Source organism: Centruroides sculpturatus, unplaced genomic scaffold (genome assembly GCF_000671375.1).
Source record: "Centruroides sculpturatus isolate CEXI.00-Female unplaced genomic scaffold, Cexi_2.0 scaffold179, whole genome shotgun sequence".
NCBI lineage: Eukaryota > Metazoa > Arthropoda > Arachnida > Scorpiones > Buthidae > Centruroides > Centruroides sculpturatus.
In genome coordinates, this window is record NW_019384425.1 from 292,660 (window position 1) to 364,748 (window position 72,089).

At 31.8% G+C, this 72,089-nt stretch overlaps 2 protein-coding genes and 1 pseudogene across 5 annotated transcripts in view; all 3 read left to right on the top strand.

The window, feature by feature from the left end:
* The first annotated feature begins 30,805 nt into the window (after positions 1–30,805).
* LOC111619521 (RNA exonuclease 4-like) lies at positions 30,806–46,268 on the top strand. 2 transcript variants are annotated; one of them, XM_023361251.1, is made up of 7 exons: positions 30,806–30,924; positions 31,023–31,119; positions 35,471–35,590; positions 38,093–38,280; positions 40,198–40,286; positions 43,142–43,291; positions 46,120–46,268. In XM_023361251.1, the coding sequence occupies exons 2-7, from the start codon at positions 31,052–31,054 to the stop codon at positions 46,237–46,239; spliced, it is 735 nt and encodes a 244-aa protein (XP_023217019.1). In that variant the 5' UTR covers positions 30,806–30,924; positions 31,023–31,051; the 3' UTR covers positions 46,240–46,268. The 2 variants fall into 2 exon arrangements, with proteins under 2 accessions (XP_023217019.1, XP_023217018.1); XM_023361250.1 differs by lacking the exon at positions 30,806–30,924 and having other exon boundaries at positions 30,959–31,119.
* Positions 46,269–60,054: 13,786 nt separating this feature from the next.
* On the top strand, positions 60,055–62,223 carry LOC111619529 (annotated as a pseudogene).
* Positions 62,224–65,168: 2,945 nt separating this feature from the next.
* The window catches only part of LOC111619522 (protein ABHD11-like), a 16,024-nt gene continuing 9,103 nt past the window's right edge, over positions 65,169–72,089 (top strand). For 2 of the 3 annotated variants that reach the window (XM_023361253.1, XM_023361252.1), the window contains exons 1-5: positions 65,169–65,310; positions 65,503–65,659; positions 67,492–67,662; positions 68,507–68,689; positions 69,175–69,365. In XM_023361253.1, the coding sequence (XP_023217021.1) occupies positions 65,264–65,310; positions 65,503–65,659; positions 67,492–67,662; positions 68,507–68,689; positions 69,175–69,365 (749 nt within the window). In that variant the 5' untranslated portion in view covers positions 65,169–65,263. Of the gene's footprint in view, positions 65,311–65,369; positions 65,428–65,502; positions 65,660–67,491; positions 67,663–68,506; positions 68,690–69,174; positions 69,366–72,089 lie in introns of those variants that run through there. The other variant, XM_023361254.1, reaches the window with a different exon arrangement.

Below are 72,089 nucleotides of genomic sequence, written 5' to 3' on the forward strand. Positions count from 1 at the left end.
CACTCCAAAACATCTACTGAACTTCTGTAAATCAATTCATTTTTATTTACATCCGATTTTCTGAATTACGTGCAGCGCGATCTATTGCCAAAAAGTTAACAAAATAATTAACTAAATATATATTATATTCACTGAATTACAGCGCCATACAGATACGCCATTACTGCTACAGTAATGGCGCATCTGTATTGTTTTACCCCGTACATCATACTTTTCCTATTAGCAATAGAGTCGTGCCGATTACGTATATATAACTCCGTTAAATGGAAAATTTTTGTATTGAAATAACGTGACTTGTGGTACAAATCGAAAGTTCGTATATGGGTAATCTGATCCTTTTCTCTTACGATTTCCATGTCTGGTCTCGACTTTCATCTAACTCCGTTCTCGAGATTAAGGAAGGTCAGAGACGGACGGACTACAGGGTATTTATAGCACTACAGCCTAATAATAATGCTTCAGTAACCGAGTGAATAAAACCACCGAACATCGTTAGTCTGTTGTGGGTTTGCGCATGGCCAACGGACTGGCGAAGTTTTCTGGGTTTTCTTCGCATTAGTAACACTTCAATTGGGGCCAACTTTACATAAACTTCTTTCCGAGATGCATCCTCCTTGGCAGGTCACTCACGTGTCGCGTTGCCGTAACCAAATAAACCAAACTAATTCTAACCAACGATTATTTATTGTGACATCGTCATAATTCCGGGCAGCAACTTTTCGTCACAATGTTCTCAATTATTTTATATAAGGTTATAAAATGATATCTTACATAAGGGTTTATCATACCAAGTGCCCAATCTACACATTTTAAAAATTCTTTAAATTGTGTTATATTGGTCACTTGGTATGATAAACCTTTACGTAGGATAACCTGTGTAGTTATATAAATCAAATACTATAATGTAATATAATAGAAGGGTTAGAGATACGAAATAATCTAATAGTTTACTTCGTACTTCTGCTGTTAATCTGTTATGTTTTTGCCAGTGCAACGCCGGGTTCATCTGCTAGTGAAATACAAAAAACGTACGTATTTTGTATAAACAGTTAATAGAATCGTATCAAGGACTGTATATTAGATATGGGATAATTCAACTAAACAGTCTAAATTTAATCTATAAAACTCAAATTTTTGCGAATATATTTACAACTCGATTACAATGCTTCTGTTCAAGATGTATATAGTGTAATATTGATACAGTATATAATTTATAAGTAAAATATGTACTGTTGATGTCACAAACATTCGTATTAGAGTGACGATTGTTTATAATAATTACAAAATAATAGTGAATTCTAGGCATTACAAAAACTTGGCATGCATATGATTTGAGTACAGTAGAATCCCGCAAACAAGACTTAATATGAACTGAGAAGCCTAAAATAGCGAATTTTCGTAAAGGTATTGTATACCAAGTTCATATACATATTACCTATTTAGTGACTATTAGACACTAAATAGTCGCTTAATACTCATTAGGTACTATTTCTATTTGTTGTTAAATTTTCATTTTAAAAATATTGGCTATTCGGTGGCAATTTTCGAGTTAGTACCATTCGCGTCGTGGCGTTTTGCAATGGGACCTTGGGAAATGGATTATATTTTTCGTTAATACGTTGAATTTACGTTATTATCAAGTACCATTAGCGAAGAACGATAAATTATTTGATTTTAGTGTTAACTTACAAAGAAAAATTAGATTACATATATTTCTTTTTTGGACCACAAGGCAAGTTTTACCGAATTTCGAGTTATCGAGAGTTGAGGTTCCGGGACTCTACTGTACATTGTTCAGTTAGGTTGGCACGTGTTGATGCGGTATGATGTTTTGCCTGTCTTTTGCATGTAAAGATTTGTGACCATGTGTTGTTTTTATTGTTTTAAGGAGATTTGAGAAATGGTTTTATACAACTAATGATTTCCTTTTGTACAATTTTGATTTTGTTCAATACTTTAATAATAATGCCTATACAGCACATTAAATGCCGTATGATATTTTAATGCGAGTATAGCGCTAGAGCTAGTGCAAAATACACGAACAGCTTACGCGTGTTATATGTTTCTACACTGTATTTTATGCCATATAAATGTTAATTTTCGTGTCAATCATATTGTATCAAATAATTTTGTGAAATCGTCAAATAGAATTTTCAAAATTTGATAAGCAAATGAATATGGAATCAGTCTTTAAAAATATTTCAAAGATTAGAATCAAATGTATCATCAAACGACAGAACTGTGAATTGTTTTATGACATCACAGATCAAACTGAACAAGCTTTGACATGAATATTAATTACATAAAAATATACAGGGTGAGACAATAACTATTGCCACCTCGAATCTCTTAAGTTAAGTGAACTATCAAGATCCCATTTCTTTGAAATTGTGTGGTGGCAAGTGGGGGCCTTTGGATAAAAATAATTTGACTTTGAATGACCTCATCAATGTGAAATAAAGGCCATATTCATTTTTTAAAATTAAATATTGTGTGTGTATATATTTATTTTTCGATAGAGCTACTAAGGAATAGAACGATCCATGATAAACAGTCAAGTGTTTATCTCCGTACGTAACATATGCCATAGAGTTATCATAGCATGCTTCAGTAAGTTCCAAACTTCATAAAATCAGCTTCAATGACTTTCAACACCTTTATGTCATCGATCGTTGTATTCCTCTTAGTAGCCATTATAATAAATAAATAAATAAATAAATATACACATGCGACATTTCAAAAAAATGGAGGTGACCTTTATTTCACTTTGATACGTCCACTCAAAGTCAAATTATTTTTTCATCCAAATACGTCTCCCTTGACATCATACAACCACAAAGAAATGAGATATTGGTAATTCACTACGTTTAAGAGATATTCAAAGTGGCAATAGTTATTGCTAAATGAATTTGAATAAAATTTCGTTCCAATTTATGGAGTACCAGTGGTCAAGTGGACAAAAATACAGAACGGTAGCAGTTAGTCTCGGGCTCGCGCCTCACCTACCTGGAAATTTTCCGGATTTTTCTTCATCTGTCCAACACCTAAATATTTTCTCGTTTCCCATAGAAAATTCTCTCGGGAAGCATCGCCCTTGGAAAATCGCTCATATTTTGCCATGTTTTATTTCCATTAATCCAATCAAAATTTATCAAACCTATCTTTTTTGGAAGATGGTAAAGCATTGACTATTTCGGTTTATAACTAGCTTAAACTGTACTGTACTAGCTTCAACAATCCAAACATAAGACTGAAATATCCACTGGTTGTAAATACTCATGGATTTGCAAATTCGAAAAAAAAAAAAAACCACCACCTTTCTCATCAGAGAATCAAACAACACAAAGTTAAAATCATGCTGATTTGTCTCCAATTCAGTTTCTGACAAAAGATTGATTAGTTTTGATATTATTTTTGTTTTTACATTAACCCAATTCTTAACATTTTTTTTTCTTTCCGATTTTCGAGGTTATTAAAAAGTTATATCTTCTTTGGCAGAAAAATCACTAATAACGTTAGGATTATATTTACTTTGCGTGAATATAAACAATTTCTGATTCATACCTTATTGTTGTCGATTAACTTTTATCACGATAAAAGACAAAAGAATGCTAGTGACTGCCATTAAAATAACTACTGTTACGGTTGACGAATCATATCGAGTATGAATCAGTCTGAATAATAATTGAATTAAAAACAAATACAAATAAAAAATCAATTTGAATTTAGAATTAACAAAATTTGCAACCACTTGGATGGCGGCTGGAAATGCCATCAGAAGGATCATACTTTCATTTATACTGTTACAGAATCATCTAGAACTTTGCTTAGGTTCTCATAAACGTTTTAAATTCTAATTAGAAACATTTTTACACAGATGATATATAATAAATACTATCTGACACAGAGTCTTTTGTGTTATATATTTATTTATTTTTTAAAACCGCAATTTAGCGTAATAACCAACACTTGGCACAACGTTCGTTTATTTCAGTTTTTGTTGATACGCGCTTATACACACGTTTCGGTCTTTGTTTCGCCCCTCCTCAGTCAACTAAAAACACATAAAACCAATTTTTACACACATCATAACCCGACATATGAATTTAAAAAACCGTTAATTATACAAATAGCACATGACATACCTTTTAAAATTACAGATCACATCTTTTTGGCGTATTTCCACAAGCGGGGATCATACACTATATATTGGACCGTTTCAATTACCAGGCTGAAAATTTTATTCTACTTGATACATACAAGACCTAGACTTTCGCAATTAGACTTAATAGAAGTTTGAGAAGTCTTCGAAGCCCAGTAAAGTCTAATGTCATGTGCTATTTGTATAATTAACGGTTTTTTAAATTCATATGTCAGGTTATGATGTGTGTAAAAATTGGTTTTGTGTGTTTTTAGTTGACTGAGGAGGGGCGAAACAAAGCCCGAAACGTGTGTATAAGCGCGTATCAACAAAAACTAAAATAAACGAATGTTGTGCCAAGTGTTGGTTATTACGCTAAATTGCGGCTTTAAAAAATAAATATAAAGACACAACACGGTTTCGAAATATGGAAGAATTATATATTTATTATACGTAAAGCGTGTATGTTGGCATTCATTTTAAAATTACTTATACATTTTTAACATTTCAAGTTCAACAATTAGTTCCTCGTAATCAATTTTTTCCTACGAATTACCTTTAGTAATTCCGAAATACTGAAATTAAAGCAAAAAACTTATTTACATTAAACAAGTTGAAATTTCTTCAGCACTTCTATTGTGGCTGAAGACTGAAAATTATACTTAATTAAAGCGATCACAGAATTTAAAAATATGCATAAATTTATTTTAATGATAAAATTAAATGCTGTGGTACACATGGTTTTTAATCTATATTAGAAATTACTTTCCATAACGTACGCAATTCTGATGCTAAACAAAAAGCTGAATTTTTTGGATTAACGTTTCACATAATATTTACGCAGAAAACGATTTAATTCGCAGATATAATGAATTTATACAATATCAATTATCACATTAAAAACTTCGACTCCTAAAGAATCAAATTTTTTCCGATAGAAATGTAATACTTATATAATCAAACTATTGTTTTTCCAATGTTAAAACAACTCAGTTCATTCTTCACGACTTTCTTTACTACTATTTCAAATCTGTTACTTAAATAATCTTTTGGAAAAGTCTAGTTATTCTTATTTGAGATCCACACTGCATCATTTTGTATACCAATGGTTTTTTATCAGTTTGTTATCTTAAATTAATTTGAATTAAAACAGCATGTCATGTACTATAATTAGGCACAAAACTAAATGAGTCCAATTCATCTGATAATATATGAGCAGTATTTGTTATTTATCAGTAGAATTATATCAAATGGATATTTGTAATTATTCGCGAAATTTGCCTTTTAAAATCAAAAATTTTGTACAACCGACTTTATATTCCTTTTTGTAATATTTATACTTTAGACTTTTATCGTTATATAGATATTAAAAAATGCGTATATTTTTACAAACATCCAAAAAAAATAGATACTACAGTTATTGAAAATGGAAACCTTCAAAGCTAACAATGCAATCTATGACTACAGATAATCCAAAAGACACTATAAGTTTAATACACCTTCCCCCTCTTTCTCTCATATTTGATTCTTTCTCCTTCTGCGCATTAAAAGTGCCTCTTTTAATCGTAACCATCATGAGTTTGGCAAGAAACCCACAAAAGCGGTCGGGTGGTGAGAGCGGCACCAGAAATTTCCGGGACAGATCACCTCCTGAAAAGAATCCTGGAGCCACCTGCTCGGATTCGATCCTGGGTACTCCAGAGCGGTAAGGTATGAGGCGTCTTAATCCGGCCGTCAATATACCATTTTGTAAATCTTGGTGTTTTACCATTATCTTTTGATTATTTCTATTGTCATATTCTTGTCCTCTACAATTCTCAATAAGAATGCTGTTTTTCTGTAATACTCCCATTGAGAATTGAAAGATTCACGAAGAAATACTTGAGTATTCGTGATATCTTTCCTCCAATTACACACTCAATATTTATAAAGCCAACAAAATATTCACGGATTTTAATACTATTCGATATGATTTCTACAAAAAGTAAAAAAGTGAATTTATTTTAGTTTTTCGGCAGAACGAAACATTATTGAATAATGTTTGGAAAAATATTTTTTTCGGATGTAAGTTTATTGGTCCATTCTAAGTTCTCGGATCAAAATAATACGTAAAAGGTTCTTGAAAAATGATATCAAATTTAGTTCTATTTAACCAAGACAAAATTATCTTCGTTTGTTTCTAACGTGCAAAGTTTCCGGAAATACTCCATACCACATTCAAATACATAGAAGCAAGCAATCCAAAACACTCATCCCACTAATGACTTTGCTTCTGTAACAAAACTTTATGTTGTTAGTGAATAATTATTGTTGATTTCATTCGAGATTTAAATTCTCTCAAAGTTATCGCGAGAATACTTCATTCTTTCAAATTTTCACTCGATACTTGATATACGAGGCATGTTCAGAAAGTAAGTGTACTGTGACCATAACGGGCTGTGATTTTTTGTTTTTTGAGGGTTTGCAACACTAAGTGGTAGAGAGAGATATCCTGACGGACCGAGCATCGCAGGAACACGGTAGTACGTAAACTCATGTTGTAGTGTCCAGTTGCGTGAAAGATATCGTTAAGAAATCCCGCCAAGTGCGAGCCACGTGTTGTGATCCGCTTCCTACTTGCGAAAGGAATAACACCTACCGAAATATTTTCGCGAATCAAAACGGTTTACGGCGAAGGTGTTATGAACAGAAGAGTGTGATTAATTAATTAAGTAGTGTGGGAAGTTTAGTGGAGGCAGAACAAATGTTCGTGACGAACAGAGGAGTGGAACACCTTCCATTTTGACTGATGAGTTGGTGCAAAAAATCGAGGAAACTGATCGTGAAGACTGCCGATTGACAGTGGATGAAATTTCTGCGATGTTTCCACAACTCTGCACAACTCTCTTATACGAGACACTCACAGAAACGCTGGCAGGAGAGTTCTTCGAAGAGAGCATAAAGAAGCTAGTGCCACGGCTCACCATATGCACTGAACGGAATGGCGATTATGTGGAAAAATAGTCAACGAGTGTATCAACAATATCCTGTAATTTTTTTAATACACTTTTTCTAAAAAAATATAAAAGTCTTGTATACTTACTTTCTGAACATGCCTCGTAGATTCCGAGAATCAGAACCAGCCAGTGATCAAACTTACATTGTTTGATTTTATGCCGAATAGCTCTCATCGAAAACAATAAAGTGCACATTTGATTTTTCAATAAACTAAATTAATAGCAATCCTTTTATAAAACAAAAGCCAGAGAATTATTGTGGCAGTGCGAGATTATATATATCAATTGCAATAACTCTTAGTTTTATTAGTGATTCTATAAATTCTTCAATGCTCAATCATTTGATAATTATAACATTGATGAAATTCGTATTTATAGCCTAATAACGAAAAAACTATTTACCAACGACGTAAATCCGAATAAATATTGGCTCGAAGAAAAATAGGAGCTATCATACACGAAGAAATACATTTACATATGCTGTATTAATAGCTATGAAAACCGTATTATCTTCGTTAATATTTAAGAAAACTGTTCCGTTCGATATAGCTGAGACAAAGATTTGATTGAACTTTCTCGCGTAGCGCTAGACAGGTTACAACTTTATCCATTAGAGATGAACCCGGTCCAAACTGAGATCGATTCAAATGAGTGAATGTTAGAGAATAAAACCTCGGTCGAACTATTAAAAAAAATTACGAGTCCGGATCACTTATCACAACGATAAGTGAACACGCACGGCTGAAGGCAGAATTTTTCCATAATTAAATTTAATTTTCTTTTGTTTGTTTAATATTTTCTCGGTATTATGTTTTATTTCTTATCTATTCACGTTTATACATAGTACAGAAGCAATAAGCTTATATATAAATGATAGATTTATGTTTATTCAAACTTTACCTCGATTATCTGAATCCCGATTGACCGAGATCCGACACGAACTTGCCAGGTCAGATAGAGCGCTAGGTACGCTATGATACCAAAAACTTTCTTCCTTTGTTGATAATGTGACTTACCACATACAATTAAAAAATAACCGTGTCTTTGGAAGAAATCGCTAGAATTTCGGAATCAAAACATTAGATGACAATGCTTGCACCCATAGTGGCCGGATGGCCGAGCGGTTGAGGTGGCAGCGCACCGCTCTGGGGGACCTGGGTTCGAATCCGAACGAGTCGCAAAATCCCCAGGAATTTTTCGGGAGTGGTCCGTTCGGATATGTCGGGCCCCGTCCTTCACCACCCAGCAACCCCACTGTGGGCCTGGCCGAACCCATAATGAAAAAGCGGCCCTCTTAGTGCCCACAGGGCAGAAAGAGTTAAATTAAATAAAATAAAAAAATGAAATGCTTGCATCCACTTTCTTTTCAGTTTATCTTTGACCTACTTATCAGAATGATGTAGTGTTGGATCCCCAGAGGCTTTAGGAATAAAATTTAAACTAAAAAAAAAGTCGGCTTAAATAATAAATCTAAAATTACATTTTATTAATGAATAANGTAGTGTTGGATCCCCAGAGGCTTTAGGAATAAAATTTAAACTAAAAAAAAAGTCGGCTTAAATAATAAATCTAAAATTACATTTTATTAATGAATAATTCAATATCAATCATTTCATTTCTTATTGGACTGTAATTTGAAAAAATTGTAGGACCTATAAATTCCCATTGTCGTCCGTCCGTCTTTCCTTAATCTCGATAATGGAGTTGGATACCAATTGGTAAGACCAGATATGGAAACCTTACGGGCAGGAGACCCCGATTAACTATATAAGAACTTCCGATGCAAACCAGAAGTTACATTATTTCAATTCAAAACTTTCCCCCTGAAAGCAGTTAATAGAAGACCGGCACGACTCTTGTTAGAGAGAAAGTATGATGTACAGTACAGGAATAAGATACTACTAATTTGAGGTGGAGAGCATATTATAAATTTATTTAATTTAAGATATATAATTAAAAATTGCAGCCGGCATTGTGTCCATGTCACAATAAATAATTGAATTCATTTTTTTAAATAATATAACGAGCAATGTCAATCGCTTGCTTACACTACGTGAATATGGATTATTATAGAAGAAAGGTCATGTTCAGATATCGAGTTTGTTCCCAAAGTTTCCTTCTAGAATCGAGATGTATCAGGAATATTTCAGAACATTTATCTGGTGGGTGTATTACGTGTTCTTCATTCTGATCGTATTTTTTAGATCATCCAATAACTCCAGAGCAAAATCTTAATACTACACCACAGTGGCGAAACTATTACTATACAATGAAAGTATCAGAAAATCATCTTGGACCAAAATAATTTTCGTAAAAAACCATAGCTTTTATATCTTAGTTTGACCCACACTATAGCGAACATAGTGTCAATAGCATACTGCTCTGTCTGGCTCCGCATAAGTGAATACACTATATTTCCTATACTGTAATTCATAAAAAAAAAAAAACTTTAAACGATAACACGTATTATAAAATTATTTGCTTGTATATTACCTTTTATCGTTTAGTTTCAATATGGAATTTATATTGAAATATAACTATAACAACACACATTTTTATTCTTCACACTTATGTGTATATTAACAGTTTGTTATATAATAACGATAATTTTTGCAGCAAAGAATAAATTCACTATAAAAAAAAAAAAGGCTTAAAAGTGATATGCCGTATAAATCTTTTATATTCGTAATACAAAATAGTCTTGGTCGTCCGTTTTATTCAGGTAGCATCAGTCTACAATACCTCGAATAACTGGTGTTCTAGTGTACTTGCTAAAAATCAGTTTTTCGTAAACCTTTTTAAGTTATTTTCATTTGGTTATAATGTAGTAGATATTACCAATTTCCTTTAAAATAATAATTCACGAGTTACGTTAGTTTGTAATGCAATTTTCATAAGTCCAAAAGTTCGAATATCAACATTAAAAAAAATGCAAAAAATTAAAAAATGTATTTTCGTGAATACAATTTCGAGAAATTATATCTTAAATAACTTTACAGTGTTAATATGTCATGTTCCATTATTCAGTACAGTAATACCCCGACTTACGCGAACCCGGAGTTACGCGATTTTCAAATCTCGTCGATTCGTCTTTTGTTTGAGCGCCACGCAACCCTTGATTACTCACTCCCCCCACACTATTGTTCAGCTTACATGTTCGGATGTCGTGCAGAATCGACACATAGCTACAATTTATTTTGTGTTATTTATTTCTGTGTTTGTTATATCTACGGAGACTCGAGAGACTCTACTATGTCATCCAAACGAAGTAGAACTAATTCTTCTGCATCAAACAAGAAAAGAAAAACTTTATCTTTGGAATGTAAAGTTAACATTGGGTATGTTCGTAAAGTCGAACGAGTTAAACGAGAATGACGTCATCGTTATTCCTATTTCGTTAGACTTTTCGAACGATTCGTTACTAACGCGTTTAACTCGTTTGACTTTACGAACGTACCCATTATTAAAGACTTCGATACAAAAATGAAAATTTGTGAATTGGCAAAGAAGTTTGATCTACCGGAATTGTCGGTCAGAACAATTATAAAAGGCAAAGAAAAAATTCTCGAAGCTGTGAAAAATGCTCAATCTTTAAATTCAAGCATCATTCGTAAACGTCACAGTATTATCGCTGAGATGGAAACAATGTTAAAATTATGGCGTAATAATCAAGTAAATGTGAAAAATTGTAAAATAATATAGGCCTAATTTGTTATACATATGTATTATCTAAGATTTTATTAAACATTTTTTTCTAAATTATTGTTTTCTTTAGTCTCCGGCCCCAATTAAAAATTATTTGTATGTATTTATATGCGAAATTATACCCCGACTTACGCGAATTCGACTTACGCGGTTACCGCTCGGTCCCACCTATCGCGTAAGTTCGGGGTATTACTGTACAGTAGGCTTGGTTTTATTCGTATACGGCAACGCGACACACGAGCGAGCGATCTGCCGAAGAGGATGCCTCCCGAAAACTGGCGCCTATTTAGGTGTTACTGACATGGAAACCCGGAAAACTCCACGTGCCACTCCACGCCAAAGGGCCACGTGCCCTTTGGCGTGGCGCAAACCCAAGACCAATCCAGGTGTTCAGTGGTTTTATCCACTCGGGCAATGGTGGGCCAGTACAGTAGACTCTAGCGGCCGGATGGCCGAGCGGTCAAGGTGGCAGCCTACCGCTCTGGGGAACCCGGGCTCGAATCCGAACGGGTCGAAAAATCCCCAGGAATTTTTCGGGGGGTGGTCCGTTCGGATATGTCGGGCCCTGTCCCTCCCCACCCGGCAGCCCCATTGTGGGCCTGGCCGAACCCATAATGGGCTTGCAAAAAGAGGCCCTCTTAGTGCCCACAGGGCGGAAAAAGTTAAAAAAAAAAAAAGTACAGTAGACTCTCGATTTAAAGGTGAAAAAAATTTTTCATCCTAAAACAAAATTTATAATTTTTTTTATTCACCAAAAGAGCACACTAAAATGTTACTGATGGAAACACTTCGCCGTGCAGTATAGTTTTTGACGTTTTTAATTAGAATAATGTTTGATTTCTGTCGTATATTTTTAGCAGATGTTTTAGTGGAGTGTACAAATTACTTAATTAATGTGTCTTATAATAATATTTTATTCATACTTATATTATACACTATAACAAGATTTTAATATATCCTATACATTGTATAAATATATATTTTTCAAATATATCCGAATTAACGGACTTTCGGCAATAACGGACACCCCTTCCCCATTCGGCCGTTAAATCAAGGGTATAGTGTATTAATTTTCTTTCCTCTACTAAATTATCTGACTTTATTATCATTATTATATTATATTATAGTACATGCGTATATAATTGATTGATTTTTGAGCTGCAATTTTCAGATTGTAGACATATACATTCTCGCTGTCAATAATTCGAATTTTCAATAAGAAATCTAACTGGCGTACACCATTCGCCAAATGCAACTGATACACAAGAGGCAAACACTTGTATCTTTTTAATTAAGGATATTGAATTAAAATATTCACACAAGAACAGAACTAGTATACGGTGATTCACACAAAAATTGTCAAAATTCACATCAGAGTCCACAACCAAAATTTTGTTTGTAGAATGGCATGCCCATTTAGTAACGAATTTGTATAGTTAAGGAGAAACTAAGGCAGGAAGCGTTGAGGCATAAGATGTAACAAATCAACACCCAGAACTTAATATAACAGAAATGAAAAGTAAATAATGTAAGGTAACTAGATGTAACTATAAATAAAATCCTCGTTTTCTACCTTACAACATAGTCTTTACGTTATGCGCCTTCGTGAACAGAATGAATAGAGCGATTTCCTCATGATTGGATGAGCGCTTAAAACAAGATATCGTTATAGAAACGTCAAATCAAAGAAATTTATTGATGGCAAGTACTTTAAAAAAAAAATAATGATAATTATATTCGTTAAATCAAGAACTGTTGTCTATCAGTTTCGTATATTGTAATTAATATACACTTCAGTTTTCATGTACTGTATCCAATCGTAATTTTTTCTGTTTAAATTTAAATACAATTAAATTTTACTGTATTTAGTTACTGAAACTCAGTTTAATTTGTATGTAACTGAATTAGTTAGGCTGATGAATATCTTATCTGCTCAAATACACAGATATAATTGAGCAGATAAGAGTAAAATAAAACTGCCATTTGTAATTTTCAGTTTTATTAAATTTTCCAATTTTAATAATTAATATAAATTTCCATTACTGAAAACTTTCTTATAAGGAAATATTCTATTAATTTATTCTTATTTATTTAGTTATATCGATCCTAAATACTAGGAGAGAAATTCTATTTTTACATCAAAAGCCTTAATATTCACAGGCCTTTGATATACAGTGGAACCTCGGTATACGACCTTAATCCGTTCCTGATGTTTGGACTTATACCGAATAGGACGTATACCGAACCAATCTTTCCCATAAGAAGTAATGTAAAAATGATTAATCCGTTCTCATGAAAAAAATGGCTGGCTTTAAACACCTGGCTTTCCTGCTTGATTTTTCATGAGATCAGCATGTATCTTTTTAGCTTTCTCGCAAATAATTGCTTCCGATACGCTGTCTCCTGCATACTGTTTTTCAGTTATCCAAAGCAAAAGCAATTTCTCAACATGATCTAATGTCTTCGATCTCTGTTTAAAAATTGATTTAACCCCTTTCTCAAGGTTATCAGATTTAATAATGTCTTTATTTTTCGCGATTGTCGATATCGTCGTTCTCGGAATACGGTATGCAATAGTTAAAATCTCGAACTCGCCTTCATATTTCTCAACAATCTCTTTTTTCAGTTCCATTGTGATTCTAGTCATTTTTTTTAGTTTTCTGTTGCTTTTCATTTGCGTTTTTGCAATTCATGATAAATAAAAATAATAAAATTTTACTTACAAATTAAAATCAGAAAAAATTTAACAAAGTTATAAATCGTGGCACCGCGAACGTCTAGTCTGGTCTAGAGCACCGATAGTGCTACTTGTTCATAGATGGCGCGTATAATTGAATTAAGTCGTATACCGAACAAAATTTGTTTCGTCCAAACATGACGTATTCCGAATTTGACGTATTCTAAAGCAGACGTATACCGAGGTACCACTGTATATCAACTTTCTCGTACTTATCAACAAACAATGGGGATGATGATGCTTTATTTAGCATCGATATTATCAGCGCAATCTGAATTTCCGTAAAGTAAGTTGATTTTAATTTGGCTTTTCTGAGAATTCACGACTTAATAAAAGATTAAATTTGTTCTAAAATATCACAAAATTGAATTATATAGGAAAACTAAACAAGATCAAATCATCTTTCTAAAAAAAAAAAAAATCCATCAAAATAAATGGAATTTCTATCATTTTTCTTCTTCAAACTATGACATTTTATATTGCACGAAATTATTTTCCATCTCATTTCTATAAATTAGCAATCGTAATCATCGCAATATCAAATGTTAAGTAAGACAATCAAATAATTATGCTGAGAAAATATGATTATCGTCGCTTATGATAACTTTATACACTTATATGTGAATTAAATTAATAGAAAATTGTTTATGTACATACAAATTACAATTAAGTATCATCATAATGCTCTTAAAGTAGTTAAAGTCTTACGAAATCTTCAAAGAAATTGAAAATAGACGACTTATTTCCGCTTGCTGGCAAAAGAGATTCCATCAGAAAAGTCAACCAAACAAAAACTTAAATTGTATTTAATTACATTTACCGAACTATTAAATACATTTGAAGATCTGAATTTCATTTTATTTCCTTCATAGCTGGAAAATTAATTTATTTGTTAGATTTTTTACAAAATTTTGAGCTAAGATCGTAATCTATAAGTTATTTTTCGTAAAGCCCGCGGTGTCACGATTAAATTTATAGTTTCGATAGAAACTCGACAAAAGTTTATGATAGCGCCGATTAAATTAATATGAATGATACATATGCTAGTTAATTTATCTCAGATTTTTCTGATTCAGTTTAATTTTAATAACTCTAACTCAATATCGCAGTTACTGATATATTAAACATGGCACACCAACAGCATCAACACCAACGAGATATGACACAACTCCCTTTATCTCCTCACCACCTCGACCTTTAACCACCAAAATTTAATAGCATCAATTCCCTAATAAACAAACCTCCCTGAAAAATTTCGGAAATTTTCGACAGGAGTTAAGTTTAAAAGAAGGTGAACAAAATCATGCACCACACACATCCAGAAAACCCTCGAATTTTTTTTGTTTTGCATTTCTCAACGTTTCAAGGTTTCCCGAATCCAAAAATGTAAAAATCTTGAAGGCCCATCGCCATACTTTCCCCTCTGTTAACTTGTTATTTATTTATTTTTCCCTTGTTCATTAATAGCTAACAATTTCGTAAAGGCTCATGCAAATATATCTAACCAAAAATTTTACATTCTAAAACTATATACTGGAATTCGCATACGTATAATTTTATACTGACACACTTGTATATATACACTACTACATTCTAAATGTTTATGTAATGAGATGAACACTCACGAATTGTTCTGTTATTTCTTTTTTATCTGTAATATTTTTCAGCAACTTTGTCTATAATTGACAAATCTCTCAAATAAATTGAAAACTTAAAATCGAGTAAATTGAATTTTCTTATAATTTCTTAAATATTAAAAAAAAAATGAAAATAATACTAAACTTCGCACTGTTCGTGATAGAGTTGTCATGTAAATTAAATAAAAATGACAAACTGATATTCTTCTTACGTATATAAAGAAAATAAGCAAGGTTAAAAGCGTAACAACATGATCTTTAAATCGATTATTAAAAAAAGACTTGTAGTTATTTATAGAGAATGCGTTTATTATTCTACTAATGAAAATTACGTGAATTGAAGTAAAAAGGAAAAAAACAAAAATACTTCTTTCATTCCTTAACTTATTATTACAAAGTATAAGAAACGAAGTGGATGGCCATCTTCACTCACCATCCTTAACAAAAAAAAAAAAAAAAAAAAAAAAACGATCTGACGAGCTGCTAGTAATAGAAACATTACTCCAAATCACATTCTGCTTGGAAATTGGCCATTGGAAGAGTGCTTCGCTCATCATCTCATCTAAACTAATAAAAAAAAAGTAGCTCAAACCCTGCCTGAAAGATCACCATAGGATTTCAAGAGTCGGATAGGCAAAGACAAAGATGAATTGGACAACCGAGTGACGGGAAATCGTTTTCAATAACGGAAAACGTTCAACTTTGATGGCGCGGATGGGTATCAACGCTATTGATATGACATCAGAAAAAGAGGAGCAAGTTTATTCTAAGCGTGTCCAAGGTGTGATTTGGGCTGCTTTTGGGTGGGAAGGAAAATCTGAAATTATCTTTTTGAACCATCGGGTGAATGTAATAGCATACCAGAAAGTGCTAGCAGAACATCTCCTTCCTGTTGACATGGCACACCAACTTAATGGAAATTCCAACGTGATAATGCTCCCGTACATATTGCTATAAGTATTAAACAGCGGTTTGCATCTAGCAACATCAATATAATTGACTGTGCATCACTCTCTCCTGATCTGAACCCTATCAAAAATGTTTGGGAGATATCAAAATGGAAGACGGTTTCAAACAGTTGGAGAGTTAAAATTAGCCATCACAAAAGAGTGCAAAAAATCAGTTTTAAAGAACTGCAATATTTAATTATTTCAATGCCAAAGCGTATATTTGCAATTATTTACAAACACGGAAAATCGATTGATGTATAAATATTTTTTCCTTTGAGATTCAGTGAATAAATAGAAGATGGCGTATAATTTTGCACTACTTGTGAAATGACCGTTTTTGAATATTTGTTTGGACTAATCGATTAGGATGATATTTAGTTTCTGTCGTTAGAAGATAACATTAAAAAAAATTTATGCAAACTTTGTCCATTCAACTAATTCAAAATATATATTTTTAAATACTTATACACTATGTATAGGGCCTATATATATTTACATACATATATTTATATAGATTACTATATATATATTTTAAGTCTTATACAAAGAGATTATTTTATATAATCAAGTCAATATCCATAGAAATAGCAATTATTCTACTTTAGAGGATGAATAACTTGTGACTTTGACTTATCAACGAGAAAGAAATGAGTTAATATTTTGGGTTTAAACGTCTAATATACGATTTAATTATTATATATGTATTATATTATACAAGGTATAAATTCGAGATATTAATTATTATTCGGCATAAAAATTAAATTAAATTACTTTTGACGCTTGAAAATTTCACAATATTTTCGAAATTTTCAATAATGTAATACTTTACAACAATAATTTTAATTATGATTGTCTATTTAATAAAAATTTCAGTCAATTTAATAATCGTTTGATTTCTTCTAACATGATTGTTCTTAAAGGAATTAAGTTACTTGCACATTCGAATGATAACTCTGTACCATTAATCTGAAAATAATTAAGAGTTGGACAGTATATATCATACCGATTACTTAACAGATAGTTCTAATCTTTTCCTTCAATTTTATTATTATTCAGAATGCTTAAGTTTACGTAATCAATAATAAAATTTGTTACAAAAATATTTATAATTAAAACTGATAATAACAAAAATTTGGTAATCGGTCGATATCCATTGAAATCATCTTTTCGAATTTCTTATCTTTGATTAATTTTAAGAGAAACCTTCGATTAATTTTTCCGTATTTTTTTTAAATTAATAAATTCTTAAAGCTAAAGACGAAATTACGATATTAAATCAGCAACAATCAACAATAATCTAACAAAGTCATATAATAATATAAAATTTACGATACTAGATTGATTGATACAAAAATTCTTACTAAAATAGCCGTAGAAATAAGGAAGTTTACAGCTTATATATTCATTAAATATTTTATAATATTAATATTATAAAATATTACATAAGCATTATAAAATTAAGCATTATAAACATATTTATAACATATTTATAATGCTTAAACATTAAGCATTATAAAATTACATAAGCTTACATACGTATATTGTATTTAAGGTTTAAACATTGACCTTATGAAGATTATAGACCCGCATATTTAAGTAAATGGAAACCTTGCATTTGCATTAAAAATCACTAATGCATAAAAAAATTTCCTTTACGTAACATTAGCAGAATTTATATTGAAATATCATTTACTCATTTGATATCTTAACTATATATGAAAATACATGAAAATGAGTCATACATTTCATCGTTAAGCTAACAGAGATTCGTAATAAAAGAAATATTTTTTAAAAAAGCATTCTTTACAGCACTGCAACGTATAAAATGCTTCTTCCAACTTTTATCGATAGCAGTGTTACCACGTGTCCTACTTTCGTAGGACGGTCCTACAATTGCCCACTTCTTATACTTATGCTGAAATCTCCTACTTTGGAAGTTCAGATCTTACAATCATTTCTTAATAAATGATATAAAAATTGTTATTCTTATATATTATTAAATTCACTAATGCTTAAAGGAGGATTATGCCGTATATTCTTTATTCGTAATTTTTTAATACGTTATTTAACACACACTACCTCGGTTAATCGGGATTATACTGTACTTCAATTCTGAAGTAATTCTGGAGGAAGTATTCATTTCAAAGATTATTCAAATTAAGAAAATAATCCATAATCTAGCCAAACTTTAATAAGAAAATATACCGAAGATAAATTAATCTACCGTGTTTAGGGGCCGTCCATAAATTACGTAAGAGCGATTTTGGCCATTCTAGACCCCACCCACTCCAGTGTAAGAAACCGTAATATTTTCTTCGATCCCCCTCCCCTTCCCTATCTTAGGTAATATTTAGGCATGATTTTTTAGAAAGATTTTAACAAAAAAAATTTTTTATGAAACCCTAAAAACCTTAGGTCCAAAATATATAATTATTAATTAGTTAATTAATATGTAGTATTATTTATAAAAGACTTTATATTTTTAAATTTGTTCACATAAAAATTTAATGAATTCGAATGAACAATTTATTTTAAGAACTTTATTTTTTAATTATTAACAATCTTTTTTTATTATCATCATCATTAGTCAACGTCATAATATTCATTTTTATATTAATTTTAATTTTCACAAAAGGACACAAAAAACTTCGATAGGTCGACTAGCTAGCGCACGTGTAAACAGAAACGTCATACAAAATAAAACAAGAGAGAACAGAAACCATATTCCGTTGCCATATTAATTACGTCTTGGATAAGATCAATAAAAAAATGCATGCTACTAAAATGTGCTAGGTGCACCTGGGGACTAAATCATAAAGCTTGTAAAACTTTATAATGGGGCAATACAACCAATGCTACTTTACGCCGCATCTAGCTGGGGTCATGTAACTAGTAAAAATTCAGTAGCAAGTAAATTACTCTCTCTTCAAAGACAGTTTACCATCAGAATTTCAAAGTGCTGCAGAACTGTTTCTACTAATGCCTCTAATACTAGCAGAGCTCCTTCCTTTGCCACTATGTATTGTAGAAAAGGTCCTAAACTACTACATCAGAGCTACAAACATCAAGGCTCAATAACAGTCTCTACTCCTATCTACGGCTCTTCATATTCTACCATATTGCAATTACTCTACTATCTGTGATCATCAACATGTAAACATGGTTATTCCCAGGGTACATTTGGTGTCATCTGCTTCCTCCATGGATAACCATGCAGACATTAATATCTACACAGATTGGTCTAAAAGCTCCCTTCGTGTTGGCTTAAGTATCTGTATCTTCCTCCAAACTGACATATTTTGCCCAAAATGTATTAGAAGGTACAGACACTTCCCACATATCTCCATCTATCAAGCTGAAGAATATGATGACTACCAAGCTGTTCAGTGGGCCACTTCACTACTAAACAAAACTCTGTCTATCAACATTTACAGTTATTCTCATGATGTCCTAAAAGCCCTGTTAAATTCCAATTGCAATAGCAATAAAATCACATATATCCAGTACCATATTAAAAATCCTGTAAATAAGATAACTTTTATATATTTTCCAGGGCATACTGGCATACTTAGAAATGAAAAAGCCGACTTTGAGGCTAAGTCAGCTGCAAAAGACACTGACTCGGACTACACTCGCATCTCTCTCTCATGCAGTAGCAGTCTTAAAAATTACATTTATAACAACGCTATGCAAAAGTGGAGTCAACAATGGTTGAGCAGTAAAACTGGTAAAATAACAAGACTATTTTCCTATTGTTGAATTGTCTCATCACCACTTAGAGATTTAACATTTGCTACTGCTCAACTACGTACTAAGCATGATAATTTTAGAAGCTACATGACGATGTATAACCGGGCAGAAACTGCCTCTTGCTTTTGCTCTACAGAAAACCTAGACACAGTTGACCATATGATCTATCATTGTCCAATTTACGATCAACATACACTTATTCTGAAATTAGAAATCTTTACGCTTGGTTTCAGGTGGCCATGTCCACTCGATAAGCTTGTCCAGAAGCTACTGTTTGATGCTTTTTACAATTATGTTAAAAAAAACATGGAAGAAAAGACTATTTATAATTTATAATATCTAGTTTTACATTTTAGTTTTCACTAAAAGCCGAATACTAATTTTATGTTTACTTTGTATCGTGTATTTTGGTTTATGTATTCTTAGTGTTATACAACCCATAAGGTGTGGTGCACTTATTCTAATAAAAAAAAAAAGAGAGAGAGAGAGAGAGAGAAACCACCACACGGCCTTTCTCCCATGAAAAAAACGTGTAGAGCATGAGTCTGCTAGCGTTATTATTTTATCACGTCACATGAGATGGCTTTAGTACAACGAGCGTTCTTAACCCCCTACCCCTGAGTAAGAAATCGTAAGAAATTCTTGACCCCAACCCACCCCAAAATACCTTACGTAATTTATGGTTTGCCCCTTAAGTCAAAATCAAGATACAAGATTTGCTTTATCCATTACTACTACAATGCAAATTAAAGAAGTCAGCTTTATTTTAAATGATTTTTCCACTTCTTAAACCTCGATTTTATAAATTTAAATAATTACTTATTTTTTAATGTAACGATATTCGATGACGGAAGACTAAATTCTACGTTTCTCCATTTTTATATACGAATTTGACAGCACATATTATTGGTGATAACTGTGATAGTTACTCCTAGATGGCGACAGCATGTAGTGTATTTTGCTGTTTGTTCAATATTTTGATCGAATCTTTCGTTTTTTTAAGAGCTTAAAAAAATAATTTTCTATCTTTTAATAGCGAGTTTTTTTAAAAAAAAAATTATCACCACGGTAGAGCTTTCCTTCGTTTTAAACCAAACTTAGTTAATTTAATAAATAAAACTTTGCATTAAAGAAAATATCATTTAAAAAGCACTCGTGTTAAATACGTAAAATTTAGATAATTCAATTAAAAAAAAAGGTAAAATAAAGTAACTTTTATTTCACAAGAGAAGCACAAAAAACGTTGATGACAGTAAAAACTATTACACCGATTTTACTGCATAAACCGTATCAAAACTCCATAATTTTTGCTGCAAAACAATGCAATAATTGCAAATACTAAAACTAAATCAACCTTTATCTTTTAAACATTGAAAACGAAAGAATTTAAATCAATAACTGCTTACTCTTATTAAAGATACGCAAACAATTGACGTCTTGTTTACCAATAGTTATCTCGTTCTGATGTTGAATATAATTACCAAATGTTATTTAATGTAAAACATTTCAGTAAATTTTCCCGCTTACGCTCCCTCTACTTATACAGTTCTGGTTCCGTTCTTTTTAAAAAAAAAAACAATTATAAAAATCGTTTCTGTTTCATGCAATCTTAATTAATATTTCATGTAACACCAATATCAAAATAAGGATTGGAATGATCCCATTTGCAATAAAAACTGTTCTAAATCAATGAAGAATTACAAATTAAAGATTTACACTTCTAGATCTAACCTTAAAGAATTAATTATAGAACCTCATGATTATCCCTATAACACGAAGAATATTTTAATAGTAGTACTATTATGCTTCGTTTAATTTTTCACTAATTTGTATTTTTAAGTTAAACCACAATCGGATTTCGCTATGTAAAATGCCATTAATTAATAATAAAGTTCGAGAATCATTTATTAAAAGTTATAAACTATATATTCAATTCTGATAATTGAGAAAAACCGAAGTCTCTGTGCCGTTATGTTAAGTTTGTTATTAAATGAGTTATGCACTGTATATTAAATACGATATCAAGATGGATGGATGGATGGATGGAGTAAATCTATAAAGAATGATATTATAACATAATACTATATTATTACTTTGTACTCTTGTTTCAGATACGGATATCAATTAAGCATTATTATGACATTTTCCACATATTTTACTATAAAATCTGAACGTAGATAGTAGTAAAATATATATATATTACAACATACAAAAATTTCTGTTAAAAATCTATAAATTCTACACGGATTGTATTTTCTTAATTTATTGAATTTAAATGAAGAGACTATATTAAATTCCTAATGTTCTAGTTTTTCTCCAATAAGCAATTATTTTAAAGATATCTTAAGCTATATACAAAATTAAGACAACGAATTCATCAAAGAATCAAATGTTATTCACAGTAGGCCTACTGTAATTCCATCGTACCTTAAATGCGGACGACAGATCAATGATAATAAATGCTTACAGATCTGATTTGGACTGTAAAAAGTAACGTCAGCAAATAATTATTTCAATATATTGCCTACTGATTAGAAAATGGTTATATCCAGGAATTTACAAGATAATTTCCACACTGTGATCAAAAGTTTAGTTTTTGATCACAGTGGACATTATGAAGAAAAATTTCTTTTATCTATTCTACTTCAATGCTGAACTCCTAAATCTGTTTTAAATAGATAATATTTATATAATTAATCTCTTTATATAGTAATTAATGAAAATCTAGTTTGAGATCATTCAGAGTAATAATATGTAGAGAAAATTTAATTATACAGATTTCATTTCTTAAATACAATAAACTGTACAAAAATTACATCATTAATTAATAATTTAACACTCATCAAAAGCGACGAGTTTCCGAAAGTTATTCAATCTTAATACAGTAAATATTCTTTCTACAACATTTTTAATCAAGTAGCCTACGGTACCATGATCAATAGAATATTAAATGAGAAGATTCTTTTGGGGGGGAAAAAATACCTCAATTTTCTAAATATTAACAAAGGTTTTCGGATCTGACTTCTTCTTAAATCAAAAGCGTAGATAGAGAAATCATATAAATCAATAGTTATCAGCTTTGATTTGATGAGATAATGAACATCTTACAAACTGCACAATGATAAAACATAAACGTGCTCATATATTATAACTGAAAATGTGTAATATCGAAGCGTGTTGATATTTTTAATTTATACATATGGACTTAATTTATTTTAAAGGTGTCGTATAGATAATTAAAATATTCACTAAAAATCCCATAATCTGTATTGTTTCTGTTAAGCAACCATACAAATAATATACATTAAATTAATGTATTTCTTTAAAAAATGAAAATCTTTCCATGCGAATTGTTAATTAAAACTGATTTTAAAATATTTAACAATTATTATCTAAAAATTACGATGAAATATTGAATACAGGCAAATATAAGTGGTATAACCAGCTTCGGTAATTTATGGTTACCTCCGCGACTGGCCGTGATGTGTCTTGAAGAATGTTTTGTTTACGGAAAACGAGTGAGTTGGACCACTTGGAGAACAAGTTGTTAACCAACTTGTCTTACAAAAAATTTGAAATATTTTAAAATTGCTGTTGATTTAGAACGCATTCCGAAACGATGGTCGGGAAGTATTATTAATCCATTTAATATTCTCTAAATTCTAGACATAATCCAAATGTCACGAATGGATGATTTCGACCTTGTCCGGCTATCACAATGAAATAAAAATGTGTATACTTTTGACGCTACTGATAAAAAGATTTTTCTTGAAGTATCAGCATTGACGCAATATCAAGCGTACAGCATTGCAATAACATCGGTGATGTCATGCAATGATTTCATAACTGCGGTTTTATACGGAATTTGATTTCTTTTTTTTTTTTTAATAAACAAACCCTGTCATATTCAATCTGAGAAAACGAAACAAGAAACTTATAGAGACTACACACATTAATCGTCATACAAAATGATCGGTAATGGATGATAAGCAGCCACGATGAATTCATCCAGTCACCATTTTTCAATTAATTTCGCAATGGATTTTCAATTAATTTCGCAATTTCTTCACTTTCTTTAAGAATTTTGTTTTCTAAGTAGAAGAGGTTTTATTGTAAAGAAATCATTCCAATGATATAGCTTATAACAGTTACATTTATAAATCTTTGATGGATTTATCATGATTCTCGAAAGAATAAATTCATGTATCTTTCCCCAATGTTATTCTTTTGAAAAAAAAATATATATATCTTTATGTAAAAAATATTGATTAAATTTATATTTCTACGAGTTTATATATTTTCTAGACACCTTAAAATATAATTTATGAATATAAAAATGCNCAATATATTTACTTTATACTTTTATAATAATTCTTGATAGATTATAGAAATATTTGATAAAGTCATTTATATTACCAAATTGATTATTAACGATAAGTCATGACTTAAATAAAATATTGGAGATGACTCGTTTACTATATAAATAAATTAATTGAAAGATTTCTTAATCAGAATTAAAGTAATAACATGAGTAAAAATAAAGGAAAATATTTCCTTTTTTCCTGGATTTTTTTAAAGATTTTTAGGGGAAAATATTTAACAGAAACAACTTGGTAGCAAATAGATAAACAATGAAAAATAACTGAAGGAAAATGAAAAACATCCGAAAATAAGTTTTAAAAAATAAAATATTTTACAAATTTTTTATAAAAAGAAATGAATATAAGAATATAGAAGCGATTAGCGTTGTAGTTACTTGAGAAAATACAAATACAGGATATAATAAAGGAAATGTTAAATATAGCTGTAAAAATAAATATTAAATGAGAAAGGATAAAGAGATACAGTAATTGTAAATAATGTTCCCTATTACCTTTTGCTATTAAACATTAAAAAATGCTGCAGAAATGTAGGAATATTTAAAAAATAAATGAATTTTCCCCCCTTTTATTTCTCTGATATGCCGAATGAATATTCATATTTTAGTGTATATTTAATATAACACTTTAATCAAAATTAGGTTACGAACGGATATTTCCACTAGGAAAAAATCAATAAATAGTTTAAAGCACTTTGGAACTAGCAACCTCATTATATAATACTTGTTTTCTTTTTATATATACACACACACATATATATAAGCATAAAACTTATAGAAATATATAACTTATTTTAAACTGGAATAAAGCATAAAATTGAAGTTTAGAATTTTCAAAAAGGCCATTGCAAACAAATGAAAACAGAAATGATCGAAAACATCGTACTTAGAATAGGACCTTCACAAGATGACAAGTCACCATACTAGTTGTTGACCTTGAGCTTCGTTACTATGTCTCTGTACAATATGCTTCGTACAAACCCCTTAAAAGACACATTTTAAAGTTATCTAGTACGAAATTATCACAGCGGTAATAACCGTATCAGTAGTAAAAGAATAATCCCTCCGTTTGCTTTCTCTTCGGAAGCTCATAAAACCCCTATTATCCAAGGTAATGTTATCCCTATTATCCGATGCTACTTAAGATAACAGAAAACGCGAACGCCATGAAAAATTCGGATTCAAAATTAAGATTACTATATGAAAGATATATAAGGTCACTTTTAAACTCTGTTCATACGTTAATGAATTTAATAATGATATAAAAAATAATGATATATAATAATGATATGAAATGTAAAAAATAATGATTTTGGATGATGTAGTTAAATTTTATGAGTAATTATGTTTAAGTCTACGAACTATTCGTATTTCTTGAATTTAACGATTTACATGATTAATTTTTGTTTATCTTTCAGAACGGATGATTATGGAAGTCTGAAGAAACACTTTCCCAATGCTTCTTTTAAATGCATAGAAAATTGCAGCAATTGGATTCACATGGACAAACCGGACGAACTCAGAAATATTATTTCTGAATACACATCAAGTATTTAGTGGTCTATGGAAGCTCTAAAAATTGAGGTATTGACGTAGGAAAGGTAGCAAGTGCAAAATTAAAACATTTCGGGTAAGAAAAAATGATTTGCGATCATCTTGTCCGTAACAAGTGATCGCAAATACTAGCAAATTGAAACTGTACACTCTAAATACAAATAACACCTTAACACTGGGGTAGTTCAATCACTTTACTAAACGTTTTTCGGCTGTATTGATGAGCTGTAGTCAGGTAAACAGTGTTCGAATTCGGAACAACTTGTCATCGAGCATTGAAATATTTCTAAAAATGGAATTATCATCAAAAAATAACTTTTTCTAACTTTTTCTTGATGTTAATAAAAATAAATAAATAAATAGAGGAACCCCTGACGTGGGCTCATCGATAGGGCCAAAAACCTTTAGTAAAATGATTTAACTACCCTAGTGTTTAGGTGTTGTTTGTATTTAGTTGAAAATAAAAGCTGGATTATAATGAATTTCTACTATATACTCTATCTGTGTTGCAAATTTAATTTAAAAAATTAGGAATAATTTTGTCTGTAAATGCCTTCATTATAGCAAATTCAATATGGAAAAAGTCCTATGTGAAATGAGCAATTATTTATTATAACATCGTCACAAAATTTCAATTTTAAATCGTATTTTAATTAATTTAATTTAAAATATATTATCTCTATCCCAAATTAGTAGTAAATTGCCCCTGCACATGACACTTTTATTTTAACAATAGAATCGTGCTGATCATTTATCTAAAACCTTTTAGGGGAAACTTTTTAAAATTGAATTAATATGATTTCCGGTTTGCATCAGAAGTTCGTATATAGGTAATCGGGGCCTTCTTTCCCTAAGGTTTCCATAAGGAAGACAGACAAACGGGCGTCAGTGAGAATTTATAGGTCTACAATTTTTTCAAATTGCAAGTCAACTACTAGCAGCAATTTTTCAACTGTTTCTTTCGTGTTGGGCTACTACTAATCTGTATTAATGGCATTGGCGTTTACTACCTTTGATTAATTAATATATAAAAAATTGAAACGTCGAATTTGTGGTACTTACTACTTTTCCCATGTCAACTTCTCAATTATTTATAGAAATACAATGTATAGATTTATTCAAAAAATGTATAGAAATATGTATACTTTGAAATTAAAATATCTTATAAATGAGAACAATACTTTATGAGAAAAATTATATAAATTCTTATCCCAATTCTAAAATATTTTGAGGCACACCATGGCCGATTGGATAACGCCAATGAACACTTAGTAGTATCTGACTAACGCACTCTACTTCAGGATCTCAAAAAGTCCAAAAAAAATGCAAGACGCGTTGTTTATCAAATTTTAATTAAATAAATATCAAATTTAGTTTTAAACTCACGACTTTATGAATGTACTTCATAGTTTTTACTTAAATAAGTCGTTCTGCGAAGAGAATAGATGTGGCAAAGCGTTAAAAATCCGAAATTCTAGTGAAAAAGAAGTAATTTTGAAAAACCTATTTTTAATGAATGAGATAAGTGATTTCACTTTAAGTGTCAAACTCGTCACTTTCACTTTAAACTTGATTGTTGTTGCAGAAGCGACACAATTTTCGAATAAATGTCTTTTTCGTCCCAAAAAATACAAGCATACTTGTGATGTATGATGGAATTGAAGCTGCTGAAGAGTCTGTGAAGCAGATCTCTATTCATTTTTTCGAAATATTTTCCGAATTTCATGTCATAGCTTGAAAATTTCGTATCCTGAGGTACCACTGTATATATAAACGAATTCATCTTGTTGGTTTGTCTTTTATACAAATTTTTATTCTTAAACTTATTTGGACAAAAATTTGTATGAGTATTACTTAGACCCCAGAATCGACACCAGTAGCGTAGCGTGGGTGTCAGCCGCCCGGGGCGAAGGAAAATTTCGCCGTCCCCTTAATTAGGTATCTCAATTTAAAAGACTAAAATTCAGTTTCGTCACAGAATAAGTAATGAAAAATTCCGTGCTAGTGTTACTAATTTTGTAAAATCGCTGACCCGGACGGCAGGTGAGGTTAGTTTGAACAGAAGTCCCTGACGGAATGTCATTTTGCAATGCGAAGAATAATGTGCAGTGCATGCTGGTTCTAAATCAGTTATATACGAATAAATCGTAGAAGCAAAAAAGAAAAAAAAAAGGTCGACAGGTCGCGCAAGATATCCCCGGACGGCGAGTCGATTCCCGGACTGTCCGGATGGTAACACTATTCCGTGCTCATTTCAATCGGTCCGAATCGTAGGTGGACGAAGATATGAAATAAAATGTTCAAATTCTTACAAGATATTATTATTTATTGTGAAAATTTGCCGTTCCCTAATAAGTGCCGCCCGGGGCGGGCCGCCCCTGCTTCCCCCACTACGCTACGCTACTGGTCGACACTATGCTATACAGTATACTACCCCAATATAGTATAGTAGTACTGTATATATAGCTTCTGCATCCAACTTGCTGCCTTCATATGTAGCATCATCTGTTGACAAAAATCTACATATGTATATAAATGATTGTTATTGGTTTGTTGAATAATAGATATATATAGATTTAGTAGTAATCTATTAATAACTGAATTTGAATCGATTTTGAAAAGGCTACCAAAAGAACGATAATTAATTCCCCAAAAGATAGAAAAAGCGAAAAAAAGATCATTAAGAAATAGTAAAAGTATTGAAGATAGTGAAGTCTGTCTTAAACAAAACTGCTTGAGGATGTCTCGACTGAGGGCAAATCAGATATTCTCAAGCGATTAATGTAACCGGGAGGGTTTTTAAACTGCTTGGAACCATCTGGACTACTACCTAATAAACAAGAGATAAAAATTGAAGCACCAGACCCCCATTAATGCTTTTGGGAAATTTACACTCACCAAAGTTATGTAATGGGACGAGAATGATCGCATAAAATTGATGCGGAATGTCATCGAGGCAAAAATATTAACAGGAAATGCAGCAGGAAGTATATTAATTAAATTCAAGAATACCATTAATTTGCATGGTGATACCATTTCAGTTTAAGCGGATGCAATTTCCAGTTGGATTAGCCTTTGTGATGGCTATAAACAAAGCACAAGGACAAGCATTAAAATTGGTTAGCGTGAACTTGGAAAGTCCATGCTTTTATCTTGCCCAGTTATACGTTATTAACAACGATAATGGAAGAGATTTATAATAACAATTCTTCTGTAGAAAGGAGTCAGATATATTTGATTTGTTTCTAAGAAATAATTTCAAGATCTATACACTTAAATTAAATATTACTTAAAAGACCTACAAAATTTATATTTTTGTTAATTTTGAACTGCTGCGTATATAACATACATAAAACATTCTATAATATTCTGCACAAAATATTAATCTATACTAATATTATAAAGAGATAATGTTTGTATGTATGTAAGTTTGTATGCAGCAGGTAATCTCCGAAACTACTCATCCGATTTCAAAAATTCTTTCACCAATATTTAGAATGGAACCTCAGGATTGGCATAGGCTGTATATTATTCCTTTAAACATTCATATAAATTAAAATATATAATCTAGGTTAAGGCTTTTATGTCCAACAGATGGCACTACGAGTATGACGCCCTAAGTTTGCTTTTCTGTGAGGCATTATGATTTTCTGTGAAAATGAACTAAAGCAGATCATCTTCTATCTATCTATATAAATAAAAATGTAATGTTCGTTTGTTCCTACCGATTCCTTTGAAATTTTGACACAACACTGCATTCGAATACGCACGTGTTTTTATATAATATACGTGTCGAAATTCCCTCCACTGAAGGGAGATGGTTAAGATTAAGGCTTACCATAAAGAACTCTGCTTCTATTTATACTATTTTAGATGCGGGTTTTTGCGTTTTTGATTGCGTTTTAATAGGGTACGTCAACAGAATGTACACTAAGAAGGGATTTTTCGATATTCCCCCCGGGGGGAGAGGGACAGGATTAAGGCTTACTGTGAAGAACTTGGCTTCTATTATACTATTTTAGATGCGGTTTTTTGCGTTTTTGATTGCGTTTTAATAGCGTACGTCAACAGAATGTACACTAAGAAGAAATTTTTCGAAAAATTCTCCCCCCCCACGGGGAAGTGTTATAAATTTATAATAGATACATTTTGAGCCACAACAACTCGTGGCGGGGTCTGCTAGTACAATATAAAAAGTGTTATTTTTTCTTGAGAAGATAAGTGATCAGGCTCCTAATGTCTCGGGTCCACCTTCCACCTGTGTGAATCCGCCATCGGAGCTGAAGCAATGTGGATAAGCAGCTTTTTAGAGTTTTTGACTGACAAGTGAGCGAAATGGTGATTTGTTATTGTTGGAATAATCATTTTTTCATAAGTGATTTTCTTATTTGCTGGATTAAATTTATCAAATATATGTTCAAATTTGAAATATATTGGATATTAAATATTTGCAAGAAAGTTACACTACTTTTGTAAGAAGTTTAGAGATGTTTATAACAGTACATAATTATCAGAAATGATTTTTAAAAAAATATTTAAACAAAATTATGCCAAGTAATTCTTCTATTCGTAATATGTTAATTGGTATTAAAAAATGTGGATTAACTTAATTTAAAAAAATCGATGATAAAGTTTGCTCCCAGAGATGTTTAATATTAACAATTTATCAGTTTATAGTATAAAAATTTAGAATTTTGATATTAATTAAATTGATTTTCATCTTTTAATGTTTATATTTATTAACTCGTTAAGAATATTTATGTATATGTAGAGTCAAAAGTCTTTCTTTATAATGCTATCATTTGTAATTCACAAAATAATATCTAAATGTTCATTTAACATATGGATGCAGTCCTGTCACTCATAGGCTTCTGTTTTATGTAGTAAGATTGAAAGATTTACACCGCTAAATGGTTCGCGTTTTATATCTTCATCTGGTATGTGATGACCTTTGAGTCTCCAGAAATAAAAATCAAATGGAAACCTGAGTTCAGAGAACTAGAAAACCATTTTATGATACCATCATAGTCATTATTGCAACCTTTGACTCATATTTATGTAATTGTTATTAACAATGTAGGCTCTGTATTGTTATAAATTTATTATTGCTTTTTGTATATTTTATTGAAAAATCCAAATTTTTAAAATAATTTTAGAATTTCAAATTTATCTAGTTAAACGGAAGAAATCTGACATTAGTAAAATGGAAAAAAGGAAAGGAGAACATTTCAATCAAAATAATGAAACTGAAAAGAAAAAGAAGTATCTGAAGTAAGTTAAATGACTATCATTTAACCTTTTAATTAAATTCACAAATAAAAACTATATAAACATAGAGCAATAAACTGCATTTGCACTTAACAAAAGTATTGATACGATATTTATCTAGAGAAAGGGATGTACAGCCAGTACAGATATAGCATCTCTTGATTGACGCGCGAAATTAATTGCGGCAATCCCTTTATATATGTGACAAAGTTTTAATTAACGCGGCTTTACCAGCTGTTTTTACTGAACATCAATACCGTATTTGGTTAACGCGGATTTTGATATACGCGGCAGCATCGAAGGCTTAATTAACCCTGTTAACCAAGGGATACCCGTACCCGTAATAAGTTTTTTCTATCTGATCTCGATTTTTATGTACCTAACTCCATTTAGGGAAAAATTTTGAATTGAAATCATATAACTTTTGGTCCAAGCTGGAAATTCATATATAGTTAATTGAAGACTCTGTCCCTTAAGTTTTCCATATCTGAGCTTGAGTATCATCCATCTAACTCAGTTCTCGAGATTAACAAAGGACAGACGGACAGACAAACGACAGCAGCGAGAATGTATAGGCCTGCAATTTGAAAATTTCAGCTCAATTAGTATTGTTAGTTATTCAGTTTTATTTGGCAATCGGTAGTTTTTGCTGAACACATTGAATCTTGTCAGCTCACTTATATTAAGCAACAAGCAGTTCAGACAATATTTGAATTGAAGACATTGTGGAATTGCCAGGTTCTGTCATCTAACACCCACTTTTAAATTTAGTGACTATGGTCATTCCTGTCTAAAAAAAATCAGTTGGCCAAAGATTGCACACTTGTGATTTCGGCAATTGTACTTGATATTTTCAAATTAATTTCACGGCACCATTAGATCGTAAGGCAGAAATTTCAATTTTTGTGTTACATGGTATTTTAGTTTCATGATAATGGGTTCTTTTTCGCAGCTGCCATGTTCTGTTTTATGGCAGTCGGCGCCTAATTCAATTGTGCTTCAAAGAAAACAATTTCTTTCTTACATGTGCTTTACTACGAATTTATACTTCATTCGTATATTGAATTCACCTTCGACACGCACGTAATTATCGTTCTGCTTACTGCAACAGAACACTAATAATTTTGCCAAATTGTGTTTAGAGTATTATATTAATTTTAATTATAGTAAGTAACAGTTAGTTGATTAACTTGGAAGTGTCCAATGCTTGCTGTTTCTGATCTGTAAATTTTTATGCGTGTTTTAAATTAAAATTTTATCTTTTGTGAAATACACATTTTCGTGTATCCATGAAATTAAATCTCTAAAGGAAAAAAATACGCGAAAAAACGAAAACGTCGTTTTCACTCGTTGCTACGGCCAAAGTTTCTATTTTCTAACGAATAATGAAAGTACCAAGGCCTTGGACTAGCATATTGGCGTCGGTTTCATTCTTCTCGATCTTAAGAAAAGAAAAAAAAATCCAGCAACGAGTTGCCTAATTTTTTCAACAACATTTGGTGGCGACTTCTCTTATTTCATTTTAAAATCTTTTAATATTTTTAACTATTATAACATGGCAAAAGCTTAATTTTCAGGGTAAGGATGGGTTTTATAAAAAATTGTAAATGCTAACAACGAGTAAAATCATCATTAAGTCCGATCCTATTCGAGATTTGACACACGACCCCCTTTATCATTCCTCTCCTTGACCTTTAACTGCATCAATCCCCTAATAAACAATCCTCCCTGAGAAATTTCAGAAATTTACGACAGAAAGCATAGGAGTTATTAAACTTCAAACAGGATGAATAAAATCATTTCCCCCACACACATCCATAATTACAGGAAAAAACACCGAAATTTTCTTAATTTCTCCACGTTTCAAGGTATCCTGAGCCAAAAAATGCAAAAATCTTAGGGAGATTTTTTTTGGCCGATCGCCATGCTTTCCCTCTTATATATAACAGCCGGAGAAAGTAATAAGAACCGTCTAGTTTAGAAAACGCTGTATTTTCATTGGTAACAATTGTCTCGATTATAAAAAAAAGGAATAACAGTATCCGTTTACTACTGCGTTTTCGGATTGAAATCCGTGAAACGACGAAGTTAAATGAAAGGAAAAAAAATTAAAACTTTAGCAGAGAATAGTTTCGATCCACTGCGTCACTCTGCTTCCGAAAATCTAAGAGGCTGTCGCGATTTTATAGTTTCTATTTAAAATACAGACGTTAATTCTTTGCTACTAATATAAATAATGATGATGAATATATTCGAAATGTTACACAATGAAATGACTGGAACTAACAGCAGTTCCCAGTAGCATAACTCGATTTTTCTAATTTGAATTTTTAAAACTTAGATGAAAAACACATCGTGTAACTTTATTAATTTGTTCCTCATCATTCTGTCAAACTGAAGCATTTACTTCACTTTCGTCTGCACTATGAATGTTTGCTCTCATTCATCAAAAATTTATGAAAATTTCAAGTACAAATAAGAAAATCATACAAAATGAAATATTGAAACTGTAAAAAAAAATCAAATTATAAAAACTGAGTACTAAAACATTACAGATCTAATCTAATTTAAAGAAAAAGTTATATTAAAAATTCTTTGAGTGTTTAATTTAAAAAAAATTTAAAAATAAACATCTTACGAAAGCTGTAAATGATGCCTCTAGAAAGTTTTGAGAAAAGTGCAATGGTTCAGATGTAGTGGAATGGCAAAGATACAATGGCTACGTTCAGCAGAGTCAACAAACTCAGCGAAGGTGTTTCAATCGATAGCTGTTATATAGTTTTATCTGCTGAAAGATGAGTGCGTTATTAGTTTAAAAAAATAAGTTGAATTTTTAGATAGACACCTTACTTTTAAATTAATAATTTCTCAATAAAAAAAAATACAATAACGTTTAGAATGGAATGCTCTAACTCGTAAGGCCAAATTATGAGTAAAATAAAATAAAAGGCGACTTAAAAGTTGATATTCTGTCACTCTAAAAATGCTTCTGGAAAAATTTTCTGTCTGAAATTCCAAAGTTATGTCAGTTACGAGTATTCCAGTTTGATTTTAACAAACTTTGTGGTGGCTTAGGTGTAACTTTTTAATAAACCATTTATTGAAAAAAAAGCAGAAATGTTCGAAAAATAACTACACGGCAGACAATTCCCTATATCGATTTTTATTAGTCGCTTAGATCATAAATATTATAAATGCAAGAATATCGAAGACATTTCCCACCCCTTGTAATAGTTAGCAAATCGCCTTCTTAACTCGGCATTTAAACCGACCTTCACCTACTCTTCCTTTCATAACAAGTTTCATTTTTCTTTGTCGTTCTTCTGCCCACGTCGTTTTTTTATGAATTAATCAATGTGCGAGTATTTACGTTATATCGTAAGTGTCTTGTTCAATCCGTTTGCTATTTAGAATTCAATTAAAATGAGAATTTTACGCCCGAAAAGATAAATAATATACTATATATTCCCTGTATATTAATTATACAGTATATGCTACGTATAATATCTGATGGATATTAAAAAACTGTTCTTTTTGTGATAGGTAGATAAACACAACTCGCACTTAAATACTTTTATTATTATTTTCTCAACGCTGTTGTCGTCCTTTATGTGCTTGCTTGCCTTAATATGCCTCTTTAAACTATGTCTATGACTATATTTTAAACCATACTCAATACATTCCATTTTATTTAACATATAACGAGTTTCTCGACGTTGACGATATGATAAACCCGCTAGTTTTACTCTTCGGATCGAACTAAAAAGCGGACGTTGGCCCACCAGTTCCGTTCCCTAAACACTGATGGTTCGATCGTGGGTTCGAGCTTCGCCAATAAAGTTTTTCGGGTTTTCGCCATATCTCTAATACCTAAATAGCTAGCGTTACCCTTAAAGAACCTCCCGGCAGGCTTTTCCCCAGCCCTTCGCGATTAATTTTGTATAGTCAAGCAAACAACCTTTGGCCGGCTCTTCCGAAGATTAGCGATTACACAATAATCTTCATATTAATCCCGATACGAGATAGAGATAAAAGCTGACGTTGCGTATGCGCTACAGTGCGAAGAACTTGACATTAACGCTCATTCAGGGGCTAGATGTTTGTCATAATGTTGGGCGGCCATAAGAAAGAAGCCATTTAGAGAGGACTAGTGGGAGAAAACATGGTATCAGAAAACAGGTAGACGCGAGTTACCTAAAAAGACTTGATGTACTTATGATTTTTGAGTAAAACTCCAAATTTTTAATGTATTTTGTATTTTATTAAATTTAATTGAATAAAATCTTTGATTTCTGACAGGCTCCTGCTAACTTTATTATTATTATATAAAACTAATTATAAATAATATTTTCAGGATTACTAAAGATAAAGAAATTTCGTTTGACAGTATTGATAAAGATCATTTCGATTTGTCTCAAGGAAAACCTGGAAATTCTTCAAATGATACACCTGTTAGAGCAGGACAGCAAACAAAGTAAGATGTATATTTAAAAAAATATAAAAATATAGAAATACTTCTTCAGATAGAATTTCGTTTTAAAATAAATTATACAGTCAAACCTCAATATAGTATGTACCATCTCGTAGATCAGTGGTCTCCAAAGTGGAGTAAGCGTATCCCAAGGGGTACACAAAGTGATATTTGGGGGGTACGCCAAGTTTCCCTTCAAAATACTGTACGTGTGTCCTATACAGTCAAAATACTGTAATCCTAATTCAAATTGTAAATTTGTAATTTAATTTAAATATATGTTTATTATCTAAAATTAATAATCTTATTTTTGACTAACATACATACATTCACATAATATATATATATATTATATTATATTCATTATATTATATTATATTATATTATATGGGTACAACTTATAATTATTTTCATCTTAGGGGATAGGGGTACGCGATCAAAAAAGTTTGAAGATCACTGTCGTAGAGCACCAATGAATACTCACGAATAAGGTTAGGGCAGGTAATTGCGCCACACTGCGCCGTACTAATTATGCCACATAAGTATATCACGGTTAGTATATGAAATTGTTAATAGAGTATGCTGTATCTTAAGGCATAACTACTGAATTTCATCCATAGAAACGAACCAACTTGAAGTGTTTTGCTTAGTTTTGTAGCTATCAATATCATTTTGTTCCGTGGAAACTTCTCTGCTATAATTTGCAGGTTTGTTTGACTGTGGGTTGTAAAGAATTCTTTTGAAGGCAAAAACTTTTATGTATAGTCATTTTTAAGTAAATTTAATGTACTTTAAGAATTTATCATCAGTTTTTGTTGATAAATATTCTGAAAGAACAGAAAAATGGATTATTTGTGAAATGACAAACGTTGTTCAAATTACATATTTTTCTGTTCTGAATGTTATCAATAAATTTATTGATGTAAAAATTCTTTTCTTAGATATTTGTTTAATTTCTTAAAATGTAGTGATAAGAAAATTAGATGTTTTTTATGTTCTGTACTATCATAAATTAGGATAAACTCTTTAGCATGCATTATTTAAACATTTTAAACAGTGAACCTTATTTTCACTTCTCAAAATTAATTGAAAATAATTTATTTGGCTGGAGTATTTACCTGCAATGCTTGGTAAGTACGCCATATTGCCGAAATTTAAAAAAATAACCGCTGTAAGGTTGGAAAAAAGAATAAAGTTCCGAAATATTTGTTTCTTATTGATAAAGCATACTTCTTAGTCCTCACAAAACTTTAAAAAAAATTGAGAAATCTTATGATGGCCTAATTATCTTCACTTACCTAATTTAACAGCGAATCATCGGATATCTGTAGATTTCTAATACATATTGCAAACAATATTGATATACCTTAACTCTGTTTTATGTCTTGTACTCACAACCTTAAACTTATGCATAAACCTTGTTACTACATTTAAATCTTATTAAGTTACTTTAGTTTAGTGCCGCTTTTAAACAATCCAAATACAGTCAAACCTCCATTTAACACCATCAAATGGTTTGACTGTATTTGAAAGGATCGCGCAGTATTTTTTACCTTTGGCTTTACAGATTCCAATATTATAGATTTTAAAAACAGAACTAAGTTTATAGATTTCTCTTTGAAGGAACGAAACATTATTTATTTTAATTTCAAATTATCTATTAAATATTAATTAAAATAAAAGATAGTTTTTAATTTTTGAATACAGCGCCCGATTAACCAAGGTTCCACATCATCCAAGACAAATCTATATCTGAATACTCTACTTTTCTGATAGTGTAATTAATAAAAGTTTAAAGCGATAACACGTTTTACAAAATGATTTGTTTCCGTTACGATTTATTATTTAATTTCAATGTGAGACAAACGTACAATAAGAATAAAAATGTATATTGAATGTATTTGCAGTATAATAAATGTAAAAATTGTTTTTTGCATACAGTATGATTAAAGTTACTAAGGGCATAAAAAAGTTGAATCGTTTTTTCTTTTTTATAATTAAATTAGATACTTAATAACAATACTTAGGTGATAACAATAACCTGAATATACTAACACTTTATATATAAAATACAGAAGATACAAAAGCATCTTCACTTTCGCCCTTTGCAACACTAGGAACTAACAGTCTTCCTTTGCAGAGACGACCTTTTTTTTGTAGATTACGACACTGCTACAATATACAAAATAGTTAAAAATGTTTACTGATGATAAGCCATTGTTAGTTCCTGGTGTTGGAAAGGGCGGAAATGAAGACGTTTTTGTATCTGTATTTTTTTTTATTGTAAATATACCGTCTGCCATTTTAAAATTAAGTATATAAATTTTCAATATACTAAATTTGAATGTCAAATGCCATTCCAATTGAGTATATTCAGAGTATATGCCATTGATAAAAGTAAATAATCAAGTATATATTTTTTTCCTTTATGTAAAATTATTGCATATGTTAATAATTTTTTTTTTTAAATATTAAATACTTAATGTTTTACTTTAATATTTTTAGTCAAATAACCAATGTGGTAGCGATGGATTGTGAAATGGTGGGGGTAGACAAAGGTTCAATGCTTGCCAGAGTGTCAATAGTAAATTCTATGGGATGCTGTATATATGACAAATATGTGAAACCAAAGAAAACTATTACTGACTACAGAACTGCCGTCAGCGGAATCAGACCAAAAGATTTAATAAATGGTAAATTTCTTTTTTACATTATCACACATCGCTGAAAGTCCACAGATTAAAATTTATCTAATTGTGTGATCAAAATTTTGTGATTATGCAATTTAATATATTTGATTCCATAGACGCAAATAACCGCATTATTAAAGTCCTCAGAAGACAGCAGTTATTAAAGTTTCATATGTCCAAAATTTGAATATTTGTCCAGAATACATTTTAATTTGTGACTTTTCATTTGGACTATGAATATGTTGCCAGTTAGGATCCATAGTTCTGATGTTACAGTAATTAAATATTATTTTAAAATAGTATTCAGACTCTTAAATTATAAATTATGTACTGTAATTAAATTTTAAATTGTATCTGCAAATCCGGATTGAGTCTAATTAGAACCTTATAATTTACGGTCAGTACTGTTTGAATTGGTGTTTCCAGTAGTGGATCGAGAAGTCTTCAAGAGAAGCTCAAAAATTAAAAACATTTGAATTAGTATCTTTATATCAGTATAAGTATCTTTAATAAGTATCTTTATATCAACATATGCACAACAATTGTATTACAAATGGTCTGAAATACCATTTTTTACGTTAACATTATGGATGTTTTCAAGCAAATAGCTGTACTTGATAGATTTTGTTGGTATATAAAGAGTTTATGTAGAAATTGTAATAGAAACTTGAGATTGCCTGATTATGGCTAAAAACATTTTTTTTTTTTTTTTGGTAAAATAAATGTTTTGGAAGAAATAGTCATTTAAGAATTTAAAAGTTAACAATAATGTCTAGTTTTGTGGAATACGAAAAATGTTTCTATTGTAATTTAAAGTTTGATTTGTAAAAAAATAAAGAAATAAATTAAAATTTTTAAGCCCTCGTAGCACTTCCCTTGGATCTGCCACAGGACGTTTTTTATATCTCTCACAAGTTAACTGGCCATGCTGGTCAACTCTACCCATGAGGAACAAAATTATGAATAGTTATATTGTATATCCTTATACGTTGATGCATTATCTTGACAGTAGACTTTACGAATTTTCGACTTTAAGACAAAATACATATAACAAGTCAAATGTCTGAAAGTATAGAGAAAAACTTTTAGAATAAAATGTATTGAAATAAAAACTTTTTAGTTGTTTACAATGAATGTAATATAATTCATAAAACAACGATTAAAATATTTAAACGTAGAGTAAAATAAAAAGAAACAATAAATATTATTTTCTGTTATTTTGGTTTTGTGTTTTTGCTAATAACAAAATCAAAACTAACTACACATTGCTGTACAATAGTTCAAAATTTTTATTTGTCAACTGAAAAGTTAAGTTTGAATTTGACACATCGCGGCTTTGCTTTGATAGCGACACAACTAAAAATAAATAATTTTGCTTTTTTAACATAAATAAACTCTTTTGGTAAAGTACTTTATCATGTAAAATGGCATATTTCTACCTCATTAGATTCCAGATCAGAGATCAGATGAGTGTTATGTGTATGCAACTGTTAGTCAATTAGAATTTGTTAATTTTACAAAGGAAGCATTTAACTTCGTTTAATTATGTCCCTGTCAAAGCAAAGCAGCGATATGAAATGCAGTTTAGAATTGTCAAAGTGTAATCTGCAAGTTGCTTGAAAGTTGAAGACCACTTTATATATTTATTACATAGCAAACAGTTGCAATCAATTGTATGTTTTGCTATAAAATACATCACCATTACTCATGTATATTTCATTCATTTCTCAAGTTGGGTATTTTAATTATAAGTTAAAACAATATATTTAATTTTTTACAATGTTATTTATGTAAGATAGTTTTATGAACATTTCATAATATATGTATTAGTTTTGTTTCATAATAGCATTTCATAATAATAATTATTTTATAATAATTTATTATTATTAAATTTTAAATATACTAAATGTTTTGCAACAGGTGAAGAATTTGAAGTCGTACAGAAAGAAGTAAGTGATATTTTAAAACAAAGGATTCTTGTTGGACATGCTATACATAATGATTTAAAGGTAATAATGACATAGTTGATATGAAAAAATTTTGTTTTTCTAAAAGATAGCGCAAAAAAATATATATTATACTTAAAACTTTTGTAAAATACAATAAATAAGAAGTTAAGATAAATTGCAAACAACATTAAATTTCTGTATTACTGGAAGTTTGAATTATTTTATTAGTGAAAACATTATCTAAATACAATAGCAACGTCCACTAGTTAGTTGATATTGTATGTAAATATATTTTCTACATTAATGTTATCAGTGGCGTGCCGTGACATTTGATGATAGGGAAGCTGTGTTTCTGTAAGAAGCTGAATTTTAAAAGCAATCAGTTAATTGCGCGTTAGTGATGGTCTAGGGTCTATTCATATTCGTTTGTTCGATAATCCAGTAAAAACCGTAGACTTCTCTAAATGTATTTCTAATATTACAATTAAATTCTGAATCGCTAGCCAGGATATAAGGACTACAATTAAAAATAAAATAATAAAAACTTACTTGGTGAAATAAAATGTGTAGTGGATATACGTACAGTACATACCTGGTACAAAATATTCAATTGTATGATCATACTTTTAAAGAAAATTATAATTAAATATAGCTTTGTAAAGAAACGTACATAAATATAACATAAAATATTCTTTAAAGTACTTATTAAATCTTAAAACAATCCACTTAGTCAAATGGCTACGAGTGGATTAATGGATGGAATCAAAGTAGTTGCAGTGCGTGCATAAACGCGGCCTTGCCAAATCCCGAGGGTGCCGATGCCGGTCTATGTCAAATGCTTCTTTTGTCGCATCACTAGTATACCTCAAAGGACCCGACAGGGTTGTAAATTTTACACGTTTCTCGCCATAGCTGTAAAAATCTAAATATGTTAAACTTAATACTAAGTAGATTGTCCGTCATTTGTTTTCTAACTAATTCGTTTTAGGGCAAACCGTTTTAGGGTGTCCACGAAAATTTCCAAAATTTACTTTTCAGTCATTCTCATTGAACTGGAAAAATTTCTGACTTTGTTACATCTAATATTACGAAGAAATCAGTCCCCACTGTACTCGGCTAGAGATTGGTTCGGTTAAGCTTTTGTTTAAGTAATATTCCGGCTGTTTCAGCAGGGTTTTATTTAGGTCCGTAATTCCCCAATCTCTTAATTATTTAACTACTTCTTAAATAGAAATAAGTCTAAACCGGTTTCTTTGTACTTGAATATTTGTAGTTTTGGGAAAGAAATTTTTATGACAACAGATACATAAATCGTAAATCTATGAATTACTGTATAAATTCTAGAGCATTTTTTGTACCTCGTGCATCTCATTCATTAAATTTTGTTGTAAATGTTGCTACCAAAGTAACAGTTATTTTTTTAACCTTGTACAAGAATTGTGCGCGTTTTTTCTGCATCCCCTTATAGATGGGACATACTAAATCGTAATATCGTTTAACATTGAAATGTGTAAGTAATAGAAAATGGGAGAGCTGGATAAAAGCAGAATAAATATATCAAATATTTTAATGGATTTTTTTAAAACCTTTGTCACAGAACTATCATAACACAGAACTAACACAGAACTATCATAAAAATATACCAGTACAGTACTCCTATCGGTTGGGTTAAGTTAAAATTTACTCGAGATTCACATAATGGGGCGAGGGCGGCCAAATATCTAACATGCAGGCTGCTAATAGCCCGGAACCAGTCCTGGATAGAATCATTGGAAGCGTTATACGATATTTTGGTGTGTAGCGTCCACCAGCTAAACCTCCTGAGGATGGTGCTCTGTAAAGCGCATGCGCGAATGCGTATAATCTAGCTTCTTGGAAGCTGTCCCGTATTCGACAATGCAGCGCTTGCATTTCGCCACTGATATTCGAATATACAATAGCAACCTTATCGTTTTTTTTACATGTAGTATAGAAATTTGTAATAAGATACATAATGCGGTTATAATAAAATATTAATTTTAATTAATTCAAAGTACGTACGTCAAAATATGAAAGTAGTCGCTCAATATGTATTTATATTTTAGAAAATACAAAGGAAGTGGCGCTTCCACCGCTTCCCAGGATGGCATGCCACTGAATGTTATGTAAAGTTAGTTGTAGTTACATAATTGTAAAGAATTTTCGCTACATAAAATTAAGTGTTAGAGGGGTACAATGGATATCCCACTCTTACTTCTTCCACTTTTCCCCGCATTTTCCATTTGTATTCTATCTCTTGTTCTTAGACTATCTCTGGGGAAAAAGCATCAAACATAAATTATATAATACATCATAATTTTAATTGATTAACGTTTTAACTAACTCTTTTAGATAACAATAATTATAGATTGTTAAATTTTTAACAGGCTATGATATACAGTAAAATTATTTTCTTGAATTAATTTTTATGAAAGTTTTGTTTGTATTGTATTTGTAATGTATAATGCAACTAACATTAAGTGAATTACAGTAGAACCCCTCTAGTCCGCCCTCGGCTAGTTCGTCACTCCGGTTAATCTGACCGTGGTCGGAGTCGAGAAACTTGTCCCGACTCGTCAGTGACTCACCGTCCGTAGCGTTCTTCTGTGTTCGTTACAGTATATGTTTTACATTGTGTGTACGTGTAGAGTTTTGTGTGTGTTTTCAATATGTCAGGAGTGAAACGTAAACACGTTACTCTTTCATTAAATGAAAAATTAGCAGTGCTGCAAAGACTGGACAAAGGGGAAGATTGTTTATTTTACTTTTTTCTGATAATCCGACCTTTTTTGCGTTCCGACCATACCCCCAGTCCCAAAGGTGACGGATTAGAGGGGTTCTACTGTATATTATGTAATGTAACTTTCAAAGAATTATATTATCATATTGTAATGCAGGTTCTTCGTTTGAGCCATCCTAAAAACAAAATTCGAGACACAAGTAGATATGAATATTTCTGTTCATTAACAAGAAATAAGACACCATCTTTAAAAACTTTGGCAATGGAAATATTAAAAGTAAAAATTCAAGAAGGGGAACATGATTCTGTAAGTTTGATTTTAGTTTTTTTCTTTCTTTTATATCATTTTTATAAATAAAATATTGTGTACGGTTCTTCTCGCTTTTGCTAAAAATCTTTATAAAACAACACATTCGGCATGAAATTATTTGAAGTGGGTATTTATAACACGTTATACAGGATATGAAATTCATTTATACATATTAATATAAAGTTAGTAAAATAAAAACGCATTCTGTCCCTGAAAAATTATTTCAATTATGTAATTGGGCTGCAATGTACAAATTACTATACAGTGGTACCTCAGGATACGAAATTAATCCGTTCCGAAACTTAGATCGTATCATGAAAATTTCGTAAGGTGGATCATCTTTTCCCATACGATTACATGTAAAACCAAATAATTCGTTCCAACGCGAAAAACATACTCAAATTAAAGCCAAGTAATACATTAAAAAAATAACTGTAGTAAGAAAAACAAATGAAAAATGCGAACTAATGTAACGTCGTATGGTGAGTTTTTGTTCGTATCGTGCAGCAAAAATATGTTCGAATTTCATGTCGTATCCTGAAAATTTCGTATCCTGGGGCGTTCGTAACCTGAAGTACCACTGTACATTTACACTGTCATCTGTCTGTTTGTCTCTTTGTTAATCTCGAGAACGGAGTTAGTAGCTGAAAATCGAGACCAGATGTTGAACGTTTAGGGACTCGAATAACTTGAAGTGGGTATTTATAACACGTTATACGTTATATCTATATACGTGGTTTGGATTATTTGATTATTTGAGGACTTTCTACGGGAAATTGACTCATATTTAGATGTTACTAACGCGAAGAAAACACGGAAAACTCCACGTGGCCAGCCGGTTGATGAAGCGCGAAGTGTTCAATGGTATCATCCACTCGTCACAGGCGAGTCCCGAAAGTCACGTGATATTTTTAATTAAAAGATAATTAAAAATTGCAGCGATGTCAGAATAAATAATTGCTCTTGTGAAATGTATTAATATTGAGCACATGATGACTGTTACTGTATTTTCTCACATAGAGCAACATACCGGTTTAACTTTTTTTTTAACTCTTTCTTCTCTGTGATCACTAAATGGGCCGCTTTTTGCAGGCCCACAATGAGGCGTCCGGGAGCCCGACATATCCGGTCGGATCACCCCGAAAAATTTCTGTGGATTTTTCGACCCGTCTGGATTCGATTCCGGATCCCCCAGAGCGGTAGACTGTCATCCGGTCTAAATACCGGTTTAACTCAGGAGTTAACCGGCATATGGGTTTCCATAATAATTAATGGTGCATTTCATTTGCTCTTGTCGATTTTTATAGGCTGCTCTGCTGATAAATTTCCCGAGAAGTATGGTACACACATATACAAAAAAATGTGACTTTTTCATATTTCTCCAGTATATTTCTATTCCAATTTTGAACATAACATATATTTATCTGAACACATTAAAAATTTAAGCAAATACGGGTGGAATAGATCAATTAAGGCACCTTTATGTGAATACCTTAGGTATGTTTAAAAAACACATTCACATAGGTGAAGAGTTCTTGTTTTATCGAAGATTAATAAGCGACATAAAATGAAGTAAAGTGAGGCTAATATACATCAAACAAAACAGTTCCAGGCCCAAATTCTGTTAGTAATACTGGTAACTAGCCAACAAATGAATTAATCTATATATATAAAAATGAATGTATGTCTGTGTGTCTGTCCTTCATGCATTACCACACTGTTTATCCGATTGCCATGAAACTTTGGGAAGTTGTTTAATATACTCCCGCGAAGGTTTCTGGCATAGTACATTTATCCTACGATAGATGGCACGCGTGTATACGAGCATTTTACTGTGTGTTCGATCGATTTCAAATTGTGAAGACCATTTCCTCCCTCTAAAAAATATCTCTATATATGCATTTGTTATTTACGATATTTGTAATAATTTTTGTTTAATCACTTTATTTCAATTAAAATAAAACAATAAATTACAATAAAACGGTTTATTATCCAACTATCAGAAATTTCACAACATGCCAAGGAAGAGAAGAAGGAGCAATTAAATAATCAAAATTATAAAGGATAAAAATATAGACTATATATATAAATGGGGAATATCGCACTTCTGACAATCTCTGCGAGTATGTGGGCTAAATTTAAAGAATCCGTGCTTCTCACATGTACAACTGTATGTGGCCAGCTCACGCGTCAGAAAACCTGATTTATTCGTGTACGCACCAGACAGAAAAACAAAAAATATCGTAAAAGAAGCACTCCAATAAATAAATAGAATTGAAACGACACTTTGAAATGTTTTCCCGATGAAAATGAATAATAATAATAATAATAATAAGTTTCAATAAAAATGATAAAATGTAAATTGAATTTTATCATAACGAGTGTGCTTGAATTTCCTTTCTTCTGAGATCGCAGCAATGCGCGACGGGTAAGCTAGTTCTATATAAGAAAGGTTACAATATTACAACGCATAATTAATTTCTCGTTATAATTTTACTTAAACCTGCATGCCAACTTCATAGGAATTATATGCCGCACGCTAACTAGGACAACCTTTACCCTCCCATTATCGGAGTTAGTGGGGTCTTACTATATTCTCGTATTGATGGATGGTACAGATAATTTTTTTTTTTTGTTAACTAATCAATATAGGCCTATATGAAAAGTTAGGCTAAAATACATATGATTAAATGAAATTTTTTCATAGTGCAACAGAACTTATCTAAATTTTAAGAATATGTGAAGTGGACAAGATGAAGAAACAATGGTTTAAAGTACTGTATTATATGTTTCTAAGACATTTAAAAAATTTCATTTTTTATTAGGTACAGGACGCTCAGACGGCCATGCGACTCTATATCATGTACCGCGAGGAATGGGAAGACAAACTAATTAAAACAAAAAGAGCTGTCAAGAAAAAGAGTTCGAACAAAGAGGATAAATGAGTTATAAATTAATTTATGGATATGTACTTCTTACAATAAATAATTTCAATATAATTCTTGAGATTTTATTATGAAAAAAATATAAAAAATATTAAAAATATTAACATTTTTGAATTGTCATATATATTTCAGGAAAAAAGAAATAAACACTTTATATTTAATTTTAACTATATAATATTATAAACTTTTAATTCTTGTCAGGATATGTAATAGTTAAGGTTAAAAGTCATTAAATATGTTTCAAAAAAGACAAAAATCTGTTTTTGATACGTGATGTATTGGAAGTTAGTTTATTAGATTAGTAGATTAAATGCTATTAAATATGGTCTGATCCTTAAGTGATGTTAATTCACACCTAATCGGTTTTGCAAATGTTAGAATTTTGTATATTCAGTTCTTTTGAAGAGATAATAAAACTTTCTTTGGTTATTTAGATAAACATGTCAGCATTTTATTACTTTTATTTTACAATTTATTTATTTTCATGATAGAAGAATACATTAAGAAATATGTAAGTAAAGAAGATCAGTGCATGACCTGATGCAACAACTTTATTTAATTTATTAACAACTAAAGAAAGGTGACTAACCGTGTATTTCTTTAAGCTTAAAATGATAGTTATATATTTTACGATTTCAAAAATTTAAAGCAGAATAGAATTATAATAGTATACATTACGAATAAATGTAAATAAGAATTTTGTTAACATTTAGCTATATTTATTATCTTTTGCACATTTTAATTATATTAGCTAAAATATAGACTGATATTTTAAGCTAACTTTTACAATGATTCCAATAGTTTTGAAAGCGATTTGATCTATTTTTAGAATGTGATAGACTTTAGTGAATAAATTCTAGAGCAAATATTACCATCTTTTCATGATAGGCAAAATTAATCTAAGATAAATATAACGAGTTCCATAATATCGTTAACTGTAACTTTTAGGAAAATTACTAGATGATGTAGTAAATTAATTAATTGCTATTTCAATTTTTTAATTTACTATCTATAATCTTACTTTATGATATTTTAGAGAAATAAGTCAACATAATTCCTCATCCCTATATAAAACATACTTCCACTATCCATACCGTTTGAATTTTATTAAGTAATTGAAATGTTCTTAATCTGAATAAAATCCATTCACAATGGTGATGTCCATATCGCAAAACACATTTTTGGCATTTCAATAAAGGATTTCCATTGCGTATTAGGGTCTCATAGCGTTCATATTTATTGTTTAGAGCCGTTTATTAATTACGTGTACAATTTTTCAGCCGCTTCTAACCTTCTTCCTTCCTGTCGTGTACAATGATGTGCTTTTCTCAACTCACTTCCATCCTTAAACTGTACACGTAATTAATAAACAGTTTCTTAGTAAAAGTACGATTTAATAAAAAAACAGGAAGTTTTGTATTTTCGCAACATTTAAGAAATTATATGAGATCAGAACAATACAGCTATTGTTGTACAGTTTATACCGGAGCACGCTACTTACACTTTCGATTTATTTATGCACGCTCTTTAATCACTTTGAAGTGGTTACGGTGTTCAGATTGATTGAAAAACATGCAGAAACGTTAACGAACTTTCGTAATTATTCGAGTTCACGTTATGTTTATTTTCTCTATATGTACGGATACACCTGTATTTTCGCCAAGAATCTTTAGCATACCACGTGTCCGAACAAATTCCTATTCGATAGATAATAGCATGTCGAATTATCGAGCAATTATCGGCGACTTTTCAGAGCGTGCCGGATTAACTAACTTCTAATGTACATCATTTCTCTTTTTAATGATTCCAAATCTTCATGTGGCTTCATATATACAAGGTATTTCGAATATTTATCATTTTGCTATAACGTTTTCATACTTACAAGTTTGATTTTTTATTGTATGTAACATGTTAATTGCGATTTTCATACACTGTTTAACGTATTATTGCTGTCAATTTTTATATTGCATCTTCTTGTTGATGTTGATTGACTTCCTAATTGCAGAAGAGCGGACGAAACCGAATAAAATGCACTTATTACCTGAAAATGTAAGCATTCGAACGAATTAAACGTGAAATTTCAATTAAATTGAAACAGGAGAAAACATATGAACGTACCGACAGAAATGGAAAGATTTTAAAAACCATACAAAATTAATTAATTTATTATGTAGCCTTAAGACATGCAATTTAACGAACTTATATTATTCAAATGAAATTTTGTAACGTATCATTGTTTCCCATTTAACACATTGTCATAAAAATAATATGTTTTGATTACTCTGTCATATAACTTCTACTTTATATATTTATCTCTCAATTTATTAAAAAAATTAATATAATGATAGAACTAATTATGTTTAAAATATATTTTTTTCTTTAAATAAGAAAAAATTTTGAAAATAAAATTACTAACTCTTATTATAAAATGCTTCTTTATATGGAAGAACCCTCCCACGAATATCCCAATCGGACGCTTCCCAAATCTTTTCATGAAGTTTAAGAGCTAAAAATAAAATAATTTAATAAGGATTTAAAAGATCGGAGATATTAATTTAAAAAAAAGTAAATGCAATCACTTATCACCTTTAATTTGTCTTGTAAAGTTCTGATTGAAGAAGAAAATATATTCACTTCGATAAAATTTCCATAAAGCTGTCAATCGAAATACAAGATTAAATTAATTAAAAAACATGATATGTATATATTGGTTACAATTATTATAACTAAATAGTGACGATATTGAAAATAATGATCATAATTAATTAATATCTTCAGAGTTAAATTATATAACAGAACTCCACTACTTTGTTAACTCTCATTTGTAAGCAATTTTTAGCATAAGTTAGACTGAATCTGACGATAGGAATATAATTTTGGAGAAAAGATTGATGTCAAGTATTGCCATATGTTATTACTTTTTCATAAATTGTGCTATGAAATTTTGGAAAGCGTTATGGTTTGATGAAGCTTGCCTTTCGGCGAAACAAAAGAAATTGGCCAGTCTTAGAAAATTTCGACAGTTAAATACTGAATATGAATTAAATAAATATTTAGAAATAAAATGAATATTTAATGCTCTGTGTAAAGCTAAGGATCAAAATTACAAAGTGATTAAAGAGCGTGCATCAGTCGGTCAAAACTAGAGACACTCGATCTTTGGAATCAGTTAAATAGATTTCGTCGACAACAGATCTTTCTGAGGAATGAGATTTCAATATACGAACGATATACTTTTTATTCGAATTTATACACTAGTGGAATGAATCTCTACAACCTTACAACCCACTTTTGCTAGAGCCTCAAAACCTGCATTTGAAATTGTTATTGGACTCTCCAATCTCCGATGAAGAGTTAACAGTAGTAATAAATAAGTTGAAAATAAATTCTGCACCGGGGAGTGATAACTTACCACGTATTATGAAGTTCAAGGATCCAGACACGGACCTTTATACTTTATAATAGGTGGCAACATTTGGTGGCGCCATCTGTTATGATATTGTATTTTAAAAACTTTTTATATTTTTAATTATTATAAGATGGTTAAAAGCTTAATTTTGAGGCTAGGGATGGTTTTCATAAAAAAAATTATAAGTGCTAATAACGAGAATAAACGTCATTAAGTCCGACCCTATTGGAAATACATACAACCTCTTTAATCTTATCATCCCTCGACCAATTACCAAATTTCAGTAGCCTCAGTCTTCTTAGTTCACTTCTCACCTCACTGCAAAATTTAAGAAATTTTCGACAAAAGCACAGGAGTTATTAAGCTTTAAAGAGGGTGAACAAAATCGTACACATACATGTACACGCACACACAAATTAACAACCATACATACAGAAAAACCCCCGAATTTTTTCACATTTCCTGACGTTTTAAGAAATGTAAAAAAAATTCCTGATCCACTGAGTACAAATATATAAACTTTTTAGGGTCATTTTCGACTGATTGCCATACTTTTCCTGTGTTATATATAACAGCAGTGAAAGTAAAAGTGCATAAAAGGTGATGACCAATTTAATAGCTAAATATTTTGCTTAATTTTGTTTGTATTCTATAGAGTATATCCAAGTAATAAAATATTTATGTATTTTAATAGTATTTTCTAAAACTCTAAATTATGACTCATATAATTACATAATAAACTAATCATGAATAATATATAATCAATATCGTGTAAACTTAAAACATAACAAATTATACCCACCTTAGCTATCATCCGAGAGGAGAGAAAGCAAAAAATATTAAAAGTCCAAAAGAACATGAAGCAAACAAGAGCGAAAGGAATCTTCAACTTCATGTTTGTATATATTATGGCATACAAAGAGAAAGATATTATGTAAACATACATTAAATATAAAAATGGCAGAACATGTTCCCAAGTATCGTTCATCCGATCAAAACAATCTAAAATTTCAGTGTGTTTGATTAATACTTCATCTAATAAAAGCTTTTTATTTCTAGACTTTTTAATTACATCTCCAACAATTCCTGTCAAGTAATCCAACCTGTAATAAAGGATTGTACCGATCAAATAAATTTGAACCATTATTAATACAACTATAACCGAACCTTCAATTGTTTCCCATGTTATAAACACCGTACAGAATAAGGCAACAGAGTCCGATCCGTTTATATTATATACAGGAAACAAAAAAATTTCTGCAAGAATAATAATGAGGAAGAAACTACCGAGTATATTAAAAAATGTAATAATTGATATAATATCAAGCTTTTTTGATAAACTAATTTCATTGTTGTAGCTGCTCTTCTTATAACAGAAATCGAGTTTCCTTCTTTTGCAAATGCTAAATTGAATAGCGGAATGCAGAAAGAACAAGAAGAATGTGTATTTCAGTATTATTAAGTTTTCTCCAAATACCAGTAACCAATCGCTGCAAATTACGCCAGTCTCTAAGATATCCAGAGTGAATCTAAAGATAGCTAAACACCAAAATACTTCGAAGAAATTCATGTAGACATTGTAGAAACTGGAAAAAATTTTCCTGTTTTCCACATTATGTAAATCTTTGTAACATGTACAATCTTCAATAATGTTAATGCCAAATACTTTGCAGGCTTGTAAACTTGGGGACATCAAACAAACGGGACATCCATTATACGATTCCATATCCATTTTTATTAACTATTGACTGATTAGGAATAGTCGACTGTAGCAAGAAATAAATGATATTTTTCAAAGAAATGTAAAATTGTTTTCAGACAATTTTTCGGAATTAATAATTATCAGGTACAATTTCATGTTGGTTTTTATTCAAGCTTTGAGGATTATTTTATATTTAAATTGAAATATATTTTATGTGAAAAATTACCTTATATGCGACCAAGACTCAGAGAAATTTATGGCACTTTGTTAAGCTCACTTATGGAAAATATAAATGAGTCGATACAATTTAAGCTTGTATAAAGCGCCACAAGAATTTAAATTGAGACGGTATTGTTTGGAATGTTAAGTGGATCCGATATTAAATTAACATAATTGAAATTATTCAATTTTCTCTGTAAGAAATCCATTAACTTCAATCGATATTTGGGATACTTTGCTTGAATGAATATACTTTGTTATTTCTTAATTTGATGTTACTTTAGAGAATAGATTTTTTACATATTTTGTTACATATTTTTGTTGAAGTAAGTCATTCTGATGGATTATTGAATATTTTAAATTATTTTGCATGATGCTCTTCTTTTAGAAAATAACGTTTTTTTTTCCTCTGATTTTATATTATTACATACCAATTTCAAATATTTCACGACTTCCTCTAATAATAGAGACGTGGCTTTATGACATTTGACGTCTTTTTAATAATATGAATAAAGATTTCTAAAGAATGCAAAAATAATTCGATTAATTTTTTTTCGATTTGCAAAGATGACCTTCCTTTTATAATGAATATGTAATCATATCCTCATTAGTGTAAAGTGAATATTGTCCGATGAATTTAACATAAGTTATAAATATAACATTCACTGCTTTATTAGAATAAATTTGAATAGGAGAACGTTATAGTTTATGCTTGATGTATTAACGAGGCAAAGGTATAAATTGCATGATAGGAATAAATAAATAAATATATTGTATATTTTTAATTTAATATGTGAGATATTATACAATATCTGATATTAAACATTCCTAAATTATACAAATTTATTTTACTATAATGCCCTACGAATGGGTGCAGATTGGGGACCGCTGCGGGACTCATGAGCTTTTCTGAGTCCAATAGAGGGGGAAAAATTGTCCGTTTTCTGATTATTTTTTCAAATAATGAAAAAAACTTTGGCCATGAGTTAACATTTATACCAGATTATTCTTCTACTTCAATATCATTATGTTATTTGTTATTTGTATAAGCAGTGTTTAAAAGGGGAGCCCAAAATGATCCGATAGCTCTTCCTTCTTTCTACTCCAAGACCTGCTTTGCATTAATAAAAAGTAGACCTATTGTAGATTTGTAAATAAAAAAATATATAAAATAAAATTTTGATATAGAAATAATGGGTGAATAATATAATATATATTTTTCAATTAAGCATTATTTAACATAAGCCACTTAAACTAAAATTATAACAGGTGAACTAAATAAAGAACATTATTTTTGAACTGTATGACTAAATATCTGCATCCACAATTTTCCAGTATAATAAGTCCTGTTAATATATAGAAAGTACTAGTATACAAAAATAAATTATAAATAGTTAAAAAGGACAAAAAGGCATAATAATTAAAATTATAAGTTTACTTATTATTAGGGGCAGTCAAATGAAAACGAGACAAATAGAAAAAGAGGAAGTAAACTGTTTATTATTTCAAAAGTAATTGCCATAACTGTTAATACATTTATTTCACTGTGAGACAAGACGGTCAATGCCTTCATAGAAAAATGTTTGTGGTTGCCTATGGAACCATGATTGTACCCAGGCGTACACATTTTCGTCCGNGAAAAAGAGGAAGTAAACTGTTTATTATTTCAAAAGTAATTGCCATAACTGTTAATACATTTATTTCACTGTGAGACAAGACGGTCAATGCCTTCATAGAAAAATGTTTGTGGTTGCCTATGGAACCATGATTGTACCCAGGCGTACACATTTTCGTCCGAATCAAATTGATGGCCATGAATGTCTTTCTTCGGGGTTCCAAAAATATGGAAATCGCATGGGGAGAAATCGGGACTGTATGGAAGATGTGTATGGACTATGCTGCAGAAGTTCTCAGCGAAACTTCTGCAGCGTAGTCAAAACAATCTTAGTAACATGTGGGTGGGCATTATCCTGCAACAGAATGATGCTGTCTGTCAACATTCCTGGGTGTTTGGATTTGATGGCACGCTTCAATTTTTGCAAAGTTTCTATGTAAGGTTGTGCGTTAATTGTGGCTCCGTGTTCCAGAAAGTCAACAAGCAGCGGACCTCCATAGTGATGGTAGACGCACACACTACTCGCCGACCTCACTTCGAGCTCGTCTAACAGACAAATGGCACAGCGGTGAACGTTCACGCTGTTCCTTCCTGATTCCCAATAGAGGGCACTTCTATATACACACCTACCTGCATTACCAACTTCTGTGCCATACTTGTTATGTAGTCTGTCTCGTTTTCATTTGACTGCCCCTAATATAATAAATATCAATAATAATACATAAGTATAATGTATATTGTGCAGAAATTAGGTTTATAAATATACATCACACATGATCTTTATTTCTCAGATGTGATTTTTGTTACTCCTTAAGCTGCTTGAGTCTTCTTGATAATATAGTATATTTCTTAGATAAGATTGAACTGCGGCCTACTGTAGACCTGTTCAAGCCATACTGTCCAGCAACAATAGACATCAGACATCTGCCCACCTTTGCTATTATACTGTCACCTTTCGAAAATAAAAAACCGAATGCAAAACTTAACGAGTGCCCGCCTGACAGTCTCGCGAATACTATAAAAAAAATGTTTCTGTCAGAAAAATAAAAGGCTGGAATNCCAGCAACGTCACACATCTGCCCACTGCCCACCTTTGCTATTATACTGTCACCTTTCGAAAATAAAAAACCGATGCAAAACTTAACGAGTGCCCGCCTGACAGTCTCGCGAATACTATAAAAAAATTGTTTCTGTCAGAAAAATAAAAGGCTGGAATTACAAGGGAGAGTTTTCAAAGTTCGGAGGAATACTATCCCATCAGTACATACCGAGTTGAACGTCGATGTCGACGTCTCCCGCGCTCCAAAAAGTTTCGAATTATTGTCCGAAGACAAAGGAAGACCAATCGGTATTCATTATTTTACGTCGCTTCTTATTGTGTTTGTTCTGTGAGGTGTTCGTTTTCCGATCATGTGTTTGTTGTCCGAACATAAAAATCTNAGACCTGTTCAAGCCATACTGTCCAGCAACAATAGACATCAGACATCTGCCCACCTTTGCTATTATACTGTCACCTTTCGAAAATAAAAAACCGAATGCAAAACTTAACGAGTGCCCGCCTGACAGTCTCGCGAATACTATAAAAAAAAATTGTTTCTGTCAGAAAAATAAAAGGCTGGAATTACAAGGGAGAGTTTTCAAAGTTCGGAGGAATACTATCCCATCAGTATATACCGAGTTGAACATCGATGTCGACGTCTCCCGCGCTCCAAAAAGTTTCGAATTATTGTCCGAAGACAAAGGAAGACCAATCGGTATTCATTATTTTACGTCGCTTCTTATTGTGTTTGTTCTGTGAGGTGTTCGTTTTCCGATCATGTGTTTGTTGTCCGAACATAAAAATCTTTAGCGAAAGTGTTCGTTATCCCATTTGTTCGTTAACCGATCACCCACTGTATTTATACGCTCATATTTATTTAAATAATAATTTTTTTGGAATAATTTTGGTATCGTTGTTTTACTTGTTTAATTCTGTACCAAATAAACTATAGATCATTTTATTGGTGATATGGATAGGATGTTCCAAAATACCCTGTTGTTAGCATTGTGACATATTGCGATCATATCATATCATAGTAGCGATCCCTAAATATTATTTAAAACCAATCAAATTTTATCGAAATTATTTTTTTCATTATGTAACAGATTCAAAAGTCCAACTTTCCAAAATTTTATAAGAGCAGTTCTAATTCTAATGTACTGTACGTGTATATACCATATGTAACATTTGGTTCTGCCTAACAACTAAATAGGAGCCAGTTTTCCGTAGAAAATTCTTCCATTAAGCACTTTTCCTTTAGCTGATCAACTAACTGTTACGATGCCTTATTCCATCAATCCAATCCAACCATCAATTAAAAATGTTTCATAAGAATATAATTATCGTGACATCGTCACAATGCTGGGCTGCAATTTTTAATCATGTTTTAATTTGAAGAATCACATGAGTTCCGATCTAGATCGAACGTTAGTTTATATCAAGGCCTACGGCTTCTACGCTTTCTATATCTGGTCTCGAATTTTATCTATCTAACGCCGTTCTCAAGATTAACAAAGGACATTCGGACAGACAGTGTAAATATACAGGTCTGCAATTTTCAAATTCTAGACCTATATAATCATACTGTCGTTCGTCAGTCTATCTGTTCTTCGCTAATCTCGAGAACGGAGCCAGATGAAAATCGAGACAGATAGGGAATGGTTACGTGCCGAGACCCCGATTAACTATATACGAACTTCCGGTCTGNCCGTTCTCAAGATTAACAAAGGACATTCGGACAGACAGTGTAAATATACAGGTCTGCAATTTTCAAATAACAGCCCAACTACACAATAAATGACAAACAATACAAAGAACCAGGGCTGTGGAATCGCGTAAAAATCCACCGACTCCGACTACGATTTTTCCTTACCACCCGACTCCCACTCGACCAGGGGCGGACTTGTTTCCTAAAGAAACCCGGAAATTCTGACGTCATCAAGTGACCTCAGAATAAAATATTCAATAAATAGAATTCTAATAAAGATAGAGCGTAGAAACTTTTTATTACAAAGCTAAAAGACTTCTCTAAGTAATATATAAATATGTATTCGATAATTTTTACTTTTCCAGCTGTTATAGCCTATAAAACAGAGGAAAAGTGTAGCGCTCGCTCAAAAAATGACCCCTCTCAAATTTTTACATTTTTGGACTCGGGACACCTTGAAATTTCGCGTTATTCAAAAGATTCGAGGTTTTTTCTATATGTGTGGATGTTAGACTGTGTGGGGGGCATGATTTTGTTCACCCTGTTTGAAGCCTAATAATTTCTGTAGTCAGAGTAGTCAGAATCGGAATCAGATGGTTTAACACAGGTGTTAGTTATTAAGCGTTAAAGTGGTTGAACTAAATCGTGTCCCCATATACATTCTAATGTCTTAGGCGAGAACATCTTAATGGGTTTTACTGTTCTATTATAAAATGGCTAAAAAGCTTACTTTGAGGGTAGAGACGAATTTTATTTATTTATTTTTTTTTTTAATTTTGAATGCTAATAACGAGTAAAATATTCATTAAGAGATATGACACATGACCACTTTTAGGTCTTCACCCTGTCGACCTTTAATTAAGAACCAAAATTTAATAGTATTAATGCCCCTTTATACGCAAGCTACAGTGCTACATTTCGTTTCTTAAACTTTACCCNGTCAGTCTATCTGTTCTTCGCTAATCTCGAGAACGGAGCCAGATGAAAATCGAGACAGATAGGGAATGGTTACGTGCCGAGACCGTTAAATTTTTCAGCAAAGGCCGCTGACGACATAAAAAAATGATCGTTGTTTGGAGGTTATTGGGCAGCAGTTTGAAAAGATTGTAAGCATATAAATTTTTACTGTCGTCCGTCTGTGTATCTGTTCTTCCTTAATCTCGAGAACGGAGTTTGATAAATGAAACAAGAGACGAAATATGAAAACATTAGGGTCAGGAGACTCGATGAACTATATATGAACTTCTGATGCAAACTGGAAGTCACGTTATTTCAATTCAGAATTTTCCTCCGAAAGGAGTTAGATAGATAGCCGACATGACTTTTAATTGCCAGAAATTATGATGTATAGGGACAAAACATTATTAATTTCAGGTAAAGAGCATATATTTTTAATTAAATAAATTTATTAAAATATGATTAAATTTCCCGGCATTGTGGCGATGTCATAATAAATTATTGCTCGTTTTGTATACTTTTTTCTTAGAAAAAGTTCTTGAATAATGTTGTTCGCCATTTAAAAATGACCGCTGCTTAAAAGTGATCGGTGTTTGACGTAAATGTTATTGAAAATTTATTTTATTCTGCAATTCTTAGAAATTACTAGACATAAAATGTTATCTTAATTTTTATATATATATAGTAGTAAAATAAATGCCATCATTAAAGTTTAATGATGTAAATTATACACTATGTATAGGCTTACCAGACGTCCCGTTTTGAACGGGATTGTCCCGGTTTGATGATGTGGTCCCTGTGTCACGGCTAGTTTGTCATTTCGTTCCGGTTATTCGGTAAAGTTTTAAAAGTGCCGAATATACAAGAAGTAAAAATAGTGCAGCCTCGGTTAAAATGGCAATTTTGCAACTAAACAATTCCTCTGTTACACTCACTGTTGCTAATCTAAATATTTTGTATCTAGATCTAAGTATTTTTAACGTTTCTAGCTTTTCCCCTAAAGTTTATAGTATGTGGTCTAATGAATTTAGATGTTTTATTTTTCATCCAGATATTTTTATTTCATTTTTTAGATATTTTGTTTCAATTAGAGTTGGCAAGACTGAAACTTATTCTGGCCACATTATTGTTGCATACGTCTTATCTTAGTTGGGTTAAAATTTCTAGTCGGCATTTACGATCATTTTGTATTGTAAATTAAATTAATTTAATCTCCAAAATGCCTAAAATAAACTGTGTGTGCACTGATGATTGAAAAAACGGATTATTCGTTTTTGAAAATGTCTTTGATCGTATTGACAAAGTAAAATATGAACTGTGCTTTTCAGAATTTTCAGTAGCTCGTAGTGATGAGCGTTCAAACATTAAAAAGATCACTTGAAATGTGCGAAACATAAGGCAAGCCTTGTAGCAATAAGAACTTTCTGAAATATATTGTCATATTTTAAAGGTGTCGATCTAAGTGACAAAGAATTTCATACTAGTGACAGATATTAATAACTTAATAATAAGGTATGTTCAGTTGAATTGTTAAAAATTGCTTTTAACTCGTTGTTTTTTGTTAACAACTTTTTATATAGCCTTTTCAATCATAACTACTTATCCTAGTAAGCTTTATTTTCTGTTGTGAATATTTTCTCAAAATTGTCCCGGTTTCAGAAACAAAAATTATGGTAAGTCTAACTATGCATATATTATATCGTAAATATTAGTCTACACTGCAGTTTGTAAAAATTGCAACTCTATGAAGGAAGTTTTCTATTAGAATGAAATAGTAAATTTCACACAACACATTACTGATATGACTACATAAGTAATTAAATTATCATAACAATACAACAATTATTACATGATAAAAATAAGTATCTTGTAACGACTCCGAGAGCTTCAATAGCACCTGCTACACGTTGTGACAATGAATTGAAAAAGCTTTGAATAGTGACCTGAGAAATTGCTTGGCAGCTGACATGTATGCGTGTCCATTGTTCGTTGGTACTGACCTCTGGAGGACTTCGATGGGTCAGCTGCCGAGTAAAAATATCTCAAACATGTTCAATATGCGAAGAGTCTGGCGAACGGGCAGGCCAGGAAAAAAACGGTATCTGCCGTGCCTCGAGGAGGTCTTGAATATTCCTGGCAATGTGTGGTAGAACATGTGTCCTGCTGGAATATAGCACCAGGAGTGTTCTGAAGAAAGAATATGACTTCTGCCTCTACAACTTAAGAGGTTGGTATATAAATACAGAGCTAAACAGGCCTGTATTTATATCCCAAACTTAACAGCTAATAAGACACTACTGAGCCTAGAACACGTGCATCGCTCTACAGATTTTACTGTCTACAAACTATACCATGATTTAAATATCCTATAAGTTTCAAGCTACTATCATGATTTCTTTATGGTGTTGCAATGTTCACAAACAGCAGTGTATATAAATGCTTAAATTTTTTGACAGTTCTGTTTTGGTGAATAATTGGCACTTTTTTCTACAGATTACTTTAAAACGTATATATATTTTAGTGATTTATAAGTTATCTATACAAAGAATGTTTCTATTCTTATAGACATTGAATAAATTAATTAAATTTACAAAATTTCTGAAAATTCTTAAATAGCCAATAGAAAAATATGTCTTCTCAGTTGTCCTTTCAAACGCACATGGGGAAAATAACAGTTCTACGGCGGAGTAGACCTTTCATTTGAGTAGCCACAAATGAAAGGTCGACTATTCTATTCTTCTCTGTTCGTATGGAGTATGCAGCACCTGCGGCTGTCTCCGAAGAAACGATAATGGATGCATGCGTCCGATGAACCAGACAGACGCTTTTGTGTCTGCTCTAAATAATTATTTTTAATTACATCCTTTGATGTAATTAAAAATAATTATTTAGAGCAGACACAAAAGGCGTTCAATGAGTGTAACTCATTGAACGTCGCGCATTGATTCACGGGAAATTTGTTGGAAAATGGCCGATATTCCGATACACATCCTGATCGAGTCGGATCCACCATATATTAATCCAAAAGAGAGAACCACCACCAAAGAAATACGCCATTGAAGAGGAACATAAAGCTGCCGCTGCTGCGAGACAGAGGGAGAGACGTGCGCAGGAAACCAATGAGGAGCGTAGTGACAGACTTCGGAGAGACTCGAATAGAAAACGAATGAGCCCACAGCGACAAGTCAACGAAACTGAACAGCAGCGATTTGATAGACGCCAGCTTAAAAGAGACACAGAGAACGACACACATCTAGCATTTAAGAATGTCTCAGTAGATGCTGAAAATAACGAGTCCAATTTTCCACATAATTATCTTGGGCCAATGGATGTCGTTTGTAAACATTGCTTATCACAGAACTTGAGGGGAGAAAATATCTAATCATCACGATCAATTCTCAAGATGTTGCCAAAAGGACCAAGTAGAACAAAAGCCTTACCCTGAAACATTTAGGTACCTCTTGAATGGTGAAGCTCCTGAGAGCAAACATTTTATGAAACGTATTCGATCTTACAACAGTTCATTCGCATTCGCATCTACGGGTGCCAATGTCAAACCACCAGCTGGAAATGGACCCTACTGCCTTCGAGTGTGCGGACAGATAGTTTACAGAACTGGAACATTTCACCCGAAAGAGCAAAAACAGCGGAAGTTCGTCCAAATTTATTCTCGATCCAGATGAAGCAGCACAGCATCGCATGAGTCTCCCCGAAAATAAAGATTGTCATCAAAATATCATGAGGATAATTGGAGAAGTAATTCAAGACAATTCAATAGCAGAAGCCCTCAAGATGTTACATGAGGTTGAGAGAGAAGCAATTGAGAAGGCAGAGAATGAAGGAATTGAACCAACTAAATTGGCGTTAGCCATTGTCCATGATAAGAAAACTAACAAGAGAAGATACAACAGTCCCACCGGAAATAGGTGGCAATCGTCTTTCAGACAAAAGATGGAGAGCCTCCATTTGAATCCTGATCCTCTAAACCCAAATAGAAGGATACAACGAGTAAGTATACTACACGAAAAGCTGGATGCATTGACATAGCTATACTGTTTCTTAGAGGAGACGACGGATGGACAACCACGATTGCAAGAGTGAAGAAAAATAGGGCACAGACACGAGAAAGGATAAGTATGAATATGGAATATTTCTCTTACAGATTGTCTTCTCGACATGATAAATTTAATCCGATATTGAGTGCGGGAAAATTGACACAACAATACATGGTAGATGCTTATGTGAGAGCTGAGGCGAATGACTTATACTGGGTGAAAAATAATCATTCAACATTGAGATCAGAAAAATATAATGGTTTAATGGATGCGATAGAACGGGATGAGGAAGTTGATGGGAGTAATAACCTGATTGGAAAAACAGTTATACTGCCTTCAAGTTTCCAGGGTGGACCGCGAAACATGCAGCAGTATTACCAAGATACTATGGCCATTGTCACAGCCTGATTTATTTGTAACAATGACTTGCAAAACAAGATGGAAAGAAATAACTGAAAACCTCAAACCTTGGGAAAAAGCTGAATTCTGACCTGACTTGGTCGCGCGAGTATTTAACTTGAAACTTACACAACCTCTTGATGACATTACGAATAAACGTAAGTCATTAGTTGGCTGTGTTGATTAGTAAGTCATTAGTTGGGAAGGTTGTTGCGCATGTGCATGTGATTGAGTTCCAGAAGAGAGATCTTCCACATACACACATTCTGATTATCTTAGACAAGGACGAAAAAATTACCACTCCTGAAGATATTGATAAAATAGTGAAGGCAGAGATTCCAGATAAAGAGACTTCACCACGACTCTGAAATATTCACGAAACATGTGATCCATGGACCATGTGGTAAGAGAAACATTTCAAGTCTCTGTATGGTTGTCAATGATTGCATGAAGTTCCCAAAGTCCTTCTGTGATGTTACCCTTGGAAATGTGGATGAATATCCATATTATAGATGACGGAATCAAGGATCTGTTGAGGTGAATGGGAAGTTGATAGATAATAGCTGGATTGTTCCTTACAATCCATACCTGTTACTAAACATATAATTGTCACATAAATGTGAAGATCTCTTCATCAGTAAAGAGTGTGAAGTACTTATACGAGTAGCCTACGTTTACAAAGGTCGTGATTGTGCAAACCTTTGTGTGCTGAGAAGAACGAAAGAGATATGACGAAGGAGTATGTGGACTCACGATATGCGAATGCACTGGAAGCGATTCATCGAATTTCCAGATTTATGAACCATGCTCAGTCGCACACTATCTATAGACTACCGGTACATCTGGAAAATCAACACTTAGTGTTTTCAACAGGGAAATGAACACGCAGGTGGCTGCGGATCGAGCTCAGAGGAAAGATACGAAATTGACGGGATGGTTTAAGTTGAATATAGTAGATGAAACTGCACATGACTTTATTTATTCCGTAACACCCAACCACTTCGTTTGGAAGGATACGATTGCAAAGTGGGAAAGAAAACAAATGGGAGGAGACAAAGTGATAGGGAGGATGGTGAATGTAAATATCAAAGACCCAGAAAGATACTACCTTCGATTACTTTTATGCCACGAAAAGGCAGTTACATCTTTTCAACACTTACGAACAATTATGGTGAACAACGAGTCTGTTCAAGTAGGTATCTTTCGAGAGGCAGCGAAGCGCAAGGGATATCTTTTGGATGACACGATTTGGCAAGACACAATTCATGATGCCACTGTTTATGCAATGCCATTCCAGCTTAGGCAAATGTTTGTCTATATCAGTGCTTATGGCCTTCCCTCAGATGCCTTTAAGTTATGGAATGATAATTTACAGCACTTGATGGAGGCCATTTACTATGAGTGACATCTCAAACAGGATGAATGTCAAAGATAAAAGCACTTAAGGACGTAAAAGATACCCTGGCTCTTCTTGGTCATTCACTCTACTATTTCAATTTATCTGATGTGGGCTACGATTTGCCAAGTATGAATCAGATTATCTATGATTCAGACGTTGAGCAGGAGGCTGCAGATGAGATGATTAAATCTTTGAATGATGACCAACGACAAACATTCACAACGATAATCAACGCTTTGAATGATGAAGTTATCTACCCTAAATGTTTTTTCCAGGATGAACCCGGAGGAAGTGAGAAGACATATTTGTACCGAACTCTTCTTCATTACCTTCGAGCAAGGAATGAAATTGTCATTCCCACAGCATCGACTGGAATTGCGGCAAACTTGCTCAGTGGAGATAGAACCTACCATTCCCTATTCAAGTTACCATTAGAAGTTAATGAAACATCCATTTCAAATTTGGATTTGAAGTCGAAAGACGCAAGCAATATTAGAGTAGCGAAGTTGCTTATCGTCGATGAATGCATCATGGCATCGAGCCATGTTATGAATGCCATCGACAGAATTCTAAGAGAGGTAACTGGATATCAAATTCCATTTGGTGGGAAGGTAATGTTACTTAGAGATGACTTCCGGCAATGCTTGAACATTGTCCCGCATGCATTGCGACCAGCGATTGTCCAGTCCCGACTTAAGTACAGTGGTGCCTCGTATAACGTACTTAATCCGTTCTAGGTGCACGTCCGTTAAGTGAAAAGTCCGTTATACGAAACGCATTTTCCCATAGAAATACATGTTAAAACATATAATTCGTTCCGCAGCATAAAATAATTGTACTGTACCATAAAAAAAATGAAACTGGAGCAGTCACCAATTATGCCGGGTAGTCAGATGTAGTGAGGAGGAGGTGGAGGAACACTTACTTCACACATTCATACAGATACAGACTTTTTACACATTGCAGCAGGTCTCTTTTTATTGTTTTTTAATCGGAGTCAGATTCAGGAGAGGCTACAGGGGCTTGCAGAGTCAACTCCTCTTGTTCCATCCTTTGTCTTTTGACAGCTGGCTTCTTGAAAAGCATGTCCAAGGTGGTCTGTTTCTCTCTCTCTTCTTCAACACCTGTCGGAAATGACGGGCAAAGGTGTCGTTGTAAAGAGATCATTGATCCTGTTGGCCTCAACTGTGTTTGGATAATGAGTGTTGGGAAACTCCTGAATCTCTCCCCATTTGACAAGGAACTTTTTGTCAACTTTTACTCCTTCTGATGATTTATTTCCTTGTTTCAATTGAAATCACCTTTCTGTTTTTTAGAAGCTATAATTTTCACAACACTTGAATAAATGTAAATACCCTGCACTGAGGTGATGTATGTAATAAACAAGGGAGCAAGCCGAATCCCAACGGGAGCTCTGTACTTCAGATATACTAATAATATATTTTGATAATACTAATATATTATAAAAATAGCAGATTGCCATTGGCAACAGCAAAAGAGTGATAACATCATTCGCACTTGTTCGCCTCACGTAACGGCCAAACAGAAAGTCCGTTGTTCGCAGCGTCCGTTATTCGAGGCGTACGTTATACGAGGCACTACTGTATTATTATTTGTGTAAAAAAAATTACATTTTGAGAGACAAATTATAATTTATATGTAGGTCTATGCTGTTGACATGCGAAATCATGGAGATAGCCCGAAGATGTCGACGATTAACCACGAGGATAATATCGAAGACTTGAATAACTTTCTGCAGAAAATTGGCGAACAAGTTATCTTAATTGGGCATAATTTTGGAGGAACGGCAGCTATTGATTTGGCTTTCAAGAGAGTGCGTACAAATATCGGTTGTAATTCTTTAACTCTTTCCATTAATTTACTTTGAAGTGATTGAAGTTTAATATAACATAGGGTAAAAAATTAATATTTTAATATTAAATAATGTTATAATTTTAAATATTGTTTAACGAATAATGTGCTTGCAACCAGATCCGTAGCAATGCATTTGCCCCGCATTTGCATAAACGTTTGCGCCTCTCGTAAACATTTATGCGCTGTGGACTAGAAAACTAAAAATATTATGAGCTCTTTGCCATAATTTGTNCTTCACACATTCATACAGATACAGACTTTTTACACATTGCAGCAGGTCTCTTTTTATTATGTTGTTTATAGGGAAGTTTTTTGACAGGAGAGATGAAGGAAACAAAACTAGATTTTTGAAATATATTATTTATATTTATTTCAACTACTTTGAATAAAGATAATCACAACGTTTTCATCACTTTCTAATATAAAGATAATCACAACAGTTTTCATCACTTTCTAATATACAAATCCTGTTTGCTGTTTGTGTATTGATTTAAGATTAGTTTTTAAGATAAAGAATTGTATATATTTGTATATATTAAGTGCATAAAACTTTTAAATATTACGTGCTTTAAACCTTAAATATGCATCAAACTTATAAATATTACGTGCTTTAAACTTTCATATATTAAGTATATCAAACATACCTCATGGGAATTTGTAAAAAACACGTACTAGGAGGCGTCCCGGGATACAAGTAAGTTTACATTATAATTAATAAGCGTCATCGTCGTTAATCATTTTTAATCATTACCGAAGCGACTTGCTCGGTTTGTGTCAGTATTGTCTTAGTTAAGATGGAAGATTTCGGACAGTAAATTTCGTTTCTCTTTCTATTTAAAATAATATGAAAAATCTTTATGTATAAATTTACTTTTATTTTTTTTAGAGAAGAATCAGAAGGTCTGGCTTATACTTTGCACAGTGGCGAAGAGAACAATAGAAGTTCTTTTAACACACCAATTGTGATTTTTCACGGTTTAGTCGACAATAAAGAAAATTGGAAAGGAATTGCTACCTCTCTGGCAAATACGTTATCTACTAAGGTACTTTATATTTATTTATATAATATAAGCAACTTAAATCATTGGGCTGCAATTTTCAAATTCTAGACCTATATAATCATACTGTCGTTCGTCAGTCTATCTGTTCTTCGCTAATCTCGAGAACGGAGCCAGATGAAAATCGAGACAGATAGGGAATGGTTACGTGCCGAGACCCCGATTAACTATATACGAACTTCCGGTCTGAGCGGGAAGTGAAGTGATTTCAATTCAAAATATTTGTATAAAATATAAAAACTTATAGCACGGCATTGTGACGATGTCGCAATTAGTAATATGGGGTTTTTTTTACTAAAATTTACATGTTTATATATAAATGTTCATACCTATACTTATATGTACTTTATATATATATATATAATNCAATTCAAAATATTTGTATAAAATATAAAAACTTATAGCACGGCATTGTGACGATGTCGCAATTAGTAATATGGGGTTTTTTTTACTAAAATTTACATGTTTATATATAAATGTTCATACCTATACTTATATGTACTTTATATATATATATATAATACTAGTACATAATATATATAATAATAATTGTAATATATATACATTATAACTATTTTAGAGTAATTTATGATTTTTACATTACAAAGTATATATTTTGAAGACTGGAGATTAAATTTCACATACAATGTAGCTATAATTCACGATTCAAATTAGATTAAATAGATAAATTATAATGTTCACCAGATAAAACAAAGAGCTGCATATTTACCAAGATGGCATTAAAGAAAGTTACAAAAAATAACCATTCTTTCCATTTCTGTTCAGTTCGTTCTTTCTGAGATTTCAACTTTAATTTTTTGTACACAAATATAATTTATTACATTAATTAAAGTACAGTGGTGCCTCGTATAACGTACTTAATCCGTTCCAATTGCACGTCTGTTAAGTGAAAAGTCCGTTATACGAAACGTATTCTCCCATAGAAATACATGTTAAAACATATAATTCGTTCCGCAGCATAAAATAACTGTACTCTACCATAAAAAAATGAAAATGGAGCAGTCACCAATTATGCCGGGTAGTCAGATGTTGTGAGGAGGAGGTGGAGGAACACTTTCTTCACACATTCATACAGATACAGACTTTTTATACATTGCAGCAGGTTTCTTTTTATTGTTTTTTAATCGGAGTCAGATTCAGGAGAGGCTACAGGGGCTTGCAGAGTCAACTCCTCTTGTTCCATCCTTTGTCTTTTGACAGCTGGCTTCTTGAAAAGCATGTCCAAGGTGGTCTGTTTCTCTCTCTCTTCTTCAACACCTGTCGGAAATGACGGGCAAAGGTGTCGTTGTAAAGAGATCATTGATCCTGTTGGCCTCAACTGTGTTTGGATAATGAGTGTTGGGAAACTCCTGAATCTCTCCCCATTTGACAAGGAACTTTTTGTCAACTTTTACTCCTTCTGATGATTTATTTCCTTGTTTCAATTGAAATCACCTTTCTGTTTTTTAGAAGCTATAATTTTCACAACACTTGAATAAATGTAAATACCCTGCACTGAGGTGATGTATGTAATAAACAAGGGAGCAAGCCGAATCCCAACGGGAGCTCTGTACTTCAGATATACTAATAATATATTTTGATAATACTAATATATTATAAAAATAGCAGATTGCCATTGGCAACAGCAAAAGAGTGATAACATCATTCGCACTTGTTCGCCTCACGTAACGGCCAAACAGAAAGTCCGTTGTTCGCAGCGTCCGTTATTCGAGGCGTACGTTATACGAGGCACTACTGTATTATTATTTGTGTAAAAAAAATTACATTTTGAGAGACAAATTATAATTTATATGTAGGTCTATGCTGTTGACATGCGAAATCATGGAGATAGCCCGAAGATGTCGACGATTAACCACGAGGATAATATCGAAGACTTGAATAACTTTCTGCAGAAAATTGGCGAACAAGTTATCTTAATTGGGCATAATTTTGGAGGAACGGCAGCTATTGATTTGGCTTTCAAGAGAGTGCGTACAAATATCTGTTGTAATTCTTTAATTGTTTCCATTAATTTACTCTGAAGTGATTGAAGTTTAATATAACATAGGGTAAAAAAATTAATATTTTAATATTAAATAAAGTTGTAATTTTAAATATTGTTTAACGAATAATGTGCTTGCAACCAGATCCGTAGCAATGCATTTGCCCCGCATTTGCATAAACGTTTGCGCCTCTCGTAAACATTTATGCGCTGTGGACTAGAAAACTAAAAATATTATGAGCTCTTTGCCATAATTTGTGCCGGCCCAATATGTCACTTTTGCGATTTCCCATCAGTCATCTTTTAAACCATTCGTAAAATTGCGCTACGCATCGGCTTGATGAACAAACGCAAGAACTAGCTCTGGAAATCGTCATTTTCATATGAATATTAATTAAAAAACTGTGGCTTTATCTATATCTCAATATCGGAATTACAGGCTCACCCTATGTATATTGAATATTTTATTTTGAAGCTATGTTTTGTTCTTCTATAATATTGATAAGTTCTTCTTTGTAATAAAATGATTTCTTATAATATATGTATTTATCATTCTGCTAATTAAAATAAGTTAAAAACAGACACCAGTTGAGGTATTTGCCAAAAGCGACAAAAACATTGCTACGTCTCTGTTCCAACCATCTGTTTAGAACTTCAGCAGATAATCAGCATTCAATGTAAACTCACTGCCAAAAGTTAAGCACGGAACGCTGTTTCGTGCTTAACTTTTGGCAGTGAATGTAATTTGTAATCTAAATTATAGTACAACAAATATTGCTTTGACGTTTCATTACTTGCAATTTTATTCATTTGCTTTTTATTGTGTTTAGCCGCAACTGATTAAACAATTGATATTGATTGAGGCATCTCCATTGAGATATCCAGAAAACGAAATTAGTAGACTAGGCCTTATTGTATGTCATATGTTTCGAGCTATGCTTTTCGTTAGAAAAACTAACTCTTTCAGAAAGGCTAGAGAGATATTTGAAGAATATTTTCAAGATAAAATAGAGGTAAGGTTTATTCTCCAAGATGTACAGTACTTGGAAAATACGATTTTTCGTTTCAAAACTCAAATTATTTCAATAAATGATAGAATTTACAGATTTATTATTATGCAGGAGAGTGGGAGGTAAAGCGTGCCCTTTTGACCTTTATAGGACTGTTTATTTCATTTTTCCCCAACAAATAAAATACGTAGAGTGATTCTTTATTAATGAAAGGAAATTTTATAAACTTTAATTTATAGGAATAAGAACCACTACAGGTCCCTACGTTTTCTCTGGCCCGAAGAAAAATCCCCATCTTATATCAAGATCGTCGAGATCTTGATATAATCTATGTATTCGTATATATTTTTTTTACATGTTCACGAACTATCACAAGTACCTTTTAGAATTTTAAGAAAATATTGTGTAAAAGTGCTTATTTATAAATCATTTTAACAAGTTAAAAAGTTGGAAACCATACGGAAGTTTCTCTCGTTTTCTAATTTTAGATTCCGGCACTTCGTGATATAATTCTGTCGAATCTACGAGAAGATACTTTTGGTATAAACTGGAAAGTAAATTTGAAGGTGCTGGAAATGTCTGTATATCTGGATAAAATTTTTGAGAAAATCTATCCTTTACACGGCGTTTATCACGGTAGAACTTTAGTGATCCACACCTCTACCTCTGAATCAATCGCGTAAGTATTCTTGTTTTTCTGATGTAACAATGATTAATTTATTCCAGTATGATAACGAATAATAAATCATTGCATTTAATTTGATTAATAATATATTTATCCGTATCACTTCTAAGTAACTTAATAAAACAAAAATAACTTTTTCTAACATGGAAATAAACAAAAGAAGAGTTATAATAATTATTCAATGAATGCAGAAGAAAGACGAAAGATGACAGTTCATTTTTAAATACAGTAGAGCCCCGATTATCCAAGATAATGTGAACCATGGTACTCATTTAATCGAAAACGCGAATAAAACGGTCCATTCGGATTAAAAATTACTAACATAAAAGCTTTATATGGTATTTGTACCTTTGTGAATTTAATCATATGTAAAAACATATATTTCTACATCATTTATTATTCAGCTGACAAGTACAGTAGGTTTAAGAATAAAAATGTATTATTATAGTTACATCTTAAAATTTAATGGTTTGTTTCAAATTGTAGTTAAATTATACAGGTCTATAGAAAGAAATCATTTTGTAGTGTGTGTTTCTGATTTAGACTTTCTTTTACGAATTACAGTGTAAGAAAAGTTGTGCATCCACTTAGAGATTCGGCTCGGATAATACGGAACCTCGGTTAATCGGAACTCGGATAATCGAGGTTCTGTTCTGATTTTATTTACTAATTTTTAAACTTTGATCATTTCACATTCAGTTAGAAAAGCTTTTTTTTTTTAATAACTGCAGATAATCAGACTATTATAAATCAGTGTTATATTTTGAATATAACATTTTCTTTATGAATAAACACGAAAAATATTTATTAAAGAATATTATGAAAATGTCTTTAGTATTTAACCATTACAATGTAACAATGTAACAATCCGAGTTTCTCTTCCTTTAGTTCAGTCGATAGTAAGAGATATTTATATTCGGCATTAACAATGATATTATCAGCCTAATTTGTTTGATAATGAGTTTCTTTTATATACAGCATAATTTTAATTTTAACATTATTTTATTAATTTAGTAAAATTATATTTTCTCAAAATATTTAGTAGAATTTTTTGTTTTAATCTATATTTAAGAAAGCCAACAATTTTAAACGAACAACAATTTTATTCCCGAAAGTAAACGTATTGTTCCTAACTAATTATAACACGATGATTTCTATTTGGCACTCAAAATTTTCCGTCATGTACTGTAATCGGATACGCTCGACTTTATATCTAGTATAATATAGGAATTCTAAACTATTGCGGATCGATTTAATCTTACAAGGAGAGCCTACTGCTTTGGGGTAACGGATTTTGATGATCTTTGTTGTAGAGGTAGTACACATGTGAGTGTACTACCTGTAAAATACTAAAGTGCAATACTCAAATATAATCGAGAAAATCGAGAAAATCGTAGTTGTAGGTTCACTGGTGCATGTATTCCGTTCCAGAGACTTAGGGGTACATATTAATCTGTGTGATGTTCACTTTTTTTAAATTTTGGTCTCGACAGACATAAGATAATTCGAGATGGCGATGCGTGAAATACGGACCCCTTTGGTGCTTTTACAGTAATATGGAACTCAACTCCTCCGAACTCTCTCTTTGCAATCAGACATTCATCCGGAGCAATTCGAGAAAAAGACACTAGGTAGAAAGTCAATTCTTCCTGAAAATATCGAAAAAGAGCTGCTGGAATACATATATTGTTGATGGAGGTCATATTTTTCTATTATAAAAGCATTTTTGCGATAAAATACATTGGAGTAAATAATTTTGTAATTATTTAACATTTTTTGTCCTTTCCTATTTGTTTTTGGCTACATTAAAGCATTTTTTTGGAAATATACAGTAAGGTTCCATATTACCACCCGATTTTCTCTAAGCCTACTTTCGGACTTTTTGTACAAAAGCCTTAAAAAAACCATACTTATAATTACACTAGCAAAAAATCCAATTAGGAACATTTAGTTTACTAGTTACCAGTACTTTTCGCACAAAAAATGTGGGTGTAGTTATGATACCTTGTTTGCAATTCACTAAAATGTAATTGGGGTTCCATAATACCACCTTCTCCTCTATCACGAAACCTGGACATCTTACTCTTCTCCTGATTTCATCTCCCTTATTAACTTTTAAGCCCTTTGTCCGATCCACACCAAATTTTTCATACTTATTCTCTGGAACACAGGAAAATATAGACTTTCTTGAAATCCGAACATCTCACTCTTCTTCTGATTTGATCTCCTCGTCATTTCGCGATAAACATAACTATTGTAAGCTGAAATAACCGACGGCTGGTGACCGAGCGGTCATGGTGGCAGCCTGCTGCTCTGAGGGACCCGAGATCGAACCGTCAGATTCGATCCCGGGTCCCTCAGATTTGGTTAATCATAAAAGCCAGTGGAACATTTTCATTAGTTCAAATTCAGGTAAAAAATTCACCATTCCGTGGAAAACCATATTCGTAAAAGTACAGAATGAAAAATGCGTTAGTAGCCTACTGATAGTTCCGACAGGAACCGTCTCGACATTCCGTGTGGAACTGATCCTCGTCGTTCCGAGTTCGGAACAGTTCTTTTGGAACGATTCTGACCAGAATACCCACCTCTAGTCTATTCAGTTTTCTTATGTGAGTGGTAGTTGTGGAGTTTGATAATTATTTATCCAACATTCTGTAGTCAAACAAGTGTTATCCTAATAGTACAACTGCAATGTACAGTGCATGTCGTTGAATA

What these genes read in the sequence shown, in the direction of transcription:
- LOC111619521 (XM_023361251.1), top strand. Translation starts at nt 31,052, where the DNA reads ATGGAAAAAAGGAAAGGAGAACATTTCAATCAAAATAATGAAACTGAA. An exon ending in CTATACATAATGATTTAAAG is followed by an intron (nt 40,287 to 43,141) that starts GTAATAATGACA and finishes ATTGTAATGCAG; the next exon opens with GTTCTTCGTTTGAGCCATCC. An exon ending in AAGAAGGGGAACATGATTCT is followed by an intron (nt 43,292 to 46,119) that starts GTAAGTTTGATT and finishes ATTTTTTATTAG; the next exon opens with GTACAGGACGCTCAGACGGC.